The 72,089-nt window shown below is 29.2% G+C and overlaps 5 protein-coding genes across 10 annotated transcripts; 3 read left to right on the top strand and 2 right to left on the bottom strand.

The window, feature by feature from the left end:
- Positions 1-5,347: 5,347 nt before the first annotated feature.
- LOC100573251 lies at positions 5,348-10,339 on the bottom strand. Of its 2 annotated transcripts, none has more exons than XM_003247304.4 (5): positions 9,584-10,339; positions 9,168-9,385; positions 6,973-7,229; positions 5,964-6,180; positions 5,348-5,551 (listed from the first exon to the last, which is right to left on the bottom strand). In XM_003247304.4, exons 1-5 carry the CDS (start codon positions 9,606-9,608, stop codon positions 5,423-5,425), a joined length of 846 nt encoding a protein of 281 aa, XP_003247352.1. In that variant the 5' UTR covers positions 9,609-10,339; the 3' UTR covers positions 5,348-5,422. The 2 variants fall into 2 exon arrangements, with proteins under 2 accessions (XP_003247352.1, XP_016663278.1); XM_016807789.2 differs by lacking the exon at positions 9,584-10,339 and adding an exon at positions 9,460-9,565.
- A 2,040-nt stretch (positions 10,340-12,379) lies between these two features.
- Positions 12,380-28,276, top strand: LOC100167359 (gelsolin). The gene is made up of 10 exons (XM_001949740.4): positions 12,380-12,622; positions 19,633-19,853; positions 24,904-24,978; positions 25,090-25,158; positions 25,231-25,354; positions 25,805-26,098; positions 26,831-26,946; positions 27,002-27,103; positions 27,187-27,324; positions 27,390-28,276. Exons 2-10 carry the CDS (start codon positions 19,650-19,652, stop codon positions 27,477-27,479), a joined length of 1,212 nt encoding a protein of 403 aa, XP_001949775.1. The 5' UTR covers positions 12,380-12,622; positions 19,633-19,649; the 3' UTR covers positions 27,480-28,276.
- A 7,677-nt stretch (positions 28,277-35,953) lies between these two features.
- LOC100161927 (flocculation protein FLO11) lies at positions 35,954-44,044 on the top strand. The gene is made up of 2 exons (XM_001947625.5): positions 35,954-36,258; positions 40,470-44,044. Exons 1-2 carry the CDS (start codon positions 36,196-36,198, stop codon positions 43,587-43,589), a joined length of 3,183 nt encoding a protein of 1,060 aa, XP_001947660.2. The 5' UTR covers positions 35,954-36,195; the 3' UTR covers positions 43,590-44,044.
- Positions 44,045-47,097: 3,053 nt separating this feature from the next.
- LOC100168769 (intersectin-1) lies at positions 47,098-63,157 on the bottom strand. Of its 4 annotated transcripts, none has more exons than XM_001947734.5 (29): positions 62,891-63,156; positions 60,325-60,499; positions 60,111-60,253; positions 59,754-60,044; positions 59,641-59,692; positions 59,219-59,377; positions 58,657-59,142; positions 58,447-58,585; positions 58,066-58,383; positions 57,768-58,005; positions 57,424-57,694; positions 57,167-57,365; positions 56,450-56,564; positions 55,802-55,971; positions 55,193-55,354; positions 52,601-52,642; positions 52,349-52,495; positions 52,137-52,290; positions 51,905-52,069; positions 49,840-49,955; positions 49,129-49,235; positions 48,938-49,010; positions 48,672-48,878; positions 48,530-48,613; positions 48,172-48,468; positions 47,913-48,108; positions 47,763-47,840; positions 47,533-47,703; positions 47,100-47,409 (listed from the first exon to the last, which is right to left on the bottom strand). In XM_001947734.5, the coding sequence occupies exons 2-29, from the start codon at positions 60,474-60,476 to the stop codon at positions 47,258-47,260; spliced, it is 4,884 nt and encodes a 1,627-aa protein (XP_001947769.2). In that variant the 5' UTR covers positions 60,477-60,499; positions 62,891-63,156; the 3' UTR covers positions 47,100-47,257. The 4 variants fall into 4 exon arrangements, with proteins under 4 accessions (XP_003247350.1, XP_001947769.2, XP_003247349.1 ...); XM_003247301.4 differs by lacking the exon at positions 62,891-63,156 and adding an exon at positions 62,556-62,872; XM_029489127.1 differs by lacking the exon at positions 62,891-63,156 and adding an exon at positions 62,651-62,872.
- Positions 63,158-64,273: 1,116 nt separating this feature from the next.
- On the top strand, positions 64,274-70,687 carry LOC100166694 (AP2-associated protein kinase 1). 2 transcript variants are annotated; one of them, XM_029489129.1, is made up of 13 exons: positions 64,274-64,611; positions 64,688-64,853; positions 64,976-65,091; positions 65,254-65,387; positions 67,248-67,696; positions 67,784-67,887; positions 67,968-68,292; positions 68,369-68,492; positions 68,611-68,716; positions 68,805-68,934; positions 69,043-69,148; positions 69,238-69,288; positions 70,598-70,687. In XM_029489129.1, the coding sequence occupies exons 2-11, from the start codon at positions 64,739-64,741 to the stop codon at positions 69,075-69,077; spliced, it is 1,638 nt and encodes a 545-aa protein (XP_029344989.1). In that variant the 5' UTR covers positions 64,274-64,611; positions 64,688-64,738; the 3' UTR covers positions 69,078-69,148; positions 69,238-69,288; positions 70,598-70,687. The 2 variants fall into 2 exon arrangements, with proteins under 2 accessions (XP_029344989.1, XP_008187196.1); XM_008188974.3 differs by lacking the exon at positions 70,598-70,687 and adding an exon at positions 70,303-70,557.
- The last annotated feature ends 1,402 nt before the right edge of the window (positions 70,688-72,089 follow it).

Here is a 72,089-nt window from a genome sequence, read left to right as displayed (position 1 = left end):
GTAATATTTCTTTTTCGGCTGTTTGTATATTATTATTTGCAAGTTTAATCTTAAATTTATCACAGTTAGCACATGTATCCTTTTTAAGATTTTTAACCTTTAAGTTAGATGCTTTAAAATATTTCTCATAAAGGGTCTGACTTACTGGTTTCTCTACAGTTTTTACATAATCATCATAAGCTCTTTGAAGTCTAAAGTATGGAGGAAGGTACTTTTTGTTTGTCTCTTGTCTACAATAGTGACTCTCGTACACTGGTAATTTATTCAAATGATCTTTTACCATTTTGATATCATTAGTGGATCTTTTATTTTTAGGTTGACCACTTCCTCTCTTGTCAGGTGAACATGTATTTGCTGGAGAAGTTAAAGAATTATTACAAATATTTGATAAAAACCCTTTTTTCTCACCAAAGATTTTTCAAAAACAGCCATTACAAACCGGTATATTGGTTCCATCTTTTGGTATAGCATAATGGTATACCTTCTCTCTATTTTTTTGCTTTTTTGGTGTATCTCTTCTTTTCCTTACAACCTTCTTATTAGAACTAGTAATCAAGCTTGATAAATAAGCTTTACGTCTGTTATAATCATTCATACACCAATATAAATTAAATAACTGTGTACGTAAATTATCATCAACTTTTGCTTTGCAGTTATTTCTACAGTTCAAAAGAGATTCTGATGTTCGAGCCATAACTTGTTTCCCTTTATTTGTAGTATACTCTAACCCATGATTTCTATTTTTCTTTCTATACTGGCTATACTGCCTAGTATCATTGTTTCTGCTTATTTTTTTTTTTCTATTTTCACCGACATCTTCTATGTTGTTATCTTCAGTAACATTTGTAAATTCAATAAATTCATCGCTCCGCTCAGAATATAAAATATAATAAGATTAAACTTCAAGTTCAAGTTAGATCAGTCTGAACAGGTTAACCTTATCTGCAGACTAACCTAAAACTGTTATAGCATTTAATAAATAATAGGTACCTATTATATATTTTACTAATTTAGTGGTGAAACTAAACAAATTTTGAAATTTGAGTAAAATTATGACCATTTTTTTTTAGGGGGGGGGGGTGCATATTTTCGGTGCAGGGCCGGTTTGATCCATATTTCCCGGGCCGAAAAAATCCGCCCCTGTGCTTGTCCTTACTCTTTGTTGCTCGAATTCCGGTCGTTAGGTGACCAAATCGGACACCATTCTAATATTAAAGAAGTAAACACACAGAAATATAATACAGAATTGAGAATAAATAATAATTTGAAATTTGAGAATACAGAGTCAGTCGCCGGACGACAATAATATTATTTTCACAACGACTAGCTGCGCTATCTGTGATCACAATATCACATAACTAAACCAAAACATAGTTTCCAAATTCTACGCAGCCGTTGGCTATCTATGTATGTTTAATCTATGATAGAGCTGTGGTGATCCATATTATAATATTGTATAAAACAAACTAAAAAACATTTTTGTTAACAACATTATTATTATTTGTTTTTTATAATTTCTATAAAATTATCTACATTTATACTAAGTGTGTTGAAAAAAATTCATTGGATGACTCGAGCGACTGGTATTACTTTAGATTTTCAATATTGGTTTTGCATCCCATGAAAAAATGTGAAATTATGCCCCTGGTGGACCCGTGTGATTTCAAATGATAATATTACGTTCGAACGCTGTTGACTGATTATTTTGTGTTTGCCTGCAGCGGTGCAACAATTTTTGGAGGGGCTTAAAATATTATTGAGAACAAATCATATATCATATAATATATTTTATAAGTGAAAACTGCAGCATCGTTGCTATAATATGCGATGGCCATTTTCGAGTATTTAAAATGAACATTTTTGACGTTATAAATGATTATAATAATATAACTAATCATTATGACGTCACCCTGAAGCATTAAATACCTTATAATAATAATATATAGTAGTTATAGTGGGGTTCCGACTGCCTCACTGACAACTGGTGTTTAGAAAGTACAGTTTTAGTTTCTAGAGAAATTAAATTTTTTCAAATAATAAAAAATGAATGAAAACACTTATTTTAATTTTAAATTCATCCTTATTTTTAATCGAGGACATCGTACGTAGTTTGGTTGTCTCCGATTTACAGGTTAAGCGTGTAACATTGTAGATTTACGTTTGGCAATTTAAGTTTAATATCGTTGGTTGTAATATTATTATCAAATTTAAATGTAACAACAACATATCTGTTCTCTCGATTAATGACGTGTTTAATGTTTTTACTTGAGTGCGAGTAATTATTAGCTGGTGCATTAGGCCATGAAACGGTTAGGTCATAAAAATACGAGTTGGACGACTGTAGGGTAGCTTATACCTATTTTACTCGTTTTGTTTACTTGCTTGAAGAACCCTTTTTTAATTTTGTCTTTCGTGGAATACGCGAGCTTTAATGGCTTACACACTATTATTCTTCTTGGCTTACCCACCATTATGTTATTGTTACAGTTAGTGGTTGACGGTTGTAGTAATAATTATAATAATAATGTGAGTGTTGACAACTACAATAATTACCTATATCTATATAGTAAGGCTACAAAATTAAATACAAAGTTTCTCATAAGTACGTAGGTAGTTGTTAGTCTATTACAGAAATCTAGAAATGTACAAGAATTGTCATCATATATTTTTTATAGACACATATTTTAAAAAACTACCTAGTTGTGGATAAAATTAAAATTTCTAGTAATTCTAAATACATTCGGGTAAAAATATAAAAACAACGTAAAACTACACTATATATTGTATGAAAAAAAATACAATATTTATTAAAATCTAAAGTAAATTATAAGTAAAGTATTTCTTGTCAGGTGGCACTGCTGGTAGCTTTCCTACTCTACAATTAATGTTCTTTTATGTCACCATACTTCCTTATTATTATAATATTATACCCTGTCGTATAGAGTGTAAATATATATTTTTAAATTAAAAAAAAAAAATAATTTTACTATACTATACAACTAAATTTGTAATAGTTAAATAACATATTTCTTTTATTAACTATCACCAAAGGACAACCTCTGCAGGCGATCGCGGGATTCTATTAAGTTTCCTTCGGCTCAATTTTAAACCCCAAATGTTAAGCTACTTAAAGCAATTACATTTTCTAATATTTTTGGTTTTTTTTTTAATTGTTCATAAAATTGTTATGTTTTCATACCAGATTTGATATTTAAACGTAAAAAACTATTTCTCATTAAATTGTTTTCTAAAATTTGGTAAAAATAACCAAAATACTGCGTAAAACGGAAGTATATTGTATAAAAAAAAACTCGAAATTCATAAAAAATACGAAAGAATATAAATTATATAAAATTGTAAGTTAAATATCATATTTCTTTCACTTACTATCACCATAAGGACAACCTCTGGCGGTCGTGGGATTCTATCAAGTTTCCTTCGGCTCAGCCAGCGGTTTTTTGCTACGTAACTGAATGGGTGACCGTTTTCCTTGCCGTTTATTTTTTATTTTTTTTTTAATGCAATTTGTATTTGATAATGAATAAAGAATGTTAAATATGTAGGTAATTTCTTAAAAATAATCATTTTTACCAACCATATGTTTATTTTATTATTTTTGATACTTCATAAAATTTTTTAAATATTTTGACTCGCTTTAAGGACATGTTTATGGACATAATATTAAATTTAGATTTTTTGCTATACATGTCAATAAAATTGTATTTATTGGGTAAAACGCCTGAAAATGTTATACAAGGATCCTGATATATTGAATATTGTTACAGTAGCAGTTGAAAAATATGAAAAATACATAAGCTTAATTTTGTATAAGCATTTAAAGTTCAAATGTTGACGGCATTAATATTTAATTATCAGATTGAAAATTTATAAATTATTTATTAGTTGAAAATGTATAAAATATTCAACTTTTATAACTATGGTTTAAAATTTTAAGACAAGGTTCCACAGTGGTGCAACTTGATGATAAGGGGTCATGTGGAAGTTTCTAGACTGGGACCCTTACCTGCTAACACTAGTACTATCTTAAATCGTACTTGCTAATAAAAATGAAAAACAGTAACTCTAAAAAATATTGCTTTCTCACATGTCAGAGATAATAATTATTATAGTTATATATAGGTACCTAGTTTTACATAGGTTATTCTCACATCGTAATTCGAATTCTCTAAACTCAAAAAAGAATTAAGACATTATAATATTATTTATTGTTATTACCTACCTATATAACAAATAATATAATATGTGTATTCACATATTTATATTCATATAAGCACATTTGTAAATTACTATTAATTCCTTAACCATAACTATAACAGCCAGAGATGCCGGGTATTTGATTTTTTAAGATCAATTAAAAAAAACACACATCTATAAGTACCGTAGGTACGTCATAATGTCATATACAATATTCGAACCGACATCGTCGTATGATAGTTACCTACCTACGCATGGTGAGGACGTACGCTGCCTGTTACATAATGGCATAATGCCATATTGAACCGCTGAAGTGCATAATTTCACTGTAATCATATCTCATTCATAAGTTATCACGGTATATTATAATCATATCTTATAATTGTCTAATATTGCAATCATGAACATTAGAATACTAAAGTTAATAATATAGTATCACAAAACGACTACCGTTCAACAATGTCGAAAAGTTATATACTCGTATTATATTAATATTATCCTGCATGATATACATTTAACTATATTTTGTATTTGGTTATCGTAAATAATTTATGCACAACTGAAGTTAAATATAATAATATATGTATACAAATAATATTATGATAAACATTTTTTTTTAAATTCGCGGAGTCGCCGACCCGTTCTGTGTGCCGCTTTTGGTAGGGAGGCATAGGTGCAGCATCCGCGAATAATGACAAGCCCTTGCGAGAACTTATATGATTAACACACTAATATACTATTCCGTTACGCTGTCGTCTCATCGGCGAAGTGCACATATATTAGGTAACGACGATACGGTCATGGCCATCAGAAAGTCGACGGCGTGTCAATAACCCATAATAATATTATATATTTTCACCCCTCTCCGCAAAACAGACTTTTGAAATTTAGTCGTCTGCATATTTTCAAGTACCTATTTAAAATGCGTAGCTTTTCAATTTCATTACGTATACGTATTTTCAAAATATCGATATTGACGTGATTTGTTTTCCTCAAACAAATTATGTTTAACCGTATTGCGAAATATGATAAGTTTGTTATTGGCCAAGGGTATATCATGAACGCACAATCTATATTAAATAATAAAAAGAAACTTTCAAATTGTTAAACACGTAATAAAATATGATAGGAATTTTTTGTAAGCTCGAAATTTGATATATTTCAGCAAATATTAACATATTAACTGCAATAATACGTTATGAAATTATTATGACATGGGGATTTTGGTTTCAAATTGTTCTTTTGCTTTGCTGAAAGCGTCCAATATATTTCTTGATATATTTTCGGTTTCGACGTCAACTGCGGATGCTAAATTTACTAATCGGGACAGTTCGATCTGTAAAGTGATTGTAAACACGGTATATTACACTTAATTACTATATACATTTATTTTCATCTCTTTAGGTAGGTTTAAAATATTATGTATAATATATTAGGCGAAAACTGTAAGTACAAATAAAAATACAATTATACAAATATAGGTATTTTGTGAAATAATAAATTGGAATTTTGCATAAAAAATAAAATAATTATAAAAAATTAGTACAGATACCTAGGTATTTATTGAATTCCTTCAAAATGTTAATACATATACGTATAAAATATAGGTCAAAATGTCAAATGTTATAAGAATATAATATAGGGTGCTGGGTGGATAAAATATATAATAGACAATAAAAAATATATAATATATAATATAAAACCTATAGTCACATAAGAATTCAGTCAAAATGTCTTAATATACTTACGTTATTTGACAGTATATCATATACTGCTTTATTACAAACATTACGAATGAGTGACTGGAGTAGTTTTAGTGCATAATACCGTAGGTCAGGTTCAATATTTGTGTGAGCTGCATCTTTAATGTCATTATTTATTACAGTTATTAATTCGGCATTTATAATCTGTGATGCTGTTTTGACTGTATAATTGCTTACGTTGTATAATGCAGAATACGATATTCTAAAAAACGAATTTTACAATATAATTAACAATTTATTATAATGAATACTTCCTATTTAGCTGCTATTATAACACAATCAATAAACGATAACGGTGAAATTATGACAATACGAAATTAAGTTCCCTAAACTTGAATTACCTATTACCTACTTCCAATGTATAATCACAGATTTATCACAGGTTTTATATAATCAGGTAATCTGTGGTATAATACAAGTGTATAATACAGGTTTAAGTAAACCAGTAAGTATTTTCCCAACCTTTTTGATACAACAGAACACTTATTAGATTCTAAGCCTTAGAGAACTCTGAACTCTCAATAGGTTGCGAATTTTAAAAGACTTGTTTTTGTTTGCTCATAAAAAAGGATCGCTTTTTTTCACAAATTTTAGATTTTAGAATTAATAAAAAGTCCTACATCGGTCCATGGCTGTACAAGTAAGTTGTAACAACGATAAACAAGTTGTAATATTATAATAGGTATAGTTATTATTATCAGTACACCACGAAATTGGACTGTCACCGTGAACATGACCTTGTGACGGTAAAAAAATACGTACATCAAGTCGTAATCAAAACTATTATTTAATTTCATTGAAATTGTTTAAAACATTTTTTACGTAGAATTCAGCAGCCCCACGATATTATACGAGTATATTTTTAATTTTCATATGGATAATAATATTAGTTAAGGGGCCTAGTTTATTTACTGTCCCGAGGCAATTTATTATAGTCACATAATACTCGAAGGCCGTAAGATTTAAAAATGTGTTAAGATACGTAATTGTTTACTTTTTCAACTGGTTTGCAGATGGAGACGGAATGCGAATTAGTATGCAAACTATAAGCCGAATCACATTTTTGCCGCTATTAGTTTGTGAAAAGAATCGTCGACCTGCGTCCACCGTGGACAAATTGGCTACCAATCCAATGATGCTCAGTACAAATCTTGTTTCTTCCGTATCCGTAATAGGTATCTTTGTTTGATAGGTATCATTAAATGACGTGAGTACAGCGCTCATAATTTCAGATAGTTCTAATATTTCGTCCTACAGAAGTATACACAAAAAATTGCGAGATTAAAGTTAAACGCTGTCGGACGAAAATATGAAATATTGCAAATATTATCAGCTTTATTTTTGTAGCGAGATAAATCTAAACGTAATTTGCAACGAAGGTCACAGTCCGAAAGTGTTTCGTGATTATGAGTGTTTGTAATACGGAAGTACCTACCTACCGTTGTTGAATGTACCTATAGCACCGAATGGATTATATAGGTACCTACATACATATTTTCAAAACCATAGAATATTTAATAAAATTGACATAACAAACACAAATCTGTTTGAAAAATACTTCAGAATAATATACTATTTATTTAGGTATATACGTAAGTTTGTTAAGTTTTTAACATTTTAAATGTAATAAATTAAACCTTTTTGTATTATTGTTTAATTGTACTGCAAATTGTAATACTATACTGAAAATATGCTCTCTTAATATTTCATGAATTAACAAACATTTTGCAACTTTTGTTGCTCGAATTCAAATATTTTACTACTAATTGCAAATCAAATCATAAGTCAAATAGAAATGATGAAGCACTTTATTAACCACCGGAAAAGAGTGTTTTCCAACAAAGAATTTGAACTATTATATAATTAAGTTAGTTTTCTTTTTTAAACGACCTATTCAGATTTATGAAATTAGCCTATTTGGTGCAGCATCGTATACGCGCAGCTGTGTCGAATTTCAATTCTATAAGTACCATAGAAAGACTACAATATTTATAAATGTTTAAAACCCTATTAACCCTGTGAAGAATAAATGTAATTGAAACAAAATAAATGTTATAATATTAAAAATTTTAAACAAATTGGTAGCTCCCTCGCTACGCTAAATAACCAGTAGCTACGTCATGTAAGCCAGTAGAGCCACGCAAGGTATACATTTGCATATTCAAAACCCGTATTTTTAATTTGGCCCGTGACCTTACAACTGTGGTTTGCATATTATTTTTAAAAACCATTTTAGATATTTTAGTTACGATAATAATAATACATGGCCTGCATGTAAATGTACATATAAAAATACAATTACAGTAATGAATTTCAAAAACTGCAAACAACCCAGTCATTGATTTTAATACTGAAATACTACTAACGAACCACCTACATCTATAATGTTTTGAATATTTCTCCTTCCTAGCATAATATCACTGTAATATATTGGAATAGTATTATATTCAGCTAAGTCATAAATACCTAGTTAAATAGTTGAGTAATCAGTAACGTCATTCACTTTATCATTATTATTAATCTAATTTATTGGGATACTAATAAGTAACTAATGAGCATAATATGATAAATAACAATATTTTAAGTAGGTACTAATTTGTGTATTATATACTTTAGGAAAAAGTTGTTAAGACAAGCCATGGCATGGGGTGCTAATTCCCACATCCAGACACCGTCTCATTCCATAGATGACGCCAGTGAATATTTACTGTAATACCTATGCGCTGTATAAATTAAATCGCTGACAAAAAAAAAAACCAATCCGGGTTACCTACTATGGATTTATAAAATTAAAACGTATAATTGAAATGAAATCGATTCTTGTAGGAATACTCATACAACACATAAGTAAAGAATTCGTTGTGGTTAGAAAAAATTATGGGACCTGTTAGGTACCTACTAAATAAGAATAATTATAATAATATAATTCAGGTATATGAAAATAGTTTATTCGATTTAATTATTTTTACTTATATTTATACGATTTAATTGAAAAAAAACTAACCAATCTGTTTGATTTTTTAATTTTATCTATCTAAGAACTTAACGTTTTAATCTGACCATAGTTCTAACATTACTATTATAGTAGTCTATTATTACTTATTTATGATAGTTTTCTCAATACACAATTATTATTCGTTTACAACTTGATAAGGATATAAGAGTTTTATTTTTGTTAAGTGTATTTACTTTTATAAAAATTATGTTGATGACGTCTGGAATTTGAGTGGCTTTCCACAAACAATAACCTAATATATACCCAGTTCTTGAACAAAATTGAGATTGTCGTTTTAACTGGGATTGGAGTTTCATCGCCTGAATTTCCAATCGACCGATCGTATTTTGCTGGCAACGCCATTCATGTTGCATTAACAAATATTTTGATTTCCACACTTCGTTTTCAACGTCTTAAAATACATTGTATAATTAAAATAAAATTTGAATTATTGTATTATTTTAAAACCTCTGATGCAACACTTACACCATCAGTCATCAGATTCCAGTAGCGGATCCAGGGCTTAATTTTATGGGGGGATGCTTCCTTTGCCCTCCTTGGATCCGCCACTGTCAGATTCTCAAGTTTCATAAATTATTATTTATTTTACCTGCATTTCTACAATCTTTTTCCATATTATTTTGACCCGATATTTTTTTGTTTTTTAAATGTAGTTGTTATATTATTTATATTTTGATGTATTAACAAATAATAAACATGTTTTAAATCTATTTACATAACAACGTGTTTAAATAACCGATAATACGAAACTAAACATTTAATGATGATATTATATTATCGTATTTCGTATCAACTATCATGTTCAGTATAGTGTGTCCTATTTTGAGCTAAACGTTTCAAGAAAAAATTAGCTGAATGTGGATGGATTACGGTCAGATATTATTTTTATGATATAAAATTTGTAAGGCATTTAGGAATTAACCAAGTATAGGCATATTCTGTGTAATAAAAAATCTGGATGTTAGATATAATTTTATGATTTCAGATTTTTCTCAAGTCTAAATTATGTTTTGCCTAATGGACTATACCTGTGCAATCATTTCCAGCAAAGATGAAAGATAATAACGATACAGTGTGTGACGACCGATCGCAAACAGAATTCAATATAATGGTGAGCAGGGGGCTCAGAGGGGCTCCCACCATGAAATGGCACATTAGTCATTAAGTACAATACAAATTTAAAGGGGAACTACCTCCTCAATATAATATATGTTCACCCTACGTCTATGGCAAGGATTTACAAAAAAATAGGAGTTACATATAGTATTAAGAAAGAATAAACGGTGTCTGCACTGGCGTAGCCAGGATTTCTTTTTTGTTGGGGAGCCAACAAAAAAATCTTAAAAAATTAAATGTATACTGTTTTCATTATAAAACATAATTGAGATAATTTGTATACTTATTATGTGACCACATATAATACTAAATACATCCGGCTGAAATTAATAAAATATTTAACAATTTTGTATTTATAATAATTTATTGCAAACAACTTATTAAATATAAGGTACATTTTTGTAGGTAATACTATTATTATGTCCAATCTACAACTTTCATCCTCCTAGGCGATTTATTTATAAATGCAGTCATTATATCTTTTTCTACGTTTTCATATTCCAATTCATCTTTATTTATTGTAGCTAAGGCCAAACCATTCAACCTTTCTTCATTCATTGTAGCACTTAAATATGTTTTCAGTCTTTTAAGATCTGAAAATGTACGTTCTGGAGTGGCGTATGTTACAGGCAGAGTAGCAAATAATTGAAGAATCTTCTTTATATTTGGAAAAAGCTCTGCAGTGCAGTGTTGAATTACTTCTACAGCAGTCTCTGGTAAATATTCTCTCAATTGCCATTGATTTCTCCATATGAATAACTCGACTTTCAAACATGTATTCATACTAAATAAAAAGTCATCCTCGTAAATAGAAGCAGCAGCTAAGATTGCTTGGTCATCATAATATGACAAATTAGATGGTATGAGTCCTTCTAGTGGTATAATTGTTTCTAGTCTTTTATCAAATCTTGAATGCAACTGCAAGATTAAATTAATAAGAAAAGGAATAAATGTTACTATATATTACTAAATATTACGATTTAAGGAGACTGTCTTAAATCGTGATAATGAATAAAATGTCTACTTTTTTTATACTCTATGGCGTACTGATATAAAAACAATAATAAAAAAAAAACCACGGCCGATGGGGGGGGGGGCATGGCCCCTCTTCCCCCCTGGTTATGCCACTGGGCGTCTGTAAATAAAAAAATTATACCCAAAAAAATATTGAAATTTATTATTTTTTTGATAAGAATTAAAAATACAAATGTTGAAATATTTTAAACATGACTCCAAGTGGTTCAACATTTTAAAATAATAAAAAACTTTTTAAGCTTGCATTATTTCAATGAAGGTGTGTTAAATATTTATCAAGTATTATAAATTGTAGGCACAATATGAGTGTTCAGATAAAATCGTAATATCGATGTACAATAGATGTATTATGTCGATACGGTTTAGGTGTAATGTGTACCTACACAAGAAATTAGATTGTTTCTCGTACATTTTTACAAACAAAAAATATAGATTTATATTTACAAGTTATAACTTTTAACATTAGAACTGTAATTATATCAATAACGGTGTTTTTTTCAGAAAAAACATTGTTAAATTTAAATAAATAGGTAGGTACTTATTAAATTAATCTTTGTTACCATAATATGTAGCTAATATTAATGCCAAGAGCTTTACACAGGCACGGATCCAGAGCAAAGATCTGGGGGGGGGGGCAACAATTTTTTTACAATACAAATACAATTATAATAAATTATTATCCTTTATTCTTAATAAATAGTAGATATTACATATAATAATATATTATTTTATCTGACATATATTATGTGATTTGAAATATAGTAATATAGTAAGTTTTAGGATCTGTAGAATTATAAAAAAATATGTTTAAAATATGTCTGGGGGGGGCCTGGGCCCCTAGGCCCCCCTGGATCCGTCCCTGGCTTTAAATTTTGTTCTTTTGTAGGTATACTTCTAAGTTCTAGCACAAACATGTAGTTCTGATTAATGTTTAGGTATATATATAATTTGTAATGACTTATGATGTAAACAAAATATATAACATTATACAATAATAATGCGTAACAACACATGTTTTGTTTACATCATAAGTCATGCAAATTATAATATATCAGCATTAATCAGAAATATAGTTAGATGGTTTTGTTTTGAATGTCTGTGATTCGATTAATACTTAGGGACTTCCGAGTATACAGAGGTTATCATTATCATAACATCGATACATGGATATTTATTTTGATAATTAAGAATACTAAAACACATGTAATACGTATAATGCATATACTATAATAGACATAATATAGCGTATAGTGTATACCTCTACTATTATTCCTTTCCCTTCGCATGTATAAATTGACATCATACGAAAGGTCAAATACGTGGCAGCATACAATAGATCAAGTGCTGCCTGTTACATGGCCATCCTTCTGTTTAGATCATTATTTGTTTTCATTTCAAACAAGTAGTAGGTACCTACTCGTTTTACAGAATCTGAGCAGTCCTGTTAAATACAAATTTTAATTGCAGTGTATTTGAGGTAAGATGTTATATTATTAGCTGATTACTATTTATTATTTTAATTTAATACTATGAAGAATTAATATTATATTAGTTTTCTATTATTACTACAATAATAAATTATAAGCTTTAATTATGTATTATTATTCATTTTTAGATTTTTTTATTTTTATCAATACAATTTTACATTTAACCATAAATGTTGGTTAGGTTATTGAAATGCTTTTAAATATGATATTTAATTTAATTTATTCAATTAATTTTACATATTGTATTAATAAGGACAAATAAAAATTAAAATAAAACATAATATGGTTATAATCTATAATAAATGGCGTTAAAACCCGTGTTAATTTTATATATTATATTTTGTTAGATTTGTTGTGTGGTTTACGAATATTCGGTATATTTGTTTTGAAGACAAAAAACAATGATATGTAAAACCAAAATTATTGATAGGTCAACTCGAAGGGCGCTGAACCCAATGTTCAAAACGGTCAGACCACACCCTGAACACTTTTTTTTAATGTGTCCAGGAGCCGGGTCGCCACTGAGGGGTCTATACGGTTTAAGATGCACACCAAAATATTATGTTTAACTTAATGAAAATTATGGATAAATCTCTACAGTTCAAACAATATGTGTCTAATTATACTAATGTATACATATAGTTATATGATGGGTGTTTGTGTATGAGTAAATCAAATTACATTTAATACATTTATAAATTACAATGTATTGCTTTAACGATATGTTTCGTTTGGAAGTCAAACAAATTAGATTGCCAAACATAGTATATTTCTATGATAAGTATAAATGTAGAATTGTGTTCACGTGGAACCACATGGGGCTTGAGGCCGTTGGACTTTAATTTTTAAAAGTTCGGCGCCACTGTGTCGACTCTACGCGTGACATAGACATATACTTAAGATATTTGGACTGTCTCTCTCAAAAAAAGTATTGAATATTTTTTGTACTATTATTATAGCTTTTCAATATGGTAATACGTAAAATACTTTGGTTTATTTAAAATAATTCTTTACCTGTCTACTAATAGTTGTAATAAAATATATTATTTTTTAATTTAAAAGATTTTAACCTAATTAAATAACATTTAAATTGTATTTTTAAATACCTATCAGTCTATACGATTTAATGATAAATAATGACGTATAATATACATGGTTATCAATTAAAATCGGTTTATATTAATTATTTCTGTATTTCGATCGTTTTATTTGGATGGTTCTAGTAATTTTAGCGTTCCTGCATGCAGCACTATCTTACAGTCTACAGATCAGTACAGTACCATTGATTAAATATACATATTACCTATATTTAATCAATGACAGTACCTATTAAGTATCCTTTGTTTGTTTTATAAGTAGTTGATACAGTTATTAAAATGCCATATATTTTACCGCTAGACGGCAGTGCTTATTTGACTTCTAAAAATTATATTAATTTAAGTCCTCACATGTAGTAGGTATCCACTTTCCATCATTAAAATTTTGCAATTCGTTCCAATCCCAATCATTTAATATTTTGAAATTTTAAATAATTTTATTATAATAATGGCGTCATCCGTGATTTATAAGATTGAAATGTACCTACCTAGGTTCACATCCAGTGGTGTTTTTTTCGTTATAGGTATTATATATTATAATATATAATAGTAATATATACGTGTTCCCACTTGGAGAGTAGTTTTGGTATTGATTATAGGTTTATATTGTCATGTATTGTCATATATAAATCATTTCATCACTAATATAATAATTAATATAATAATATGTTTGTTATAGTTGGATGTTCTCTATTATAATATATTTTCGTCCTCACGAGTCACGAGTCACGACTCACGCCAGCATACACATTTATAGTTTATACATACCTAAATAAACAAACATTAAATATAGATAGTACCTATAGACAATAGTGCATAAGTGCATAATATATTTAACATTGTAGTGTGTATAATGACATGTTATCAACATAATTATTATAGAAAACGCTTTATATTTTATTGAGCTAATCGGTCGCATCATATTATAACTACTATTAGTAAGAGCGTATGACTAATAAAACTAATAACATTGATTAGGTTTCAGATGTAGAACGGTGCCGACCACTTCATCGCCTAATGTCTATATAATTATGGAAATTAGAATTTTTGTAAGAGTATATGTCATACATAATAAATTATGACGTATAATACTATAAGTTACGACGACAAAATATATGATGGTTATGGACTATAGTTTTGTAAAATCTAGGAAATTAATATTTTTTAATTATTTTAATAGATACTCAGCTAATTTGGTTAAATACGATTGAACATATACCTTTTTAGCAACACGATTAAGCACAAAATATTTTATGCGACGTTGCCACATTCATGTTGCCGAATTATTAGTAATAATAAGTGGTTGATGCATTTCACGAATAAATATCAATTTGTCACGTGTCGACGGTTTTATATTTTCTGACTGCATTAATTACTTTACACAACTATAATATATTGAAAATCACTGTCAATATTTGCCAAGTATTTGGGCTGAATTTCCTTCGCCAAACCAATAATTATTTTTTATTAAAAAGAACTTTCATATTCATTTCTGTTGTTTTATTTAATTTTGTAGAACTACTGATGCTGCTAAAAGCTTTCATCGCACTTAAACTTCTCAGATTTTTCACCTCGCCCTCATGCTCGTATAGTCGTTAGGGTACTATTGCTGGAAACACAAACAGAAACGTTGACTAGAATTAATTAAACTCAACATAAACTCACACAATTACAATCCGCTAAAGAAATTAAAAAGCTATAATTTAATAGTCTTCGACCAATATTCAAACCGTGTAAGAATACGGAATCTCTACTATAATATTTAAGCCAACTTGGAAACAGATTCCAAGGTATATCAATTTGATTTATTATAATTATCAATTTTAACTTCACGATAGTAATCTGCAAGTATGAATATTTTATTATTTGTATTACCATTATTATTATTATCAAACGTCTTTGAAATCTGACTATTATTGACTATGAAATATATATTATTTTTTTACTCGTCCCAAATTTTGAATATTTTAATACATAATTTTTGTATTGTTTAGTTCAAAATTTAAAATGGCAACATTGCAAAGTTTTTTATGCTCAATCGTGTAGGATTTCTTTTGTATTTCTATATCATTTGATATGCCGACAGATTTACTCAATCGTATTAGAAAAAAATCATTTTATGCTCAATCGTGTTGTAGACGCCTAATGCGCCTATGCCGGGTAATGCTTGATATTCAGTGCACCGCTGTATGATACCTATTTGAGATAAAATAATTGTCAACGATTAATCGGCAATAAATCTAATATTATACAATAGTGATGGAATGATGACCATCATCGATGCAGGGATAGGTATACCGTATACACTTAACCACTTGGCCACTTCACCGGCTGTGTGAAAAACTAAGGGGACAAAATAATTTATTGACCAAAACTGAAACTATAACCTAATTGTTGGTTTTTACACAAGTCTTAAAACTAATTTTATGCCTTAGAAACAAATCGTATTAGGTGTCTATATATATTAAGTACATAACAGTTCATTAAAACTAGGTGCTATAACTTATTTGAAAAAATAATGTAATAATAATCCTGTACCTAATCATAATTCATGAAATAATATTTTTGGGTTATTTTTGTAATCTAAACGATAGGTACCAACGATAACGTTGAGTGTTGACAATATGTCAACATAATATTATGATGCAACAGGGAAAACGTGAAATGAATATACCTACCTAATATGAGGAAAAAAAATAAAACAACGACGATGTTTAATCAAAAAAAACAAATAACGATTGACGAGATGATAATATTAAATATTATTATAATTGTTTCAAAATGTGTTTATACAAAAAACCAGTGATCACTGACCACAGCTCAAATGTTGTGCTGTGTAGGGTAATGCGCTGAATAATCGAATTAAGCAATTCATAGGAATATAATATAGAAACACTGCTGGTGATGAAAATAGACGAAGAAAAACCTTCGTTATGAAATCACCGGTGAATATTTCCCAAGAAAATATTATGTACAATATTATTGGACGGAAAAATAAGTGAACGAACAACTGTCGAAACCACTAGAACTAAAATTCCCACGACAATCATTTCAGTATACCTACTATTATAGGTATTGGCATATTATACTCATTACACAACACGCTTTCAAAAAACAAAAAACTTAAGTAACCATTATAATACCACCTACCTACTTGGTGTTATATCATTCAAACGGCCATTATAGACAACGGCATACGCCTGCACGTAGTCAGTTCACAGGACATACATCGGTACATTATAAGTACGAGTACCTACAAACCGTGGACAGCCAGTTATAGAGATAGCCACAAAGCTCTTGGAAGTAAGAAATGGAGAATGAAGAAAACAATATTATGTGCTTGAGCCGAGTGTAAAAATTAAATAGGCTAAACATTGAAATAATAATATTATTAATAGTCTATAACAATGACGATTTTGAGTAGGTTTTCACATAGACTATATTATTATGCACCTACCTAGTATGAAGTGTTTTCATAATATTTTTTTATTTTATTTTTACTCTGTTGAATCTCATAATTTATATTCTGTTAATAATAAAATTAATAATAAATAACAATTAGTCTTTATTATACGTCAAGTATGTATCATGTGTCGAAAATAATAACTACGTTGGCACCAAAATCAGTAATTATTTTTTTTTTGCTCACATCAATATCAATTAATTAGAGTAAGACAGTTGGTATTTACTGAGAGATAATCCACTTTCATTATAGATATACCCAATTAATGAAAAATGAACTTTATACAGTATTGAGTGTATGACTTATAACTTCTAACTATGTATTATCTAATTTGATTGAATCATATTAATAATAGTAATATTATTATTGCAAAAAATATTCTTAGAATTCCCTGCTATTATATAATATCTAATATTAACATGACGTCTTGTTGATGGGTTAAGTCGATATACTTAATTTTTATTTTTTATATGTCTATACAGTCAAAGAATCTTAGTTTACACACACACACACACACACACACACACACACAAACTGATGGGGATAATGTAGGTTATTATATATGAGATCCCTACGATTATTGTCACACAATATTTGGAAGACCCTGTATATACGTCATATTCACTATCCACCGTATTGAACACTTCGTAATCCGAAGTTCCGTGTATAATTGTTAGGTAACGGATTTTTGAAAACTCTGACATTGATTGCTAAACGAACTCAAGGTCTCATCATCCGGTGTATAGTGATGATGGTAATAAATGGTAATATTATTACTAGGTACAATAATAAATAATAATTTATTACACAAATTTAGTCGATTAATATTAAATTTTCTAATCAACGCACTACTATTGTAGAAAATAAATGTCTATGCATAATATAATATGATTATATGAACTAATTTAGATAAAAACAAAAATAGGCTGAAGTCAAAAACATCGGTAAAATTGAGTCATGAGTTTTGATTGGAAAAAAGCCTCCATCGGTATTATCATCATATGATTACAATTCACGAACTTTATTTCTGGCATTTTTCATATTAAATTGTTAGCTTTAATGAGGTTAACACTATTGCAATAGGTAAACATACATCGCTATAATCACTGTACAAATTTATAAATGACCCAATTTTTTTTTATGAGTATTTGGCACTTTCATAATATTGAGTATAAACGACACATATTTAATACATATTAGGTAGATTATAGATTAGGTACCTATTCTTATATTTTATTAAAACCAAATACTAATATAACCTTTATGATATCATCAATTTATACAATAATATAAATAAATATATATGATTTATATGAAGGTTTTTAAAGTGATTTATTATTTAAAATAAACATAAATATGTTTTAATTTATTACGTACATACCTTATAATATTATTTTAATAATTTGTAAATAATTCTTCTTGTCAAAGTAAATTTATTGTTCCTATTTAATTTGCCTATATATAACTATTTTATCTTATATATACGATATAGTTTATCTCCAACTACTTGAAATATGAACGTGGTCTTGGATATATATAAATGTATGCAATGCATGCAATGTATCGCATTATGTATGATACTCAAATTTACACATAATTTGGTCTGAAAAATATTATACCTAATTAAGTCCGAAAAATCGCATAATTTCAAAAAACATTTCCTTCCCATTTTACAGACTTTTGAATGTCAGTAGTCAGTAGGTACCTAACGCAATATATCAAAAAATTATAATTAGAGTATCAACTAGTTAATATAATTATTAATAACTTATTAATTAATATACACATGTATTTTATTGCAATTAAAATTTTCAGTAAAAATATTATATACATTTTCATTTTCAATATTATTATTGTAAAATATTACTAACGAGCACCGATGATCGACTATATAGGTACCACTGATTTATATTTGTATGAAAAGTGTTATTTCATCCTACGCTGCTGTGTACAGGCAGTACAACATTTCATATCGTTTAACTAATAAATGACGTAGATAACAATAATAGGATGTAGACAATTTTAAATTAAATAAAAGCGGAGAAAAAATAGTTTATGAAAGATACACTTACCTAAACAGCTGAGTATACAAGGCAAAAAAATATTTTGCTTGAAAATGTCCCACAAAACTTTTACAAATTGCCCTGGAATCAAAAATTAAATTTTTTTTTGTTCTTGTTTTCTTTCGTATTTTGAATTTTTTTTGGTCTTATGGTCTTTGTTTCCGAGATTAGGATAATATATTATAGATAATGTATAGTTTTTTATATTGTCTACTTATACAGAACACACTCAAATAGATATACAGATCATTAAACTGGTGTAATACGCGTTTTAGTCATTACAATTAATGATATGGATGTGTTTGGGAATTATCCAGTTGGTACGATAACGTATATTTTGTCATATTATTCATTTTGCAATTAAACTTGGTTTTCAGGCAAGCGAAACGTCACGATGACGTTGGCTACAAAATACAATAGCATGACTTTACCACTAGCGCTCCTACAATTGATACTGTTTATTACTTTCTCGTCATCCGAAGCGGCGTCAACGGGTTCGCCAAGTTCAAAAACGCCTGCTCTAGTCCGGACGTCAGTTATGCATCCCGCGTTTGAATCTGCCGGCAAAACTGCTGGACTCAAAATTTGGAGAATCGAGGTAAAACTTATATTAAAATACTATCATATATCCCTATAACATAACCTACCTATAATATTATATCGTAATAATGAAATCTGGAAGTGTTACTTTTATCAATAATTGTATTAAAACTTTCTCTTTTTATAAAACCAGAATTGTATATACCTAACATTATATTGGTATAAAATATGCGTGTAGCCTAAATTATGATTGTTCTCCTGCATATCTATTGATATTCTTAATTCAAATCTATCGAATTGCAAATGATTATAGTGTAACTTTATCGAGAATATTATTTTTCTACGTTTAAAATAAAATTAGCGTACCACATCTATTAAATATGGATATATATAATATATAACAAAATATTTTATATTTATACAGGATGACTATTTTCAAGATAAACGCTTAATTTTTGGAAAGTATTCACGTTTTTAAGATAATTTTTAAAAAAATGTATGTTGTACCTATACATAATTATGACTTTAAAAATTCAAACTATGTAAGCAAAAAATATATTTCCCAAAACGAATGTATTTTTGAGATCGATATTTTGAGTGTTTAGTGTTTACTATAGTAAAAAATATACTGCATATTTTTTTAAAATATTTAGATACAAGGCTGAAACACAATGTCTGGCCTCAAGGAAATCGTAATTTATTTGAAAAAAAAACAACTCGGTACCGTCTTTCCAATTCACTGTATTGCCCGCTAATTAAAACTGACGAAACCCATAATTTAACATGATAGGTATAATTATATCAATTAAATATACTAATAAAGAAGTCTAAAAAATCGTTTTTCTTCTTTTTTTAAGAAGCTATACTGCCGTTTTATTAATTACTTATGTAGTATACGTTTGTAAACATAATGAGATATTAATTTAACTTTGAAATTAATTCTTCGTGCCTTTTTTTCAAATTTATATTAATAAATAATAATAATAAATAAAAAAAATAATATATTGGAATAAAATAATAAATTTGACTGGTAAAAATACCTATATGAGTTGTGTATTTCAAATTATTTGATATTTGACACACAATATCTGTCATATACAATAATATCTAATTTCTCCATACTATTTAGTATTTACAGATATAAAAATATAGGTACAGTATAAAACCTATTAACCTACTATGTAATAAAATAGTATTGAAAATAATATGTCAGTATCTAGTTGCGTGTTAGTAAAAAAAAAAATTAATTTTATTTAAAGCTCTATTGATTAAAATGGCATATTAACTGTAGCCACAAAATAATACTATAATACCTACCCAATAAAAAAATAAAACGGTCAATCACAATATTTAATATGTTAACATCTTGTGATTATTTTCATATTTTCATATATATTTCCTTACGTTTTTATTTTCACATCTGTTTTTAATTTATTAGGTCCTTGTATTTAATATGTTAATATTAATTGCTATAATAATATAACTATACAAGGATACCATGTGTGTGCCTAAAATGTGCAAAATCTCTATTAGAAAATAATGTTGTTGTACTACATATTTCGAATACAAATAATATTATATAAAGTTTTCCCATTCTGGTAGGTATATTATGTATTTACTATTTATCCATTAAAACAATAAATTAATTTTTTTATGGTCCGGTAATAACAATAAGAACGTGTAGGTAGATGGGTAATTAAAATTAAGAGTTTATTTTTATTACAATAGGTATGCTATCATTACATTATCTTTCAAACAAAGTTGCAAATATTTCGTGATACGTAACTGTAGTCTGTACTCACTAGTAATAAACAATAATAATAATAATAATATTGTATATTGTAATCGTGCAGAGCATCATAAAATTATAACATCACGTCATTACTCATCGGCTAAATTGTTGGTACTTTAATCGGCGACTGCAGAGTAATACAGGCGACAGTCGAATGAAAAGATTTTGTTTCAGAACGTTTTTTTGTCTGTTTTAATATGAATAACCTTCGTAGAAACATATTTTTTGTTTGACCCATACATTATCACACGAACTCTCTGTTTATAAATAATTTAACTTCATAATATTTTTATATTTTATTTAAATAGGCTTAGACGTTTTGAGTATACAATTAAGTATAAACATGTTGTATTTTTCTTACATACTCTAAGGAGTATGAATTAAGATTAGGGGAATAGTGAATCTTACCTAACTCTTATTTATTTATACAGATTAGGTATTTCAAAATCAAATGTTATTTTAACAATACATCTTACAGTTACACACACATTAGAAGATAGCATATAATTATGTTTGTTAAAAATATTGTTTTCGTCAAATTTTCATCAATACATGCCCTAAAAAATATACAGACAAACAATATATTAAAATGTTATACAATCGTCATACTATAGTTTATAAGCTACCATATTATTCTAAGTTAGTTTTAAGGGTAAACATTAAAATACTGGTTCACCCTGGAATCTGGATACAAAAAAGATTCTATACCACAATAATACAGTCCTACACTCAAAGATATATATACAATAACTATTTATCTTAAGAACACAATTTATAATGCAATGTAGTAATAAATAGTTATGTAGAATAATAGTTTTCATGGTCAATTCATGTTTTTTTAAATAAATCTAGTTTTTATTAATTGAAATTACAGTAATTTCTAACCTTTTTTTAAATGACATAATATGGTTTTAGATCCTAAATAGTAAATATTATTAAGTATTACTTTAATATCCATGTAAATATATAAAAATTAAACATGCTTAGAATAATATTTTTATCAATATTCCAAGTCATAACGTATGAAAACATGTTACACACGGTGCTTATTACAAGCCGCCTACTATAATGTCTGTAAATACAAACATTTTTTTTTTGTAATTTCGATGACGTAAAAGTAGGCCATCATCAGAACAGCGCGTTGTGGAGCGTACCTGTAGTGCAATCCAAAATAATATAATTTCTCGGTTTGAATTTGATAAATCCCATTCAAATGTTCAGACGCAGAATACACAGCACAAAAAAATATATATACCTATAGTCCTACTTCGGGATAGTAAATCTCAAAAGTTTAAAATAGTAAGTAAATAAATAGTATTATTGCAGTAGGTAACAAGTGCCTATAGTACCAAGTATTCGAGTACCAACAATAATTTTATTTTAAATGGGCACAGGTATCTAAATTCTAAACTGTTTTTTTTTTAAGTTCGTTGTGCAGACTTTAAAACAGTGAGTACAACCACTAATAATTACTACCTATATTGTTATTATATTAAAACAAAAAAGTAAATATGGACATTTTTCTCTAATAAATATTAAATAAAGAATAAAACACATTTTTTATTCTCGTTAAATGTTTTGCGCTATTTTCAAACTTTACTCTGACCAACATATCATTATAGGTAGGTCGTCATGAGTATATTATTCAAATATTTAATCGCAAAAACATAAACATTAATCAATAATAGCTTATCTTATTTGATTAATTAAATATCAGCAACATTTTTCATGATAATGAATACTTACTAACCTAGTAACTTCTAGTCTGTATAATGAAATAATAAAATATGTACCTCGGTGAAACTTTCGTGTTAAATTATCAAGGCGAGCAAAATATATTAATTTGACAGAATTTCGGTAGCTTTTATAATTTGTAAAGGTCATGACTCCTGAAAATACAACACAATAACCAGAGAAAATACGTTAATAGTACACGAAAGTCGGGATAAGGGCAACAATTACTAACGGAGGTGTTCCATATCATTTACATCTATATGACTTTATAATATCAATGCCTAACTAATATTTAAACCCGCCTCCAGTTTAAACTTTAAACGATGGTTTATAGTCTGTAAAAGTGTGCTTGGTAGTAGGTTTAGTGAATTAGATAATAATATATGCGGGTTAAGTTGTTCGATTTTTTAAAAGTAGGTAAGTTTACGTGTCTATAATGTATATATTATACCGGTATAATAATTAGATGTATCTATATTTGAAATAAGCTAATATTTTTTCGTTCATTACAATACGCATGCGTTAAAACAATTAGTAGGTACATCGTGTTTATAAATAATTACTATTATTATCATATCAGTAAATGTAGGTAATACAGACTATCCGATTTCCTCAACAACAATATACCTATACTTGAAAATTCCAATAATTGCCCGTTTAAAAGTTCATAGGTATTAAAATATATACCTATATATTCATAATATAAAGGTATGTTACAAAATATTATCGACCAATAGAAAGAATTTTTTTTAACCGAATACAGAGCACTAAATAGTATTATTTAGTAAATACAAGAAAACGAATTATTCTAAAACCAGTGATTGAATCTAATATGGATTGACATTTAAAAAGCAATCACGTTGTATTATGATTGATGAAGAGTGGAAGTATATACTTAAGACTATTATTATTTATTATGCATGAGAAACTATTAAACGTTTAAAAAAAAAGTCACGCGATAGAGTAAACAAATATAAATAGTCTTCGAGCAGGGCTTTTATATTATCTACTAATGGCGTTACATTTTTGGCAAACTTGATCAGATGTACAATATTATAGTATAATGCCTTGGCAACTTGAAGGCTACAATAAATGTTAAGTAGACAATGGACATGTTCGCTGCGTCTATGTACCTATTATGTGATAAACTGACATCGTCTAGTGGTAAACTGGTAAAAGTCCGATGATGCCTTTGTTTCATGTTTCCTTATTACATAATATCTAGGTTTTGATGTTTGAACGTTTAATAAATGTACAATGTAGGTACAGTTAAATACAAAAGTACATACCTATTTCAGGCTATTCGTTGTTAATTTCCTCCTTCTAGCCCTGGTGTATAGTTGGTCGGTAATAGTGTAATGCTTCGATAGATATAATATTATAATAATGGCGTTGACGTAACATTATTGCGGGTGGGTGATAGAGTTCTAAATAGAGTTTAGAAAATAAGTAGTAGATATTAATAAATACGTTTTCTAAAATGTAAGCCTTATATTTTAAAAATATTATTTATTCGTAATCAATTTAAAAAAACGCATTTTACAGCGAGTACCTATATTGTATGCATCTATTCTTTTTATAGGACTTTGAACCTGTGCCTTATCCAGTAAAGGATTATGGAAAATTTTTCACAGGAGACTCGTACATTGTTTTAAACGTAAGAATATAAAATATTATATATACAATCTATATAACACACGTGTATAAGAATTTAGATCATTACCTAATTTCTGATTAGTTTCATCACAAAAAACATTTGTATTTTTAGTCAATAAAAGGTAAAAACGGCCAGCTTTCCTCGGACATTTTCTATTGGTCGGGTACTACATCATCTCAAGTTAGTAAATTAAGTTTAAAATTTAAATTGTTTAAATTTTTGATTAAATACTTACTTTATTTTTTTTTCAAGGATGAAGTTGGTGCTGCAGCGATTCTTTCTATTCAATTAGATGACGCTCTTGGTGGAAGCCCAGTGCAACATAAAGAAACTCAGGATCACGAAAGTCAAGCTTTTCTATCTTTGTTCACACCTTGTTAGTATAATTCAGTGATATATTATAGTTTGTAAATTAAAAGTATACTGGGTTCTCCAAATAGTATGTGAAAAAATGATGGAGATTATACAATTATGTCGATTGTTACGTGATCCCCGCCATTTTTGTTACACAATATTCGAAAGATGGAAGATCATGTATATATAATTATATTAATTCATTAACAATAAATATACTATATAATTAAATTCTAACATAACCAAAATCTATAAAATATTTACTTCATTCTCAGCAAATAATATTAAATCCAAAAACTAGACTTTGTCGTACATGTCTATTATGATGACAACTTAATTACCTATGTTGTTAAAATGATTAATTACTGAAAAAAGTGAATATTTTATATATTTGTATATAGCTATGAGCCTATGAAGTAAGTTCAAAGTTTATATTAATTAGGTAATATTAATAATATCTAATTTAATTTAGCTATACGTTATATGCCTGGTGGCATAGCTTCCGGTTTTCATCATGCAGAAATTAATGCTGGAGGTGAAAAAAAACTATACCAAGTTAAAGGCAAAAAAAATATTCGAGTCAAGCAAATTGAACCAAAAGTGACGTCCATGAACCAAGGTGATTGTTTCATCTTGGACACAGGCAAAGAAATTTTTGTGTACGTAGGACCTCAAGCTAAAGGAACAGAACGTTTGAAAGCTATAAATGTAGCTAATCAAGTGAGAGATCAAGATCATTCTGGAAGAGCCAAAGTAAACATAGTTGGTAAGTAAAAAGTCAATTATTAATATAATAATACTTTATATTACCTATGCATTTTTTTTAACCTTACAATTTTAAAATATATATGAGAGTTATAAAATGTATAGGTACCTATGTAACAACTTAACATAACTTTTGTTGCTATACGTATTCGTATGTATTACTATAATACATTTGAAAATGTATTACGAAATGATAATTTTTTAAATGAAATGGAGTATAATGAAACCAATGATCAATAAAAATACTAATTTACATTTTTTTTGTTTTAAACATATTAAATTCAAAATCGAGTAATTAAAATTGTATATTTAAAATTATAATCTACAATTAATAACGATACTTTATGTATATTTTAAATTGTTTTTTTTAACTTGTTTTGGTATTTGGTAGAACTTTAAAATTTGTTTTTATTTTATACCAACCGGCTATCACTATAATAATAGGTATAACGACGAAATACTAGTCAAGAATAGTTAATGCTTATGACGTTTATTTTATAAAAATAAATAAACATTATTGATAAAATAATATACATAACATAGCTGTATAGGCATTGATTTTATAAAATCTTCACAAAAACATCGATTTAAAATTATTTTATTTTACGTTTTTAAATTTTAAATTTCATTATTACTAGTACCTACCCACATGGTTAATTAAAAGCCATTTAAAACAATTAATGTAGTTATAACTTGGATTTAATACACCTTATACAATATTTGAAAATTATAGATGGATCAAGTACCCCAGACGAATTTGAAAAATTCTTTAAAGAATTAGGATCTGGATCAGCCAAACAAGTTCCTGCGGCTATAGACGATGATCAAGAATTTGAGAAAAAAGAAACAGTAATATATTAAAAATAGTTTGATGTATATAGTGTATTAATTAAGTAATTTTTAGGCAGCACCTGTCTTGTACAAAATATCTGACTCGCAAGGTGGAAAAATTGTATCTGAAAAAATCGACCAGAAGCCTCTTGTTCAGTCACATTTGAAAACTGATGTACGTCTTATCAATGATAATAAACACCTAATAATAATATTGTTTTATTAAATTTAATTTTTAATTATATTTGAATTTTTTAGGATTGCTTCATTTTGGACACTGTTTCGTCCGGAATATACGTTTGGGTTGGCAAAAAAGGTACAACTCAAGAAAAGGTAGAATCTCTAAAGCGCGCACAAGTTTTCATTAAGGAAAACAACTATCCGGCATGGACAAGAGTATGCAAAAATATTTTATTCTTTTAATTAGTATTATATTTACAACTCTTATTAAACATTTATAGGTAATCAGAGTTATTGAAGGCGGCGAACCAACAGCCTTTAAACAATACTTTGAAAATTGGAAAGATAACGGCAGTCGTACTCGTTTGTAATAATTGAAAAATTACCAAACTAATTTGGTTTTACTGAAAACCTAATAAATTAATACTTTGTTTATTACGACATTTATTACATAAATATATTACACATTTTAAATCAAATATTTAAATTAAAACAATAATACTTAATCATATTATATAACTTATATTTTAGTAAGAATAAAGTGTGTGTTGTATTTTATTGTGGAGTGTAAAATTAGTTTTTAATGTTTATTTTTATACTAATTATTTATGAGGAATTTAATAGTATTAATATAAAAAATTAATAAAGTGCATCATAAATTATTAACATTAGGAACCTACTTAAATACTTTAATTAATGTATTACCTATAAAAAAAAAAATAGGTACCTACCAAAAGTTTCTGAATAGGTAGGTACCTAAAGTTTAATTTAAAAAATGATCTATATATACTTTAAGTTTCAACCTTCAAATATACGAAAGTCATCAATTTTTTACTGAACGCACCAGATTCTAATTAAATGATAATGATATGCAGTTATTAGTTAATGAACTGAATAATCAAACGATTTTTGTATGTTTAAATAATTCAATATATTTTGTACCATATTGCTTTTAATACAGTAGCTAATTTTTATATTAATGATTCTAAAATAATTTTAAAAATAGTACAAAATGGAAATTATAGTGTATGTTAGATATACACATCTCCAATTGAATACATATTTCATACATTTAATATATCTTTATTTTGAAACCATTGTATTACTGTATTAGAGTAGCATCAGTAGTTTATTGCATTAAAGTGTTTCGCTTTTAGAGTCTCAGAGATTCCTTTAGTGTTATTTATTTTATTTATTCACAGTCACCATTTTCCCGTGCTGTCGTCCGATTGCGTCATCCGGTTTCCAACTAGGTCCCACTCCACTGGGAGTGAAGACCGCACATGTCTCCTCTTGGAGAAGGGGGGTAGTATCATGCATATAGTGATATATACATAGATAAATAGATCACATGATCTCCCTACTACCCACTTGTGATAAGCATTGTCAAAGACCTTGAGGTCGTTACAATGAACAAATATAAAAAAAAAAAAAAACAGTTATTTACAATATAGGTATCCGAATTCATATCGATTTCTCCATCTATAGATTTATCTTGTCGGTTTGAGATGTGTTTATTATTATTATTATTATTTTTATACCTAATGGAATTTCGATTTATATATTCGTATACAATAGTATACCTATATGTGAGGGGCGTCATTGGGTCATCGGGGGTGTGTTTATCTTTTTTATGACATGGCAGGTATAAGCTATAGACTGGTAGTCATGTATCATTAATTATTATGATTTATAACTCATTGGGTATTATTTCCAGAACGTATACCTTGCAGTGCTATTAACATTTCCATTAGCTTTTATATATTTTAGGGGCTAGGTGTGTAGACTACAGAAATTCACACCCTCGTAGTCTGTAATATTATATTACAGCTACCTTCATTGGTTAAAATATCAAACATTTATTAAAGAAAATAGAGTATTGAAATAGCATGGTTATTGTACATAATTTATAGTACTGGTCACAATATATATAAATATATATATTGAATACATCAGTATATGTATAACTGACGGTATATTATTTGATCAATAATTAAATCAGGCCATTAGTTATTTTCTCTCTTATCGAAATATGGTCTATAACAAATTATAATGTTTTATATTTTTGGATTTTTGGTTACAGAATAACCTACTTCCCTACGTGGAACGTTGTTTTAAATTTTCAACCCTTAGCTATGAAAGTTGAACATTTTATACATTTTTAACTACAAAATCATTTTTTAAACTTAAATTTGATATATTTTGTCAACGTTCAAGCTTTAAATGCTTATAAAAAAGTCTAAATATTTTTGAAAATGTTATAGTGTATAGATCGATCTTGGACGATCTCTAAGTCGATCCCCCCCCCCCTTGTTAGAATTTATAAACTATTGTTGTACATTTGTAATTTAGTAGATACTATCTAGTTATTAAATACATATTTATGTGAAATGTCATTTTATCACACAAAAGTTATAAAAGTTGAATATGTACCGAGCAATACTTTCTGATGATCATTTAGAACAGCGTCTTCGTTTAGCGGTTAGCGACTATTACCGAGATTATAATTAATTGGCCATGATATGCAACGATCACTTCTACATCAACAGTATAATGTTGATACATTTAAAACTATTTATAAATTTAATGCAAAACACGCTCATTTTAGATAACTTTACACTTTTATTTTATTATTTATGTATGTATGTTTATTATTAACATAAAATAACTTTCTTACAAAATATATGCCCTCAGTAGATCTTAATAAAAAAAAAGTTTGACCACCCCTGGTATAGAAAATGCTAGTTTAAACAGTAAGAGAACATTTCATATATCCACGGTCATTTGTTTTAGAGTTGCACAAAAAACCAAAATCGATTTTTTTGAAAACCAATTTTGCGTAAAAATTCTCGACGATTTTGAAAACTACTATAGGAATTTTAAATGTTGGCCTCCCGGATGCACCAACTAGATTCACCTTCCCATTGAACAAGATAGGTACTGAAGATGAAAATCCAAGCACTGCCCCAAAGTCGATGACATACACACAAATTTAAAAAAACACATTATCATTGTAAAACCAATACCTTCTGAATATAAAAATACTCTTAGCTCAGAATGTAAAAAAAAAAAGTCCAATGGTTAATAATTATAGTGTTTTGAGAAATTGTTTATCATAAATAGCATTTTGCCACTTAGATTTATTTCTATAATTTTTTTAAGTTTGTGAAAAACAATAAGCTTATAATCTATGTAGGGTTACAGGCTACAGCCAAAAACACATTTTTCGAATCATGCAGAGTCTATATATAAAATAATCTTTGAACTTTGGGCCTTGGGTATTGGGCGTAATTCGGGGCCTCAATATATGTTTTAAAAAACATTTAAACTAAGTCCTACCAAAAGATAATAAAACTATCGTGGGTTAAATGTGAATAACAATAATGATAAATTAAAAATTATACTAATTTGTGTATAATATACAATAATATGTATTGGATGTGTATGGTTATTAGTAAGTTATTAATTATTACTAGGGCTGGGATTTTAATGCCCTAAAAAAACCCCAAAAATGTCCTAAAAAAAATGCTTTTATGATCTAAAAATTTTTTTGTTTTTAATAATTTTAGTATAAATTACAATAAAAAGTCTTAAAAAATGCATTATAAAAATCTATTACAAGTGTAAACAGAATAACACCAATCCGTCGGTATAAAAAATATTATGTCCAAATATTTATTACAAACACACGCAGTCGACTCGCTGTCGAACATTTTACTTTTGGCATTTTTATATTAAATTATCAAAAAAAATTAACTAGAGTAATAAAACGGTTTTAACGACGACAAAACTCGTACTGAACGTCGAACGATATCATCGGACGTCGATTTTACCGATTTAAGATTATTTAACAGGAAATGCGTATAGAGGTTACTCAAACCTTGTCCGATAATGGCGATAAGCCGATAATATAATACGAATTACGAGTAAGTACCTACTTATAATCTAGCATTAAAATCCCAGCCATAGTTAATTTATTTAAAAGCCATGCTGGTGTAAAAATCTTAAAAGAAAATTTCAAATTCATACACTTGGTTTCCAAAAACTCAAAAAATGCTCCAAAAACTCTAAAATGCCCTAAAAAATTAAGAAAATGACCTAAAAACTAAAAAATGCAAAAAAATGCAAAATAAACTTTCTTATTCTCATTCAAATGTACATAAAACAAATTTGTGACAAGACGAGCATTGCAAAGTGCATCGAAATTCCAGCCCTAGTTATTACTTATTCTTATTCCAGTATTCGCAGAAACAATCGTAACTAACCACGGTAACATAAAATATGATGGGTTATTTTTCTTGTTTACTAATGTACCTATAAGTACATAGACCAGAGGTTCCCAAACTGTGGGTCGCGACCCAAAAGTGGGTCGCGATTATATTTTTGGTGGGTCGCGCTATAATTTAATATAGGTAATACATATTTTTCGTTGATGTTCAAAGTTCAAATACAGTTTTTCGTCAATCGTTATCTGCGAGATTGACGATTACGAGTTTACAGCACCGTATCAAACAGATTAATAGTTATACCCATTGAAAAGAAAGCGATTTATCTGAAACAAATTAGTGTTAGTAAGTACCTAAATACCTACAAAAAAAAAGGTCATTCAATGTATTGTGGGTCGCCAAATTTTAAAAAATTCTCAAAATGGGTCGTACAATAAAAAGTTTGGGAACCTATGACATAGACCATAATGTCATAACGTCGAACATGTCACAAAATAGATTCATCCGATTCAGGTCCGATTCATAGACGTTTAGCATAAACATCGGTTAAACATAAAAAAAGAAAGATAATTAATTTAATTAAGTCGCTTCTAAATACAAGAGCTAGTACTAGTACGTATAAAATTAAAATATATATTTAAATAAATGTGCTTACTATAGAATCATAGTACCTATATGGGCCTGTATCTATAAGAACTTATTAGAATTATAGGTAGTTATTTTAAAAATTAAATTTTATTTTTGAGCATTGTTTTTTTAAATACGGGGGGGCCTTCTGACTGTTTATTTTAACTTTGATTTTCTAGGACTCTAGCCCTTGCACTTTTACTAAATCCTATACATTTTCAAGTTCTTTAAATAAACGTCCATAAATGCATAAAATATTTATTTAAGTGTTTACGAAAATTTCAAAATGTATAAGTACTAAATATTATTACTTTGATACATATATTTTTTACTACTTGTTTTATAAAACAAAAACGTACTAATTTTCTTTATAACAAAATCACAAAAATCGGTAGTAAACATATCTTTTTTTCGTCAAAAAATGTTATTTATTCATTTGCAAATGAGGTTTGTCGAGAGTATTTTTGTAGAACGCGATGATTCATTACTTTCAGTTTTATAACGACAATATACCACTGACACAGTCATGCAGTGTGCACATGTGTCATGTACGAACTACGAAGTATGTATATCCGGGTTTTTCATTGTGAGGTGTATCCTTATAGGTTAAGTATTATCGAATATGTCTACTACATCCCTACATAAGCGTATAATATTTATACATCATCTTGAGTTTCGGGAAATCATTAAAAAATGTTTAATGTTCTCTTTTAGCCCACTTAGCTCAATAATTATTCTACTAGAAAAAGTTATAATACATTATTTATTACCACTTCTTTGCTAAGAACACATTATTTGGAAAGTGGGAGTTAAAAACATTTCAACTCGCACGGAATTAATGTATTGTTAAATATGATAACAACTACTTAGATAATTTATGTTTTAGTCTACTAAACAGTATTTCACTATTAAGAAAATTGAATATGACCCCAATGGAAAATGAAAATATAATATCCAAAAATACAATTATTATAATTATATAGCCAGTTAAATATAAATATAATAGGAATTCCGGTGTTACGCTGAAAAAATATTAATAAGAAGAAAATTATGAATATAATTTTTTTAGCTCGCTTGTTTAAAAATGTGAGTTAACGAGAAAGATATGGTTTTACAATTATGTATTTTTTCCTACAAAAATACTTGCATGCAACTATTATATGAGTTTCATTATTTTTGCGTGACATCCATTACCTGCTAATATCAGAAAAACAGTTATTGTTTAATATATGAATATATGATACATGCGTGAAATTAAGGGTGGGATATTAAAACGTATATATTAGCACTATGCTAACATTATTTAATATTTATATCTATATTTATACTCTCCTAAAAAGTGCGACTCTAGTGCATTTTATAAAAAATAAATTTAAAAAACTTATTACACGGTAATCAAAAACCAGATGAAAAAAAAACCAGACGAACTATCAAAAAATACGTCTCTCTGGTAATATAATATAGGTAGGTTGTAGGTATATCATGTCGGACTAACACATAGAGTAATATTACTCTATGGTCCAACGGGATGGCAAATATGAAAGAGATGGGTACATTCCCGTTAAGCATAAGCATATTAAGCATATAATAATATGGTCGTCCTGCATAGCCCAGGTAATAGTAAAATTCTGATTTGATGTTATTTTTCGACGGTCCGTGTAAAACGCGTAACAGGTACTGTTATCCGGTTGAGTATAATGCATAATATATTATAAATATTAAATCGTGTAGGTATAAGTAGTATAAGTACGGTTATTTCGTAAAAATAAAATGTTTAGAAATTTAGAGTAAAATCTAGTTGTATTACAATACGTCTGTATCATCCAGCTGCCGATCATACTATCTAAGCAATTACAATAATATGCATATATAAATATATAATTATAATACTAAACATATACCTATACGTTTAATAGCGGTACTAAAATTGTATACATAATATCTATATACTATTGTATATTATTATATTATAAGTTGTAACATATTATCGGTTAACTCCCGCGCTTGCGTAAGACGCGAATAATCCGCTAGGATGAAAATGTCAAAATACGATAATGTCAATAATCGTTTAGTTAAATATAAAATTTCAAAATTTGAATTATGTTACGTGGTATCTATCACCACGACGGAGAAACGGTAAAAATTCGGAATTTTACGATTATACATCAGCTGACTAAATATATATATATATATATATTATATATACATTATAAAATATATATATATTATGAAAACACACGAAACCCGACTATAGTTCATATTATAATATCGCCTAAATATTGTTATAACGGACGAACGTTAACAATATTGCCCTGTATGGTAGTATGTATATATATATATATATATTACAAGTAAATATATTATTATAAACACGATGCGATATATTATAATACGATAATGATACAGGTACTAGGTAGTTGGTGTATACAGATATAGAGGTGGTAGAAAAAATAATAAAAACCAGACCACAAGACGGACACGGAAAATCGGCGGCCTCCGACCGAATAATAACTGTACCTATATCATCACCGTAAGACGCGCGGGCGGCGGGTCCGGTTGGCGGCGGACGCGGCAGTGCAGTGAGATCGCGCGATCGCATTCTTTCGTCGGGTGGCCCCGCCGCCGTCGCTACCTCATTCTCCAACACGAAAACATCTCTTTCTCTCTCGATAATATAATATAATAAAATATATATGTGGCTGCTACAACACCTATCCGTGACAACGTAAATATATCTCACTACAAGCTGATAGTGTTTGTCGCCCTAAATATTATACTTGTACGAGATGACCATAATATATTATAAAGGCGTGCGCAGGATATGCGCTTGCATGACATGTAGGCTGGGGCAGACGCTTATTTCAGAGGGCATAATATGAACAAAGTTCCAAAACGACACTTTTTATAGAAAGAAAAAATAACATAATTTGTAGGTATACGAGTCTAAAATAATATGTATTCAAGAATTATGAAAATATATACTATTATTTTCAATGAACTCGTCTTTATAAAAAATTGTTTTTATTTTTCAACTAAGAGTTTTGTAAAAATCTATGCTTGAAGCAGTGCGATGATACAAAAATTCTTATCATAAATATTTTTAGGACAGTATAGTATATGAGAATTTATACTTTTGGAGAGCACATTTTATTACAGCCGCATATAATATACCTACCCCACGACCAAAGTCTGCACCCTATTTGTAGTTGAACTTTAAGTGGTAAAAATATATAAGACCTGGCTACTGCATGGTTTAGGTACAGTAAAGGGTGGGTACAATATAAGAGTATTGTATACTGGAGGAAGCTGTTCTGCTAGTGTTTATTATCTCATAAAAAATTACGTGTTCATCGTATTTATCCCTATTATATCCAACGTACCTATACCTATATTATATAGGTACTAATTTATAGCGTGGTCTAACCCAGCAGGGGTTGATGTGATGCTCGGCGATAGACCTGTATGCGGGGTGGACTGTAAATACGAATCAAATTATCTCTCTGTATTTACTATATTCTCTGTTTTTTTTTCGCGTGTATGATGATCTCACCAGTATAATATTATAAATATAAAATATTATTATTATTTTTTACTACCTGCCCGAACACCGGTAGAAGAAATAAAAACGGTTCGTCTATAGCGCGTATCGTTAAATTAAATCTATCGACAAAACAACAATAACAATAAAATTGTTATTATCATCGTTAAAATAATATTAAATAACATTCACACCCTATAAAACGCGGTACGTCTCTGCGCCTCCCGGCTGGAGTCATAGACATTATACCTATAGCTGGTTTATACGAAATAATAATAATATAAAATTTAAGTGGTTTCTTTTTTTCTCCACTACATAATTTATCGATCCATCGTTTGTTGACGATAAATCGGACATGGTAAAACGGAATTTACCAAGAAATATTTTTCGTACATTACCTATATTTTGTACATCGGACCAAGACGACGACCGGCGCCGCAGTATTCGACGTCGCGCGGCAGTCTTCTTCTCCCCGGTCACCGGTGTGCAGCGCGGGCCCGCCAGCCACACGATTGTAATAATCGCTCCGCGGCCGTCGGACGCAGAGCACCTGTCGATTCCGCCATCACCGCCGCTTAATGTTATCATATTTTGTAAAAAAAATTAACGTTACCTGCGAACAAACATATATATTTTTACATATCATACGTAACACCTAACACGAGCCGTCGCCTTGGCACAATAATTATACGTCGTATGATCTATATTAACGGAACGATCAATCGACCAATTGATTTAAAAAAAAAGAAAAAAACAATCGTGAGTACCAACATATATATATTCTAATATAATATTTAATATAGTGTAATATACTAATATGTCATAATTCATTCGAAATAAAAAGTATACCATATGCATAATATATTAATACATATCGTCTCGTTAACAATTGTGTTTTGGGAGTTGAGACTGCCGAGAGTTTCTAAGCTTTTGGCCAAACCATGTAATATAATAAATATCAAATCCATTTCATTACTTGGTTTGTACTAGAGCGTTCGAAACTTATATTTAATATTAATGTTATGCTTGTCACTATAATCGATAGGCACATCGATATAATTATATAATATCATATTATACCTAAGTATTACCTAAAAGAAGATATTACCTAATACTTATTGCAAATAATAATTATTTTCACATACGCTGTATATGATACTCATATTTAAAACATATGTTAGGATCAGATTATTTTTTTCTGAATAATTCAATTTAAAATTTATATTTAAAATATTTCCATGATTCTCCGAATTTAGCATTATTTTTGTTATAGATCGTGTTTGAAAATAATAACAATATGAACAGAAAATTGTTTTTCACACTGTTTCTATTGTTAGATAATATTATAATATATTCATTATTCTTATGTAAATTTTTTTTTATTAAAATATAATTCATATTAAAAAAAAATGTATATTTATTTTTTATTTTTATTGTGATTATTACTTACTTTTATATACGAGCGAAGGTTCTTGACCTGAAAAATATTTGTCCAATTCCATCAGGTTTCCATGTCCAATACTTAATCACCGGAAAATTACAGGTTTCAGTTTATATTTAATTTTTAGACCATCAATATTTATATAAGTAAATAAGTTTTTTACAGTTTTATAGTTACCTATTAATCCAAAAGAGTTTTCGTGGATACCCATTGCTAATTTATTCGATTTTTTTTGTCACTTAATTATAATATAAGGCTCGAGTGTTTACACGACGCGGCGTGGACAGTTGCACGATAAAATATACGATAGACAGTAGAGTTGTAGTAGACACCTAAAAAACCTGCATGGCATGACGACTAAATTTATTGGCTAAAAAATGTGGATATCTTGTATGAAAATGCATTGTAAACCAGACGGGTGACTGTTAAGAGTTTTTAAATAGGTACGCGAATTTAAAAATAAAGTAACGGAAACCCTTTGGACACGAATATACTGTACTTGCTGTGGTCCGTTATAACTTATAACTTATAAATTAATATTATTGTAATAGACGAATACTTACCTACTTCGATGTCGATGAACTGCAAAATAGTTTATGAAAATAAAACCAAAAAAGAATCCTTAGGTTATGTTAAGTATACTATGGGTATACTATTTCATAGTACCTATTTATAATAATTAATAACTAATAAGATAACAACATTATTCATTTTATCATAAAAATTTACTTTTGAGTAACATTTCTATACTAATATTTTATTGGTTATTGCCGCTTACGCATTATAATTATATACATCTACATAATAATTATATTAACCTATAGGTAGTTTTTCGGAAAAAGATTCTTATTAAAACGTTGTATCAATCAATACTGCGATACAAAAGTACCACCACACTATAATAGTACCTACACAACAATAATACGTATAGCGAGATTAAGTATATATTACGATCGACAACTAATTGGACAATTTCTCGTAGATACAACTATACAGCGAGATTAGAAAATGTAAGTAAAAAAGTCTTCTTTTATGTTGTATATATATAATATATAACTCTGGTTTTATTCATCATGATAAATTCTTATATTTCATCGGAATGTGGGTTTCAATAATAATAGTAAAAAGTAATCTAGTTATCCGAAGCAAAACTTAAGAATAGAAACCGGATAAGGAAGAAAGTGATTGTGGAAATACACGCATTTCTCGAGTAAAATGTATATTTTTATATTTATATTAAATATTTAGCTTCGAGGACATAATTCTACTAAAACTGATTATTATTATAATAAAATTCGAAATCTTCAACAGACAAACTTGTTTTGTAATTTGTAATTTTTGAAATGGGAAAAATAATAAGACACATCATAGTAGGTACATAATACTTTCGCACCAACCATTGTCGATACTTTAAAGTAGAAAATAAAAGATAAAACAATAGATAGAATACAAAATTAAATGCACTTGGGTACTTAAGAAATATTATAGGTAGATACATCGTATACCTATAATGATGATCTTAAATCTTAATATTAAATACTATGAAGTATGAGTGTGCAGCATTTGTGATTTTGCGTTGCTGCAATTTCACCATTGGTTTAGGATAAAATTATATCCGTTAAAATCTTAACGCTTGCTGCGTTGAAAAAAAAAGAGAAAAAAAGATTTCAAAAGTCGATTATTACTATGCTATTATAGTCGTAACGACAACACAATACGTCTCGACCAAGAAAAACAACAACAATAATGCATATGTCAAAACTAACGAAACTAGAACCTGTGTAGCGTCTCGGGATACCATTCGTCAAAACAGTTTCGGCGTTCGCGTTCCCCGCTCTTCAGTACAAGACTTAAACGCCCGTAAAGATGTAAATACCTATGTAATACGCTTATACGCGAGGGACTTTCGTTTGAAATTGAAAAAAAAATCAATCTATTTTAAATACGTATAATATAGTGATGTGATTTTAATTGGTTTCGGTTGGGTCGTAAAAAAGTGGGCCAAAAAAAAAGTGTAGTTCAATAGACGCGTATTGAGGACAATAATAAATTGATGTATATAGGCTGGTAGGTAGGTAGGTATTAAGCATATTACATAGGTAGGTAGTGCATTTGGTTGGTGGAATGAATATGTTATCGGCTTATCGCCACGCGTAGGTAAATTGTATATTGTATATAATATTATGTATGTATAAAATGTGCATGAATAATATACCTAACTACCTGTACACGTATATACATATATTATTTGATATATTATAATACGTCGTATACCCTGGTTATTAATAATCCGTAACCCTAACCTACACACGTCGTTTCGTTCCGATTCTAACCGTACATACTAAAATAATACGATATGAATGTATGATTATGTATATATTATTATACATACACACTCACCACACACATTTCCACTGCATTTCCGTGTAACAGGTTTTTGTAGCACACTCGTTATGTCGAGGCGCCTATCTATATAGTAAATAATATAGTACCTATATTGTAGACGCTGTCTCGGATTGCTGGTTGTTCGCGGACACCGCGACGACCGAACTAAATTATAAGACATAACAATATACAATAATAATTTAATAATATCATTGACATTGAGTAGAAATTATAAACGATGAATAAACGAATATTGTGTTTTATTCGTCCTAGGACGATTTTACAGAAATAATAGTATGATCTGATGTTTTCTTACACGCCAACGAGTAACGGTATAATTAATAAACAAGCGACCACACGCTGGAATATACACACACGTTTATAGGTACACTATATCACGATACATAGGTAGGTACCCTATAATTTGGTCAGCGGTCTGTAAACATGAAAGAGTATACTAAAAATCAAATTAGTATGGCCGTCTATAGTTATTATATTATAATATTTAGAAGTAATACAATATCATCGATGCTACTCCGCAGGCAAAATGTAAAATAGATTATTAGATTAACATATTTTATTTTTAGACAACAGCACACGTGTGCACTATAACAAAATAACAGTACTTACATAATTAACACGTATAGGTATATAGGTATGTATATAAACATACATTGTACATGGAGATAGGTAAGGTTACTGGGTGAAAAAAAATGTATTGTACGAAGTGAAATTATGTTTATTCCTAGATATTTTCTGTGCCATTTAGATATGCTAACGAGTACTCTTTTATTGTCATTGGTATTCAAAAAGAAAGTTGTGACAACATATGTATACTATTAGGTATATATATTATTAGGTACGCGCGGCACATATTATATGGGTAGACGAATGCGCGTTCTCTTTATGGTCAAGGTCGTGCGTGATTGACGGTCACGTCGTTTCTTCAAACGCTTTGTTGTGGGATTAAAAAATAATAATGATAGTAAATTAATAAATAAACAGAGGGTACTTATCTTCCTGCCGAAATACCTAAATATATTATATATTTATATCTAATCTAAAATAATTTTTTTTTAAATCCAGCAGTTAAACTTATTTTTTCTGTTGCAAAGAAAATATTTATGTACTGTTTCTGTTTCAGGTTCAAATGGAAGGGTGGCGGCATCTGAAGTTGATGTGCGGTGTCTTGGTGTTATTGTTCGTCACATGTTCAGCTCGGCCGCAGGATCCCGCCGCCATTGCGGCCACCGTCAAAGAAGTGCCGCAGAGACCAATGACACTGACCAATGGCTACCACCCATCATCGTTCCCATTCAACAACGGCGAACCATTCATCGTTGATCCCAACATGGGTTCCATAGACTTCAATACTAGACCACCCCCGAGCGCGGCGCAGAGGTCCGACGACTATTACGATTACGACACTACAAAGTTAGAGGAGGTGCCGTTCGATTACAAGGGCGATCCGATCGACAGAAAGGACGTGGCAGGCCCCGGTTTGCTGCCCAGGCCCAATGACATTGCGCCCACCAAGAACAAGCAGACGGACATCTATCAGTTCTTGAACCTGCCCGTCAAGTACAGTTCTAGTGACCGGTTTCCACTCATGTCCAGTTCGTACGCCAACACAAAAATCCAAGGGTCCGGTGGGTCGTCGCCATCATCGCCACTCAGTAATCACAAAATGCCATCCGCTCCAACCCAGACGCCGACGGCTGCAACTTCGCCCACCACCACTGCCTCGTCTTGGTACAACACCATCAAGTTGACTACAATCAGGCCCACCACTGCCCCAACTCCAGCCCCGACAACTACAACGACCACAACCACGACCCCGGTCCCGCAGCAAGAGGAATATGAATACGATTACGATTACCCTCATGCGCAAGAACCTGTGTCACACCAAGATATCACAACCACGCAGGCAGCGACCACTACTACTACGACCACCACCACTACCTCAACCACCACTACCGCTGCCCCCATGAGTCCGACGACAGTCGTTCACCGCACCAATCCGCCGCCACTATCGTCGACCTCTTTTATCACGCCCGAACCATCCACTTCTGCAGCTACTGTACCGTCGTCCTCGACCACTACAACATCAGCACCAGTGACCCCGTCAGTCTTCAATAGAACCACGAGCTCGGTGCAGGTCACCACTGTCAGACCAGAGATCGACTCCAAACTGGATGGAACGTCATTTGCTGACTACGATGACGCGATCAAACCAGCGGAGAAACCGCATCAGCCGGAGACGTTCGGTCAAAACTTCAAACCTCTACACGGAAACTACCAGTTCGACGACAAACCGTATCCTTTAATCACCAACAGCAAAGTGCCTATGACGTTCACCGCTCACGTATCGTCTGGTATATCGTTGAACAACCAAAAGGAACACTCGGCGAATGTCAAACCATCTCCAGCTCCAGTGTCGGAACCAGTATACTCATCTAGGCCTCTACGCCCGGAAAATATACCTGATACAATTAAGCCCGAGGAAACTGCTGTGTATGACAATTCAAGAGTGACGTTCAATAGTGGTAAGCCTGATCCACCAATAAGCCCAGAACTGCCACCGATGTATTCAAAACCCAAACCGCCAAAGCCGAACGGAACTCCTGATCAGTTTGAGACAGTTTACTACAAAGTCAGACCGGATACTTATAACGCACAACAGTTTCCTAGCACGGCTTCAAACCGACCTACGAATCCTCTAATCCAAAGTCGACCTTATCAACCAGAGCCGCCAGTAATAAAAACTTTCCAGCCGGATATACCTAGAAAACCAGTGAACACAGAGCTTCAAATGTCACAAGGACGACCACCACCATATCCGGTACAAACGGATGAGTATGTCAAAAATAAACCTCAATACACCCCTCCGCAGATCCAACCCGATACATCAAAGTTTAAACCTCCTAAACACGTGATAAACCATTTCATAAAAACTCAGCCGAATGAAGATAATAAAAGCTACGCACTTCAAACTTCTTTTTCGATTGGTATGGACGGAGAACGGACAGATACACGGCCAGCACAAGGTATCGGCCAAGTTTTAATGGTCGAAGACGGCTCTTCTGAAACCGTTGTTAACCACACGATACCGGTAAAGACCAAATCGACTACATCGATTCCACTTGTTCCTCCGCCAAGACCAATCCAAAAACAACAATCGTATCCAAGGCCTCAATGGGAGAATGTACCAAAACCTCCTGCATATCACCCACCTCCGAAACGCGATGGCGCCATACCTCCACCACAAAGACCAAATTTACCCAATATTTTACCTCAATTCAGACCAAACGCCAGAGTCGATACACCGCCAACGGTACCTCAATCACACTCGGCGACAATTGAAAGAGTTCAAATTCCAATAGATCATTTAAGACCTCCACCCCTTCCAAAACCTCAATTTTTAAAAGTAGACAGAAATGATGATAATATCGATGAAGAAATTCTAAATATACCTGAAAAGGAATCAAGAATTTTGCAAAGACCTGGACCACAACCAGCAAAAGTGACTACCTTGCAAATGATTCAACATGGAACTCCGATAAAATTACGAGATGATAATAAAGAAAATCCTGTACATATTATTTATGCGGCAAACACTCCACCAAAACCATCTGAAAAATTAATAGATGACTCAGTAATGCTAGACGTAAATGATAGATCCGATGTCCCAATTTTAAAAACTAAAACCACCATTATCAAGTCCACCAAAACAGACTTCCCATATCAAATCGTTAAGCCTGATGAAAATCAAAACGGATCTTCATTGGAGTATAAAGCATACAGTCCGACCAAATTGGATACAATCAAACCAAATTATGATCAAGAACTAGTTCCAAACCTTCAAGATTATGTTCCAATTGTAACTCGTGATTCTACTTCAAACATTGCGGTTTCGCAAAAACCAATTACAGCTACATTAAAAACGTCAGAAGATAATCATAAGGTAGTTGATGAAGGCCACAAACCTCTACTGCAAAATTTTCAAATACCCTTCCAGCCAAGTTTAAAATTGCCAGAAAATAGCAACGGATGGTCGGTTGTAAGAAAATCACAAATTGATAATGCTTCTGAGAGAATAGATGAAACAGGTGATGTGGCTGGGTCTACGGAGAAGTTTGATCCAGATAATTTTAAACCGCAATTAGTTGGCGGTTTTATGCCAATAAGTCCTCCTTCAGAGGATGGAAAAGAAAAAAAAACAGTTGAACAATCCGAAAGAGCGAAAAGATTTACAATAGATTAAATAAATATTTCTAACGATTACATCATATCCATTACAATGAAGTAGGTATTAAAGGTTAAATTCTTAGAAAGACTCAAATACATATAAATCATACTCATAAGTCATAAATCATGTGTAAACTGTTAAATGATCACCCAGCAAGTGAATATTATTTATTTATGTATATAATGTATAGATACAAGTAGATACGTTAACTAAAGTAAAAATATAAGTATTTTATAAACTGTGCAATTTTAAATACTTTAAGTAGGTACCTATATTAGTAAGCGTATAAACAATATACATGGGTATTGAATAATAACACAGCTACACATAGAACGATAAACTAATAATGTACTTAACCAATACGTAGAATTTAGTACCTATAATAATTTATCAACAATATTTATTTACAACATATATATTTTCCTAAATATTGTAAAACCATGTAAAATGTATATATATATTTATTTTTAATTTACAAATATTGTAGACATCCTAAAAACAAATAATGAAACAAAGCTCAATAATTATACTATTTTACTTTGTATGTAAATTTAATACTAAGAAGTAGTTGTAAGCTATAATAGTGTTACATAATATTTATATTATAACAATATAGGTAATATTACCTATATCTAAGTATAATTTTATAATTTGTACACATAATATATGTTTTATATTTATTTATGTAATATTATAGCAAAAAATATAAATATAATTGCTTAAATAATATTATAGGTATATATTTTTTAAATACTCAATTTATATTTATATGCAGAGTAAATTACAATTTTGGAGAAGAATCAAACATTGGTCAATATGTGTATACAATCATTGATTTTATAATGATTAATGATAATATGATTTGTATAGGTAACGGACTACCTAAGTCACTAAGATATACTATATCTTAGTCCGTGGTATAGATAGGTAATTGTTATTAAATTGATAGTAAAAATGGTGTCTATAATACTCAATACTTTATATCCTTGTTATGAAAATATGATTAAAAACTTTTTATTAAAATGTTAATAATATTTGTCATGACTCGTGATGGTCTTGTCTCAGTTTAATATCATAGTATAATAATTTATAAAAGCTGGGGAGCTCACCCCCCCCCCCCCCCCAATATGGTAGGTGCCATAGACGTAAATAGGGGAGGGGGGATTAGTTGGACTTCAGCCCCTCCCGGACACCCAGAATTTCTTAGCTCTTTTATATTTTATTTATAATTTACTTATTAAAACAATTATAGGACTGAAGGACCCTCTAACTTTAAAGTATAATTACGCCATAGTAGGTGTTGAATCTTGAGTGTACCTACTATATCGTTATCGACTAGGTAGGTCACTGTTGTAATGTATATACAGAATAGTAAGAATTTTGCAAGTTTTTTTGATAGAACGGTTGTAGATGTAAGAGGGCTTTTAAACTTTCACCAGAATCATTTATTTGGGTTTCTAATAGCATTAATTTATTCTGTGCTAGTAGGTACTAGATATTCGACACGGGTGTTCTTAAAATGGAATAAAAAATGAAATTAAATATTTGAGTGTTCCTTACCTTTATTATTTGTGTTAGAATGGATTAATACTTAATAGTTAATATTTAATAAGCTATATGGATTATAGGCGTTGTTAACCTACCTACTTAATAGTTAATTCGGGAAAAACTTAATTTGAAAACTTCTTATGTAGGTACCTACTTAATTTACTATTTAAATTGTTTAAGCACTACACACTTAGTTTATAATAACAAAATGTATACAGATAGGTATATTGGTATATATTATACTTTATTCAGAATAAGAACGAACCTCGTCAAGTTTTCGTCCGCAGCAATCAGTCGCGTTGTCAGATTCTTTCCTTAAAGAGTTGATGCGCGAGACCAGTGTTTTGTACAATAGCCACGCCCATGCGTAGAAGTCGGGAAGCTCCCAGACTTCTGGGGTTGTAACTTCATTATCTTTATTGGTGTTCATTTCATATGTTAAGCTTGGCTTTTCTTTCACCGACGTTGCCAATATCGTGTGATTTACTCGGGCCCGTTCCCTGATCTTCCTGGGCACAGGGGGGGGGGGCACTCACTCCCCCGGTAGTGAGCTCGTCTGCGACCGCATATTCAGATATTTCAAAATAAGCGACCAATAAAAATTGAAATTGTTATTGTAACCTTCTTATTAGATAAATATTATAACTAATAATTAGAGTTATGAGTATAAAATATTTCACATAAAATTTTCACTTTGAAAAATAAATTTTTTAAACTGTGTTTTTTGGTATGTTTTATAAAATCATCACTAGACTATCACAATCGTGATTAACTAACTAGGTATGTCAGTTAGTTAATCATGGCCATACCACAGATATATAAAAATACGTCATAGAGTAGGTTAATACGTAATAGCATGTTGTGTGACTGCAAGGGCGGAAATTGCCTTCCCGCACGAGCCACACATACTTTTTTTTGTCACGCCTCTGCATTCATCGATCACGGCAAAGGTTATACAGGGATCTATGCTAGATTAGACTAGAACTCTACGAAAACAATATTTCTGAAAGAAATGATTTGGTTTTATTAATTTTAAGCGTCACGCATAGAGGTTATAATATGATTATAAGATGTAACCAAAAGTTTATGTTTTGTAAGGACCGTAGTATAGATTTCAGTGCCTGTTTGTGCAGGGTACACGGGCGTGAAATGTGCGTGCAGCACTTTTGGGGATAACCATTTTACCACCCGGCACTTTTTAGGATTTCCACTTTAACGGCCGCTGGATGGAAAAAGAACGATTTCTAACCATAGACATATTAATATGTCTGTGTTTCCAAAACTTCAACCTCCATCGAAAACGAAACTTTCAGTGCAGGCGTGACAAAAAATATTTTTATATACCTGTCATCAGTGGGTCATACTGATTTCATACCTGATTAATGACTATTAATATTTAATTCCAGATCATGATATAAAAATAAAATAGATCATTATTATGTAATATTACTATATTTTTCATGAACACTTAACTAAGTAGAGGGGCTTACTGTACTTGCTATTATAGTTTTAAATTAAAATTAGTTTTTTATACCATTCATTAATATAAAATATCTCAAAAAAATAAATTTCAGAACCCTACAAATAATACATTATTTTAATTGAATTGTGGTGCTAATACTAAAGACACAAATAAGGGGATTTATCATACATTGACCGGGGGAGGGGATTTACCACTAACTCTTCCAGTGCTCTGACAATGATCTATGGAAAAAATATTAATGCGCCAAGAAGTTCATTTTTTTGTTTAGTCCTTACGAGTCCAAAATATGATAGTCCATTGCTAATACAAAACATAGCCTAGACTAAGGCCTAATATTTATGTATTACGTATATTTATTCAGTAGCCAACAAGTAAAATGCAATAATATTTATTATAAGCTAATAATATAGTTAAATAGTTTAATATTGAAATAATAATCATTGGTAACATAGTTTTTTTTTTATAAACCTATTAACCATTTGCATATAAATCAATACAATATTGATATCAAAAAATGAGATTAACAAGATTAAGACGTTCAATAAATAATTTAATAATATGGAATCTAAAGAGTAAATAGGTATAAAAGTTAACTAAAATTATCAATAGAGATAGTTTTCCTTGTTTTTAAAATAAACTAATATTATCTGTATCAATTTGCATCAAATAAGCATAAATCCAACTTCAAAGTTATAACACCAGTCTGTACTTCTCTCAACTGCAAATGTTTAGTAAGAGGTCCTCTACTATTTTTAGTTGATTGGATAATCTCTGATACACGAATTTCAGATCGTCCTAAGAATTCTAAAACAAAATACAAATAAATTAAATTAATAAGCAGATTATAATTTAAAAATGAATTATATATAAGAATTCATTCATCTTATTCCTCAAATAGAACTAACAGTAATTAAAAAACATAATTACCATCGGGAGAATAATGCCCTTTATTAAACACTGTTACACAAAGAATATCATCTTGAATATCTTTGACCAGGAACTGCATTGATGAATCCCACTTAGGATCAGGAGATTCACTTACTTGTGTACATTGTTTTCGAGATCCCATGCTAACTTCACAGAAAGCAGCTTTTTTACCTAAACATAATTTCATTAAAATCAATTATACAATTATTAAATAATTTATGATAGATTACCAAGTTTTGGAGTTTGGAGTTTTCTACCATCCATAACAAAAACTAAGACTCTGCCACAAGCACCAAAATCTGCTTTTTCTAAAACAGATACATGAACTTAAAAGTATTCAAATGTTGCCAATAATACATTAATATTATTAAATAATGTACTTGATTCCATTAGTTGTTTTTGATTCTTTTCACTAGCAATCAAAATCTTTTTAGCTTCGTTTAATTTTTTCAACCACAAGTTTCGTTCATTAATACTTGGAGATGACAATAGTATAGGTATATTATCATAATCAATTCGAAATTCAACACTATCTGTCACCGAGTCAGCAATATTTAATAACATTAATAAAAAGGGCTAAATAACAACAAACCAAAAATGTTTAGATATTTAATTTAAAAACAATATAAAAAAACATACTTGTTTGTAAATTTTAAATGAATCTCCCAAAAATTTGTCAAATGAAAATGTTTGTCCAGACAGAATAGATGGTTTTACTGGTTCAACAAGAAGAAACATATCATTCATCAAGAACCCAACAAGTTCTTTACCACTTTTAGTTTTTGATAAAGACCCATAGTGTAGAAATTTTCTTGATCCCAACGAATTAGTTAATGAGTTAAATATTAACCTTTCACTTAATCCTTCACTGTTAACATGTGTTTGCAACCACTCTAATCGGTCAGAATTTTCTTTTTCCCTGACACCTTCATTTACCTATTAATCAAATAGAATAGGTATTATTTAATATAAAAATAAAAAAAAAACTAATAAATACTTGAAGACATATTTCTTCAGCTTTAGCAAGTGCCTCTTCTAAGTGAAAACGATCTGGATGAGAATTTGGAGTATGCTCTAAGATCTGTAAAAATAAATACTAGAAAATAGATACTATAGATTAAAAATTATTTTAAACACACCTTTTGTACAAGTAGAGGATATTTAGTGATTCGTTGCATGGGTTTAATAAGAAATGAACTCAAAGGCAGTCCTTTAATGCGAGAATCACTCTGGCAACGTTTGGTGACTTCACAAAAAGCTGGATTAGTCTCGGTAAGTTTCTGTAGAGTGATTGCAGCATTTAATTGACAACTACAAAATCGCACATATCTAGTCATTCTTGGAAACTAAAATAAAAAAAATTCATAAATATATATGATAATGAACTAATCATATTATTTCTTACATGTTCACACAAAATATCACCAACTATTCGTACAATTCCGGCAGAACTCATATCCCTACGCACTCGTAATGATCTGTAAAATATATTCTATAATAACTAATAAGGTATATAACAATTATATAAAGTTTTATAAATTTATAGTTAAATATTTTTAAAATGTTTTGTTAATTTACTGTACTAAAAATACTTACGTCAAAAAGATTTGATTACACTCTATAATTTCTTCCCAGTTGATAAAAATTTTGCAGATGTCGGAAGTAGTAAGAACACCACTTTCATATAAAGGCTTTTCAAACACCTAATTAACACAAAATGAATAATGCTGGGCTAGATAAGATTCAATGTTTTTAAATACAAATAATATATATAGATTATTATATTGAATAAAAAAATGTATATCAAATATTTACCAAAAATCCATAGAACCTCAATTTCCAAGTTTAAGAGCTTATAAAGCTTTATAAATCTAACCTATTAAATACATTTATGTATCTACATGTGTCTAATTTTGTGTTCTTAACTTTTATTTATGTATTATCCCTTTAAGTATGGTAATAAAAATGAAAAATGATTAATATAGGTAAATAATAGCTGAATACTCGGGTTTGAAGTAAAAATAAAATTAGGGAAGTGGCCAGTGCGTCTCGTAAAAAAAAATTGTTGACGGCATCAAGAATAATAGTTTGCACACTAAGATCATATAATATAATCGTCATGGCTCTAAATTACAATATTTTTTCTCATTTCTAATTCACTCTTTAGGTAATACCTGTGAATTCATAATTCACTCCACGAAGGATTAAATAAAAATTTAAAAAATATATTCAAAGTTACATAAAAGTAACAATTATAAACTATATTATGATGTTTCATAAATAATTAATATCATTGAATATAAATACTTCGTGTACTGCAGTCATGTCTTCAATATAAGCCTGCTCAGTGGTGATCAATTCGTGAATATGTTGTTGTCGTTTTCGTTCTTCTTTATTCAATTTTACTTTAATTGTCACTTCAGCTACATGATTATAACACAATAGAAAATTTAAATAATTTTCACCAAATTAACCTTACTAAACTAAAAGCAATCTAAAAAATTGTGTGTTTATTTATTGAACACATAAATAACATTGAATGAAGAGGATGATTTTGATTTTAAAAATTTAAGTAAGAAGATAGAAATGTGACAATTGTAGGATATATATTTTTATTCTTTCCTACAAGTACAACAAATTAAGGAGAGTAAAATAAAATCGCAAACAAAAAATAATGCAATTTTAAACATATTTATTTAAATATGATCATAATAGATTATTGATATTCAATTTTATTATTCATTAATTATCAATTATTTAAATTAAAAAATGCATTTAAATTTATTTATTTCAATAAAATAATAACTTAAAATTAGTAAAAATGTATGTCATTACTTTTCAGTGATTGAACATCAACAAGTTACTTAATTCATAAATGCATATCTCAATGTAATGATAAACCAAACTTATATTATTATTAATTCCCTTATAAGTCTTTGTTAATAATTGAAAAAACTAGGTGTTTATTAATATTTAAATCGATAGAAAAGAAATTTGTAGTTTTTGGATTAAGGTGGTAAGTAGAACACATTGAAAAAATTGTATAATATTTGAAATGTTCTATATATTTTTAAATACCATTGTGAATAGAATATAATATTTCGTAAGTGATAAATAATACAAATTCACACTAAATTTACCACACAACAATAATTAATTATATAATGAACTCCTCTAAATGTTATGATATAATAATATATTGGTTAGTAATAATAATACTACTTTAACTATTCAAATACAATATGGGTAAGTGTAACTAAGAATCATGCAAATTTAACAATAGATAAGAAATAATAATTATTATTTAACAAAATATAATATTAATTATAAATGAACAATTATAGAATTATAACTTTTGTGGAATAACTTATTTAGGTTTTTGTTCATAAACTTAAGTAGATATATAGTAACACTGACATGTATATAATAATTATAACAACAAATATCAGTTTAAGAGATTCCAATATAAACAATAATGATAAAAAAAATTAAAATTTACATGGTATATTAAAATTATACAAAAAACATCTAAAAATAAATACTCTAATAATAAAATGGAGGGAAAATATTGCACTTAAGTAAATCATAAAATAAAATAATTCTACTAACATATTTTGTGTGTTACTTTATAAACTAAATGTAAGTATATTAGAAGTGATAATTGGTAAATAGCATTAATTAAATAAATGTACAGAATATTTTTTTAGAAATGGCTGACCCATCAATTGCAATGACTATAATATGGGTGATTAATAACTAAAAAAAAAAATAATACAACAAGTCTTGTTTATGACTAAAAGTTATTTTCTTAGCTTTTATAATTTAATATCATAAATATTAAACTTACTTACTAATCAGGCTTTGAAAAAAATAATATATAATTTAATCAAAAAAAAAACCATACAAATATTCTGAAGTTCATCCGCCTGATGGGTCGTTAGCCAGTGAACAAATGACTATAACAAACTCCTACAAAAAAAAAAACAAAACAAAAACAAAAGAGACAGAATATAGAAGATGTTAGTAAAAGTCTTATCTTACTATCTATTTATAACTTGTAATAAAACTATTCAAACTATTTAGAAGAGTTCATTATAATATATTGAACCCATTAAAAAATGATTTCATAATCAATAAATTAATTTTTATTTTCTATTAGTTGCAAGGAACCCCATAAAATAATTATTGTAATAGACATATTTTTTATAATCTAAAATATATTTGATAACATTTTAAAAATTATTTAATTACAAATTTTTGTCTTGTAATTTTTGACATTAAGCTGTCTTTGACACATTTTTAAAAAATGAATTGAAACATGCAAAGTGTATGTAATTACAATATTTTCTAATACTTAATTTCTTTTACTTACATAGAGGTGCCACGTAATTACTTGGAAACAATCCAGTCTTTCCATTTAATTCTCCTCTCCACCAAGCTTGCTCATCTTTTGACACCAATGTTATAATCTCATCTTTCTGGAATGTTAATTCATCATTGTGGACCGCATTAAATGGAAACAAAGCTATGACTTTTTCTGCAAATAATATTAATTAATATTATTTAATTATTAAACAAAAAAGATGACAATATAATTGTATTACCTAGAGAATTGTTGGAGGAAGGTGTAGGAGTAGTAACAGGCATTACTGCAGATTGATTACTTTTTGTAGCTGGTGAATTTGCTCTACCAGTGTTACCTAATGGTTTTACATAAGATGCTGGAAACCAACCAATTTGTCGTTTTTGTCCTTTTGCCTAACATTACATTTTAACAATAATTGTCCAAATAATGATCAAGTGTGTATTTATTTACTTGTAACTCTCCTTCCCACCAACCCGTGGTAGTCTTCTTTCTAATTTTTACCAATTGTCCTCGTTGTAAACTTAATTGTTCAGTGCTAGTGGCTGTGTATGGTGCAATTACAGTTGCCACTTCTGCTTTTTTTGTTCCTTTAGTTATCTGAGAAACATACATTTAAGTTACAACAATTTTAAAATGTTATTTAATTATAGGTACTTCACAAAAATTATTTCATGCAAACAATACACTGAAAGCATAGTTTACCTTGTCATCATTTTCACTATCTTCTGTTGCACTGCTTTCCCTCTGATAACCAAAAACACAAGCCATAGGCAGCAACAAACAATCAATAATAATAAAATACACAAAATATACACAAAAAAGCAAGGAATTTCCAGGCTTGAAATATCATCTCTATCCTCACCTACTTGTGAAAGTATATAAGTAAATATAATAACTAAGTCAAAATATTTAGTAAACATACTATTATAATAGATATAAATAATGTGTTCGTGTTATATACCACCAAAAACTCAATTGTTATTAAGAGCTGTGGGGTACCCACATGTGTTGACTCCGTCTGACACAAAGCAAATTTTTGTTTTCCAGTTTTAATAGTGTGCTGTCAATTTTGATTTTGGAGTGAATTGACCTATTGTCAAATTATTAGGTAAGGAACAATATTTGTGTTCACTACTTAGTTTTTTGTTATTTTAATTTTTAAATGAATTATGAACATTTTTAAATATTAATATTATACATGTTCATCTCACTTAAAAATCTATCATAAAAACTAACGAGAGAACACTACAATGTTTTTCACCTAAAAGTTTGACAATAGGCCAACCAATTCACTCTACTAACAAAACTGTTAAATCAAAAATAAAATATAAGTAATTTATTTAAAGTAAGAAAAATAAATAGGCATAGAACTTAATACTAGATAAAATAATTACAAATCAAATAAATAAGCAGTTTGAGTTACAATTATCTAGATCTTCAACTAATTTTTTCAAATTTATTTTAACAATATAATTTCACAAATATGTGAGAATGGGGATAATATTTCAAACCTGGACATTTTTTATGCAAGCCAAGAAGGTTAAACCTAAAAAAATGTTTTTGTTACTGTTAAAAAATATCGAAGTTAATAAAAAAAATAAGATATAATATATTTAAAATAAGTGCATTATAGTCTCAAATGTATATAGTATTATAGTCTATAAATATTATTAATACTAGTAGGTTATTATTTAATTATAATAGGAACCATATTAAATTTAAAAAAGGTGGGCTAGTGGGTGTGGATCTGTTGTACAGCAGGTTACAATAATGGATTACAGGTCAATGTAATGGATGGTGTTAAATTTGAATTCAATGTATATCATTGTATACGAAAAACGGTTCTGAGCGAAGACGGTCAGTCAGCATTTGATATTAATAAGTAAATTAGATGATATTATTTATTGATAAGTAATTTATTTACTTATTTACATGGAACCTAGTTTTAAATGTTCAATCCTTTGCTATAAAAATTGAACATTTTATACATTTTTAACCACATTTTTTTTTTTTTTGTCATATTTATATAATTTGTACAATCTGTATAAAAAATATTTACAATAAGCACAATGGAGAGATACATAATAGGTCATGGATGGCTTGATTGAATAATAGCACTTCATGGAACTACAAAATAATTTTAAATTTTAAATGCTTATAAAAATAAGTGGTGGCTATGTATTTTGAATATTTTTTAACTGCAAAAGTAACAATGACCTTTTTATTAAATTTTCACGCATTTCGACTAAACAAAAATACAATTTTATTGACAATTATTGAAAAAAAAAACTAAAAAATTGAAAATTGAAAATGTCTGTAAACAGTTCAAAATGAGTCAAGACATTTTTAAAATGTTATTAAGTATGGAAATGATCAAATAAGCATATAGCATAACTTTGTGAATTTTAATTCCCTCAATGCACAAACTAGATGCACTTTCCTATCGAAAAAAGGTACTGAACTTGAAAATCGAATCAATATATTGAATACTCATCGTGTACAGACAAAAATTTAAAAAAAACACATTGTAAAATTAATACATTCATCTCCACTCAGAATCTAAAATTAGTAGGGAAAAATAATTTTTTTCACTGAATTACTTAAAATTTGTTAGGAAAATAATTTCAAAAATGTTCAATCATATCAGACCACTGGGAAAGCTCCCGGCGTCCTGCTCCTATTCACAACATTTTCAAGTTCGGAATATTACCTGTTTAATATTTTCAATTAAAATAATATTAGAAATAAACTATAAAGGTAAATGTGGGGCATTCAATTCAAAATTGTGTTCTATTTTAACTGAGATAAAATATTTAAAAATATTAGTTATTCCAGTATTCTGGATTAAACAAAGAAAAGAAAACAAGCTACATAACACGAAAGCAGCGCTGTGCCAGTAGCAAAGTAAAAATTTCCCCCTCCACTTAATATCTGTAGTAGTGGACAGCAGTAGTTCTATCCATACTTCTACTCTGCTAATATTTCCTACAAAAATTGTGGGGCAGCAAATATTTGAAACACATTTTTCCAATAAAATAATAAGTTGAAGATTTGGCCTTATCTTGCCTTTAATTATGACATTATTCAATATATTTGATTAAAATTAGAAAAAGTATTATTATTCTCCTGGGCAATAGATACTTCTAACAAAAAAAAATAACCAGTCAGTAGTTTTAAACCTTTAGAAATGATTAAAATATATGCAAACATTTCAAGTGTTTAAAAAGGAAAAGTACGTCATGTTGAATGTATTATAATACATAGCAATTGTTTTGTTTATACTTGAATTTATACCTTTGTTGATGCTAGATCTGGTGTCACTGATCTACTACCATTTGGTTTTTGAGGTTCTAGCATAATAGGAGTAGTCAATGGTGAAGAAGTAACAGAAGTTTCTGATTTTACTGATGAAGCTGTTTCAAATGGAGGATTCTTATTCACAGTCGTTTCCTTAGGCTATATAAAATTAAAAATTAAATTGAAACAAAAATATTTATTATGAAAAATAAATACAGTGCAACCTCCATCCTATTAAGTAAATCTTTAAAAATTTTAAATAAGTTGACTAGGTAATTAATATTTTATTAAATTTAAAATGTACAAAATAAACATTTTTCAATAAGAATTAACAGATGTCTAAAATTAACTACACTAATATAACCAAAAACAATGGTCATTAATTTGTATTTGGTCAAGAAAATGTGTTATAACTTATAACAAATAGTAAATAAAATTTAAGTTGTTGAGGTTTCAATACATACATTTATAAATTTCAATTCATTTCACAAGTTATGTAATATTATAAACATTAATTTTGGGACAGGTTAAAACTTGAGTTATGATGGTGGTTTAACTGTATTTACATGGTGTTGAAAAAATTGTTATATCAAAAGTAAAATTTACCTGGGGATCAAGATATTGCACATAGTTAGAAGGAAATATTCCAGACCTGTCACCTATTATTCCTGTCCACCAATCTCCATCCTTTTTTGTTACTAAGACCACTTCATCTTGATTCATGTTTAAATCTCCTGGCTCCACAGACTCATATGGGTAGAGAACAATATAATATTCTAAATATAAAGTATTAATTAGTTAAAAATATTATTTTTTTTTCAGAAAAATTAAGTTATTGTATAACACTGTTGTGATAGAACATTTCACGAAATATATAAATGACTTGTTAAATATTCTGGCCAGTTAACTATGCTGTATTCATGTTAGAAAGGAATTCTGGCAGACAATTCAGGGGCATGGGTTTTATAAAAAGCTGACAAGACATGTTGGTTCACTAGTGACAGAGGGGTTTCATGACGGCCATCAGTTAGGTTCCTTCTGAAGATGAATAGAATATTAGAAGGGGATTTTAATTAAGTAAAAAATATGAAGCTGATTTAAGTCAGTGCTTTCAATAAATTATATTTTATAATTATAAATAAAATATAAATACACTGAAGCACTGAAAACTATGAGATGGATGACAATTTCCACCCAAAATAAATGAGTAGTACGTATTGATATATTATAATATTATTTATTAAATATATAAACCTTGTTTGTCACTTGGAATATTAGTATCTTTGATTGTATTCTCAATTACTGACACAGAAGATTTTGGGAACCAGCCAAAACGATTATCTGAAGTTTTACCATACCACCAATCGTCCTAAAAATAAATAAATAATTGATTAAAATAGAGTGCATACTAGTGATAATAATAATAAACTAATAAAATAATAGAATTAACAAGTAATATAGTAAAAAAAAAAAAAAAAAAATGGAATGTTTATTAATTTAGATTGGTCGAAAATTAAATTAAAGAGTATAAGGGGGTGGGGTTGGGGTGATAATTTAGGTGGATATTATACAACTATAGAATACTCAATAGAAATAATACAAAAAAAAACCCAAAAGTAGATACATATTAACTACATCGTGAACATACCCAAGGGAGTAAAAGCAAAAAATAACGGGTTACATAGTACAACATCAAGATTAAGCAGTTTATGGCCAATGTGTAAATGATATGAGAACATGCCTATAATATGTTGATGGACGGAAAATATAGAAAATATTGGTTGTAAGTTAATTATTGGATCTATAAATTAGGATAATAATACATTAGGAAAGAGATCTATTAAATAAAAAAATATAAATGTATTTACTAAATGTTCAAAATATGAACACACTAAAAATTGCCTAATAAAAACCTCTTTTAATTGTGTTATAATTGATTTCTATGGTATATAATTAATCAATAATACATACTTGATTTTCAGTTACATCAATAATATCACCAGCTACCAATGACAAACAAGTACTGTCTTTACCAGTCCAATCATTTAATACTTGTGCTTTAATATTCACTGATTTGCCATGTCCTAAAATAAGTTTAGGGTTTGAAATGCTAAAATCATCAGTTTCAAATCCTTGTCCAAGCTCATTTTCTGGTAATTCAGCAATTCCTCTACAATAAAATAATGTTATACAATTTATTAAATAGAAAAAAATAAATATTTTTTTACTCTAATGGTTTTTGAGTAGATACAAAATTATCTTCTAAAGGAGCTTGGCGATTGGCAATTATGTCACGAATGTCATCAGAACCATCAACTGTTTCAACATAGGATTCTGGAAACCATCCTGTCATGTTCTTCAATTCTCCTGTTAACCATCCAGGTTCTGCATTTTGTTCCAATGGAACCATAATAATATCTCCAGGTTGGAAAGATAATTCATCAGTGTTCCGAGCTTCAAACTCATACAGAGCTCGACATTTTTTATAGGCACTTGACTCTATAATTTATATAGATGTTAATATTTAAGTTGGAAATTTAAATATTTATATTAATAACTAATTAACTTGTACCTAAAGTAGTTGCAGACTTTTCTTCAACCCAGTCAGTAGTTGGTGCTGAATTCCAGGCATCATCTCCCCAAGATGACATTTCCTTGGCTTTACTTTTCTTCATTTCCATAACTTTCTTAGTGTTTTCTTCGTAGCTTGGATAGATTTTTTCACAATCTTCTACAAGCTTGGTCAACTGTGTTTTTAATTGATCGATAGAACTGTTATTATTTTCAACATCTTGTTTTTTGAGTTCAATCTAAAAACAAAACAGTTAAAAAATAAAATGCAAATTAATAATTATTAGGTATGACCTTACTTGGGAATTAAGATCATCAATTTTATCTTGTAAGCTTTTAAATGTTAATTTTTTATTTGAAACTGCTGATTGTGTTTGTTCTTGTATTTCTGCAGTTTCAATACTAGGATTCATTTTGTTCTTGGCTTCTAAACGTATTTTTTCTTGACTCACAGTGATAAGACGTTGATTTTGTTCTTTTAAAGTAGACTTTAAACGTGACATTTCATTCATTTGAGTGTCTCGTGTTGTACGCATACTATCAATAGTAGATTTGACACCTGTTACACTTGCACGAGTCTCACTGATTTTTTGTGATAGCTCACGTACTTTATCAGTCTAAAAACACACATTCACAGTTTAATATACACATTTTCAATTTTTAATTAGGTAACAACTTACCATTTGTTGAAGATCAATGGTCAAGCTTTGATTTTTGCCCTTTAATTTTAGTACTGTTTCTTGTTCCTTCTGTCGTTGTTGTTGAAGTTCCATACTTCTTTGTTTTTCCCACTCTAATTGGCGCTGTCTCTCCATTTCTCTTTATTTCATTTTCAAAATAGATATCCATAAGTTATTGTAGAAAGTAAAATTATACAAAATGAAACTTACTTTCGAGCTGCTTCCCTTTGTTCCTGAGCTCTTTTTCTTTGCTCTTCTCTTTCCTGCTCTAGTTCTTTTTGTTTTCTCATTTGTATTTCAAGTTCATCTTGTCTTCTCTTTTCTTGTTCTAATCGTATTTTTTCTCTTCTTTCTTGCTCTTCCCTTTCTTTACGTTCTCGTTCCTCTTGTTCTTTTCTCTGTATCTCCAATAGAGCTTTACGGCGTCTTTCTAACTCAGCTTGTCCTTTTTCAAAATTCTCTTTGCGTTTATCCTCAAAAGTTGTTTGATTTATCAAACAAGAATCAGACTCAGGAGTTCCTTCACTTGGAGCAGTTAAACTATTCTGACGTTGGCGTCGAACAGATGGAGGTATAAGTTCAGGGGGCAAAGGAATGCGAATTTTTTCCCCAGATTTAGCCAAATCACATAAGTACATAGCTAACACAAACTCGTCACAGCATAACTGACCATCTTTATCCATATCAGAGAGATTCCTTTTAAAATCAAAACAAATAAATATTGATTAAACATAAAAGATTTAGAAATTATACCAATTCTTTATCAATTTACCATATTTGTGCAAGAACGTTTTGTGGTAGTTGAGTAGCCACCATGATACCACGTGCTTGAACTCCCGTTAAAAATCCTGTCCTTGTGCGATCAGTAGTATTAAAAATCTGCGTATACTTTAATTTAGTTTGATGTGGTACTGCCCATTCCTGATTTCCTCTATAATAAATACAAATTTAACACAAACAATCTTAATAGAATAACTTTATAATCATAGAAAAAGTAAAATGTCGTTAATAAATATTATTTTAAACATCATGAATTAGATATGCTTAATTACTATTTAAGAAAAATATTAAAATATTGTGAATAATACAGAAATCTTTATATGTTATATTAACAAAGCTATAATACAATTATATTTACCTATCAAGCTTAAAATTTTAAATCTATTAAATGATTTATTTTATTTTTTAACTTACGGAGAATCTATTGATATGGGCATTGGCATTGAAGCAACTGGCGTACCAGGAACTAAATAAGTAAAATAATAAAAATTAATATAATGGAAAACAGAATTATTTTCTCAACTTACGAGATGGTGCAGCAGGTAGTGCAGGTTTAATAGGACCTGCTTGACCAACTAATGCCATATTATTTGTTAAATTTGCAATCTGAACGGGAGAAGACCTATTTACAACTGGACTAATTGTACGATTTATGGTGCCAATGGGAGAAGAAGCTGCTGGTATTAATGGCGGTGTTACAGCTGGTAAAATTGTTGTTGGAGATACATTTGATAATGGCAATGTCATAGGTGGCGCAATTCCAGGAGTCATTGTTGGAGGACTTGTAAGAAGTGGAGATGAAGCTTTCGGAACTGAATCTAAAAATATATGTTCTAAAATTAGTTGAATTCAATTAAGCGTAGTAAAGGTATTTTTTAAATTACTTAGAGACTGAACAGAGTTCCATAAGTTACTAGGGATGACTTTAGGTAGCTCTAAACCTCTAAGTTTAAGGCTAATTAACTTGCAAGCAATAGTAAATTCAATAATATTCATACGACCATCTGCATCAGTATCAGCTAAACCCCTAAAAATTAGTTAATATTAGTATATTAACAATAAATAAACACATGGGTAAAAATATTTTTATAATTTTACCATATTGCTCCAAGTACTAGTGGAGGAAGTCGTGATTGTAAAAGAAATCCCTTGGCCTGTTCACCTGTAATGACACCACCTACTGGTTTCAATGCTTGAAAATGTGTGCAAAAACGTGTCCATTCTTGAGGAGTCACCACCCACGGATCCATATCACCAAGTTTATTAATTTAACCTAAAAATTATAAATGCTTAATAATTACATATTCCATATTTTCTTGTTATTTATATTTAAAACATTGGTAGGTATATGCTAAAAAAAATATCATAAACTTTGGAAAATTGAATTTTTTAAAGTGCTACATACCTAAATAAATTCAATTTAATTTAATATCACACACTGATAACTTTTAAGTCATATTTTACAATATTTGTATTGAAAAATAATGGAATATAATTGTTTAGACTTTTAATGTATTCTACTAATATACCTCATAATAAGCTCACTGTGGTCTGTAACCTAAATGAAATGAATTTTATAATAACTCATGGCTATACTGATTGATTAAAATAAATTAATAAAGTAAAATTGATATTTTATACCAAGGAAAAATTAAAAACTATTGTTATTATATATAACTATCATTATAGTCAAAACAATTTTAATAAACAATGGAAGTAGATAACTATTATATAAATTATAATTTATTACATTTTAGAGAATTTGATTAAATTTAACAAAATAGGTACCTATATAATACCTATCATAGTATCATGTAATTATTATGTAAATATTGTCGTCTTGGAAATTTAAAAAATATGGGAGGCTAGGTATACACACAACTATTGGTTACTAAGAATAATTAATTAATTGTGTCCCTAGCACCAACACTATACTCTGTTCAGCGAGAGACCACGTTGCGCACCAACAAAAACTGGTTCCCCACACAACACCCTGCCATTGGGAAACCGGTTTTGATAGCCTGGTGACGCGGAGGGATGCGCAGAATTAGCGTGCTCTCTCGCTGAACAGAGTATATACAATTTAGGATTAACAATGAGATTTATTTAAAGAGCGGCTAATAATAATTAATATTACACCTCAATATTTTATTTTGAAAGCTAGCAACACAGCCTTACATTCATTTTGTACTAAATATATATATTCATTGCACAATTGTAGGTATAGATTGGGTATTTACTTTTGGCAAAACAAAGTAGTTATACCAAGCATTAGAGAATTGTATAAGTGATTGAAATTGTAAGTACATAGTAAAAACTAAAAAGTTAGGTTGTGTAGGCTAATTCATAATTTAACAAAATTACTGACCCATATATTTAATTTTGTATATTTTAAATGCTTGGATTGGGAAAAAATTAGAAGTGGGATGCAAGAGTGTAAAAAATATGTGAGTACCTGAATATTGAAATATCTTATTGATTTGGATATAATTAGAAAGAGAACGCATAAATATTTTCTAAAAAGAAAGGGGACTCCGACCCCCCCGCGTCTCTCCTTAATACAAGTACTGATAGTAGGTAGAATTATTTAAATTACAAGTTGAAAATTCTATAACATTCTCAAGATATCTTAGGAGGAAGTGGGTCAAAAAATACAATTTAATTTATCTATAAATTATTTTGCACTAAAACATAATAGCAGATATCTTATACTCTAACTCTATGACTGATTGGTCTCTTATTTTAATATAATAATCTGACAGTTAACGGACCGAGCGCAATGAAGACTAAAAATTATTTTCATCCGTTTTATATCAAATACCTAAATGAATATCTCAAAACCAGTTGCAGTTCAAAATCTATCATGCAATGAAATCATCAGAGTTGATTATTATGATGTATAATATATTAATTTTGTTGATTTTAAAATAGTAAAAATGAACACATTTAAAAACACCTGAAATAAATTTAATTAAGTAATAGACAATAATTTGTTCAGTGTTAATTTTTATTTATATTTAGGTAATATAGGCGAGGGGAGAATGTTAGATGAATAAAACCTAAGTATGACACGTCATGACCCAGAAACATGGGTAGATAATAGCATCGATCAATATTCGGAAATAACAATTATGATAGTACACTGTAGGTTGTTGGCGGACGCCTGCCTAATATTATTATATATTGTAAAATATATTAGGCAGGTGCATGGATAACAATGGTATCCATCAATGGTTGTAAAAATGTTTGAAAAATTTATAAAAAAAAACAATTTCACACGATACGTTTATGCGTATGTAAATAATATATTATGAGGTATTGTAACGCACGGTGATGAATGGAAAACCAACGACAACAAATCAAACGATATAGTTTCTGCGGCGCCCACCCGATGATGAGAACAATACTATTACGTTTATCATACATATAATAGTATAATATTATTATGTGGTAATTCGGAGTAGCAGTAACAGCGGCAGCGGCAGCATCAGTAATGACGAATGGCAATTATTAACGATTAATATTTTATAATAATTATTATTATGAACAGTATCGTAGGCATTATGCATGTCGGGCGAAACAACGAACGAGCCAACGCGACGGCCGCTGGTGTGACCGTGAAACGAACGCGACACACACAATACTGCGAATTGAGCAATCTTACCGGCGCGCAAAGCTTTGACGGCGAGCCCACACTCCGTCGGCGTATAATTGTTTGATGGGCGTGCGTGTTGCGTTTGACGAGAACGGTAGGAAAACAATATTCGAACCGAGAAATTCAGGCCCGGAGTGCGCGAAACGTAATCACCAGCTTATTCGTCGCGTCGTTTATCATTTGACATTTATATTAAATTATTTTTTTCCCCGATTTTCGACCGCCCGCCTACAAGCAAATCTCACTTATCTATTACAACAAATAACAGTAACACACATAATATAATAACAGACGACAGACGTTTTGTTGGTTTTTTTTTTTATCACTGCGCTCTAGTGGTGCCCAAACTCGCGCGCGATTGCGCGAAGGATAACCGATATTATTATTAAAAAATAATTTGTTTTCGCTTTTTGTCGTCCGTAGATTTGTAATAGACGTTGAACAGTGAACTGTTAACTGTTATACAATTAAACAATTTAGTTCATTGGTAGCAGTCTGTGCTGACTGCTGCTAATCGTATTCAATTGATGTTCGACGCCCCGATGTTAAGCGCCTTGATTTTCATAATAACCATGAAACTGACGCCGAAAAGGTTTCATGTTTATTTTTTATCACGGTTTGAGATATACACAAGTATACCTACAACCGTGCTTTTTATCGACCCGAAGAAGTGGAGTGGACAAAACTTCCAAAACGGAAATTATTATAATACCCATACGTGCCTACTACAACCATGACATCATGACTGTCTAGTTATGTCCCGGGTGTAATTATTAAGGGGGATAGATCCCCTCTCCTCCAGAGCCTTTAATACTTTTAATATAATATATACAATACCACTCGCCACTGTGGCACTGTACTTGAAAATTTAGTATCTTGTATTTTTGTGTGTAAAAAAATATCTATCCCCCGGGCGGGACAAATTCCTAATTACGCCACTAGTTATATTATGATATTATCATGACTTTATTATAGTAGACTCTTCAAACAAACCGAACAACTGAATATTTTCATGTGAATTTTAAAAAAAAATTAAAAATATATTGAATTAAATATATTTAATAATAAATCTCGCCATTCACCATCGGACGGATGTTCGAATGATTATCGATATATTATTATGATTTACAAATTATAATTGTGAATCAAGTCATCCGACATCCACACGGTCGTGGGAGCGTGGGATCGAGTGGATTGATCAGACCACAGACATAATATAATAATGACATATTATTTGATATTGTAATTAAAAAGTCTATGGACCAGACGGGCGCGGTGGGAGTGGCGGGATCGGGACGAAGATATTCTGCTCGCCGGATATTTTGGTCCGCACTTGATTGTCAGCTGTTTTGCGTATTGAACACTTGGCCTCCTTATCTTATTATTCGCTCGCACCACGACCACCGCCAACAGCAGCAGCAGCAGCAGCAGACTCGTATTCGACGTGCGACGGTATTATTAATATTTCTGGCCGAGAGGATCGGAAAAAAGATTGTGTGCAATTTGGAGAGGAAAATCTTTACCTAACCTAACCCTCGGTCGCTCTACATTATATGCACAAGTGCACAACACGATATTTATTATTCAATTATTGATATTTATTATCGATCGATGGTCGGATAAGTCGCGTGTGTCGCAATTAAATAAAATTACTGTCGTCTGGTCGCGGCTAGGAAATACAGTTTTCAATGCCACCACTTCAACTACTGGCACAGTTGTATTACGCTTAGGTACGTATAATTTATACGGCGTTTGCAAATTGTAATTTGCTTGTAAATTGATTTGTCCCAAACTGTTCTGCGGTAGGTATTTGAATGCTTGATAATCGTGTCGCCTAACTCTATCCAGTTAGTCAACATGAAAAAACTCTTTTCGAAAATCGACAACTCCAACAAAGATCCCAACTGCTTTGTTGGTAAACAGTTCACCGTTGGCCGTACCTCTGTAACCGTTGAAGATGTGATCGCCGAAGGTAAACTCGCAATACCTATCAATAATTAATAAATAATGATTGTAAACAATAGTACCTGCACAATATTATGATAAATAATGTTGTCATTATCATATTAAAAAGTCACTTGTTTCGTTTTCCAGGAGGTTTTGCTGTGGTTTTTCTTGTAAAAAGCAACAATAAAAAATATGCCGTTAAGCGCCTGTTTGTCAACGATGAAGTGGACTTGGGTGTCGCTAAAAAAGAGATACAAATAGCCGTATGTTAATACATTGATTAATGAAATAATTTTAATTTCTGTATTTTAGTATTTATAAATACTAATTAACTTCAAAACATTACTGGATGATTGTTGATTACTGATCTGTTGCTGATAAATGTATGTATATTGTATGCACTCATATATTTTCTCAAATTTCAGAGTAGCTTAAACGGGCATAAAAATATTGTCGGTTTTATTGATTCAAATATTACACGCCATAATAATGGAGTTCATGAAGTATTGATGTTGATGCCTTATTGTCCATCTAACGTTTTAACTCTAATGAACAACAGGTAATGTATCATACTTAATTAAAAATTGAGTGTTAGTTGTAAAATATTCATATGTACAGCAATGAAATATCAATGTGACAATTAGTATAACATCTGGAGGGGAAGGGGTATTGATTTATCAAAAAATTAGTAATCACCCTAACCTGAATTTGCAATACAAATTAAGCAATATTACGTACAAGAATAATAAAAAAAAGCTTAATTAATTTTGGGTCAGTTACAATTCCCCTCAATCACCAACCAGTGGTTGCATCACTGATAAATTAAAATATATAGATACAAATATAGTCATTCCTGTATCCCGATATCAAAATTCATCTTAATTAATAATCCCCTTCCATTTTACTTCTCTTAATTAATTTTATCATAAAATGAATGCTGACTTCTCAATTTAAATTTTTTTTCCAACTTCAATAACTACAACTGTGTCATATTATGTATTCTGTAAATGATAAATTATCAAATTATATAGTATATACCAGGGATGGGCAACTCAAAGTAACTAGCGGGCCACTTTTAAGTACTTTAAAATCTAGCGGGCCGCAGTGCATAGGAGCAAGTAAAAAAAAAAAAATCCTTCAAATTTACTAACATTTATTTTTTACGCTTTTTAGCGGACATTTTTAAAATAATTACTACAAAACACGAAAACACAAAATTTGAAAATGTAGCACAGGCCAGATAAAAAAGGTACGCGGGCCGCCAGTTGCCCATCCCTGGTATATACCAATACTTACTGTTAAATTTTTTTTGAAAATCTTGAATATAAATTTTTTTCTAGTATTTATTGTAATTTATTTATTATTACAACTGATATTAAATCTTTATACAATTAACATGCATAATTAATATTTCATTGTTCTACCAAATTATGTATGGAATATTAAAGTACATATTTTGAGCATAACTTTGCATATTTTATCAAAATTATTTCAACACATTTTATTTTTCATCAATAGTTCCAATTTTTTTTTCACTTTCTGAATACTATTATTATGGACTATGATGCAGTGAATGGAACTGGAATAAAAATATTTTCTAGTTTTATTAATTAAAATAATCCAGTAAAGACATTGTTTTTAAGTAATTTAATAATAAAATAAGGCTGTATATTATATTTTTCGAATTGGTTTATCAATATAATTATTTATTAGGTATGAATTATTTTTATCAAAATCTGTTTTTTTGACATTTTAGTTTATCTATCAATTTATTTTTTTCTATAAGAGGTATTACAATTTACAATACTTGCTACATTGTAGTTAACAATTTTCTCATTCTAATTTTCTTTTTAAAATAAGCAATTTTTCAGTTGCCTAAAATTAAACAATAAATTACTTGTTTTCTGTTTAATTTAATTTGATAACAATATGTATATTAACCTAACATAATCTATCTGAATTGTTAATTAAAACCAATATTTATTTATCAATAAAATGTTCAATTCATAATTCTAGTTTATTAGCCTTGAATCATAGCATATATATATCTACCATTTTGTCACTAGTTTACTTGTCAATTGAGTACTTGTAGATGTTTTTCTTATAAATTAAGAAACCCAATTCTAAACAATTTACTTTTTATGAAATCTAAATAATATGTATTTTATGAACAATACTGGTTAGTTTTATGATTCATTGATATGACTCATAAAATTATGGATTGTCAACATGTGTCAAAAGGCAAAAACTCAGTTAATTATAGGTACCTACATAGTTCTTCTATACTTATGAAAAAATATGGAACATTTTATTAAGTTTGATGTTTTTATTTTATCAATAAATAACAACATTGTAATCAATACATTTTAATTCAATTTATAAAATATATATTATTTAATATATTTATATTGTATTTTAGACTGCAATCTGGCCTAACAGAACCTGAAGTTCTTCAAATATTTTGTGATACTTGTGAAGCAGTTAGCCGTTTGCACCATTCTCAAACGCCTATAATACACAGAGATTTAAAAATAGAAAACATCTTAGTTAATGAAAATGGTCAATATTTGCTGTGTGATTTTGGTTCAGCAACAGCGCGTGAACTTGATCCAAATATACAAGGAGTACATGCTATAGAAGAAGAAATTAACAAGTATACCACTATATCTTATAGATCACCTGAAATGATTGACTTGTACAACAATAAAGTAATAACCACAAAATCAGATATTTGGGCTTTGGGTTGTCTATTGTATAAGTTATGCTATTTTACATTACCATTTGGTGAAAGTCCATTAAAAATACAAAGTGGTCAATTCAGTATTCCAGATGCACCAGAATATTCTATTAAATTAAATACATTAATTAGTAAGTTTATATCTAGTAACAATATTATTCATGTTTTACTCAATATAAAATCTAGATTGTTTAAATAATATGAAACATAATTTACAGAATATATGTTGGAAGTTGAACCTGATTTACGTCCAGACATTTTCCAGGTTTCTTACATTGCATTCCAATTAGCTGGAAAAGATTGTCCAGTTCAAAATTTAAATGTATTATTAATTACCTATTAACAAGAATTTGTTTTTTATGATGGACATTGTCACCATTTATTTTCTAACTGTTGTTTCAGAATGTTCCCAATCCAAATATCAATGAATTAATTGTATCTCTAAATGAAAAACGAGTTCCTCAAACACCAAAAACGCATGTCAAACCAAATTACCATTCATCTGCTGTTGTAGAAGGCACTAGTGTGAATCCGAGGCAAAGACCAAAACCTTTAAGTTCTGGAATACCTCCACCTTTAGGTTCATCTCCTACATTCAAAAGAGCATTTCAACCAGTTGTTGGAATTTTGACAAATTCTCATTCTCCAGATACATCTCACCAAAATAAAATACCGCAACAAATATCTCCACGTGAAAAGGCTCCCCAGGTGTTATTTCCAGCCAAAGGTAGATATTAAACGTTACTAAAACATTTATGAGATGAACGTTAAACTTGTAAGTAATATATGTTTATAACATAAAGACTATGCAGATCCATTTGTTGAAACTACATTCACTCAATCTACAACAGTGTCACCTTCATCATCCCCATTAATTTCTATGCCCAAACATAAACGAAATGTTAGTGAAACTTCTACATTCTCCAAGTATGCATTACCTATTTTTTTTTCATCTATTTAACTAATTGCATTGTTTATTGATTTTAACATTTTAATTTAGTTAATTATTGAATTTCCATTTATTAAGAAAGATATTTTATTTTAGAATATTTGTTAATGATAATTCAAATCAATTCATGACATCTTATGGAGATTCTACCAAAAATTGTTCTGTACCTAAAAACGATTCTGCCGGGTTTTCAGTTTCTAATGTGCGTATTAAATATTAATGTACTTTATGATCATTATAGTTTTCTTTTAATTATACTTTATTAATATATTATATTTTAAAATTTATAGGTAGAAGTTACTAATTTGAATGCAAATACATCATGGAATCCATTTGAAGAAACAACACCTTTTAACTATCAAATTACTGGTGAAGAAATGTTCAACTCATCATTTAGTCAAATCCCTTCAAATGACAATGGTAATAAGTTATTTGAATAGTTTTGATATAAATTATATTTATTAATAATTTATTAAAATCTGTACCATTAGTACACTATTTTATTTTAGTTAAACATTCAATTTTTAGATGAAGTTAATGGAAAATCTCAAGTAAAGTACTAGTACTACAAAAACACTGAAATCCAATGTAACCGACGAAGATCCATTTGGTTCTGCACCATTTCCTTACAAAAGTTAGTAAAATTGTTTAGGTTTTTTAACTAATTATAAAATAAAAATATTGAATTGGATTAAATTATTATGAGTTTGTTTTATGTTTTAGGTATAGATGAATCTTTGGGAAATAGCCCAATTAGAAAAATGTCACTTAATGGTAAGTGAAAAATTGTTTTTTTTATCAAATCTTATTGCAATTTTTAACAAAATACTATTATGGAGGTTCCCCCAACAGTATGATAGTTTTAAAGTGAATAATTAAATATTCTTCTTAAAATCTATGATTTTTATTTAAAAAGCTTAAATTTATCAATCATAAATATTGAGCTTGTAATTCAATAAAATAATGATTTATTAAATTTTCTTCTCGCTTTATGCTTTTACACTAAATTATGATTAGTAGCTTATAGTTAATAGTTAATACTAATAAATAGTTTAATAGCCTTGGTTTGACAGACATTGTTCAATGAGATAACTATTTCTTATTTAAACATTAAGTAGTATGATGTATTTTATTTTTATTAGATAATGAAATAATTTATTCATACATGTTATAATATATTATATTTTAGGAACAGATAATATCTTTATGTTTAAAGACAAGCTTTTATGCAACTGTTTTCTAAAATAATTATTACAATAAATAATTAAAGATAATACTTATATTTTTCATAACAATATGTAAAATGTAAAGTAATAGTATCAACATTTTCTATTTATTAGTATAATATATATTATACATTATATAATATTTTATTATCTTCATACTTTTGTTACACTAAGTATATTATACTAAATAGTAAATGGTCATTCCTTTATTTAAATAGTAAATTGTATTATAAACTCTAAAATACATTTATAAAAAGATATTATTGCAAATTGTACCTTGAGTGTTGGAAACCTCCTTATTAGATTTCTTCGTTTTTACTAACATATAATTATTTTTTTGTATAATTTTCTATCAGCATGAATGTTCTTAAATTTATTTTTTCTAATTTAGTGTTAAGATAATAATTTAAAACAATTTGTAACTAATGTAAATTATTTCCTATCTTAAAAAATATAATATTTATTAGTTGCTTGGCAATTTAACTAAGCTTGTGCTATTTAACAACCATTAAAACAAAACTCTTATCTGGTAATATGGTGCTTGTTGGTTGGTTCTTTGTAGGTTTGCGACATGATGGGAATCAGGATTGATACACATTTAACAATGTCTCACCATAAATTGTGCATATCATAGATACGAGTAACGGTGATAATATATGCATGAATTATTTACCTTCTACAACAACTACTGTTCTACTTAGTTAAATTTTATATTTCTTATAATAGTAATTAACTTATAATCTTATATACCTTATAAAATTGCATGTTAAATGTTGGATATCTTATTATTTAAAATATATTATATTATTAATTCAAATTTATTAGTGTTTTTTGTCTATCATCTCTTAATTTTTTAGGCACTGACCTTAAAAAAAATGCTGAAAAATGGAAAACCTACTTCATTGAACACAATTTGAAATTAGACAGATTAATATTAAATAATGAACCTGACAGTGACGAGATTGCTACTGGTTTAGTAGCAACCACACGTAGTGATGATGAATTGGAATCAAATGAATGTTCATCAACCCCTTTTGTGAAAATTCCACTTGAAGATCGCTCAAAGTATGAAAAATTAGCTTGCAATACCGATGAAGTTTCTTCAGACGATAGTCAAGTGGCGAGCGGTGAAACTAGGAAAAAATCTTCAAAACGAAGAAAAATTCCCGAATTTAAATCAAATAGTCGTTTTCGAAAGGACAAAAAAAATAAGAAACATCAGAATGACTATGACCAATCCGATGATGATTCTATTGGATCAGCGAGTGATCTCCAAACTCGTAATGACGAGGAAGACACAAACAAAAACATTCCTGAAACTATGACAGTAAAAGACAGTATGATTACATGCGGATCATCAGCTTATCATGCTGAATGTGAAAGCATGGCACGAGACGATATTCCTCCACCAAATGCTCAAGGAGCAACCAGACTTCGTGACCCCGTACCTGTTAAAAATGTTGATGCTGAAATACCATTGATTTCGGATAATGAAGGAGAAGAGTATGAAAGTTTAGGTAACACTGATGTGTTTGCAATGGCACCATTTCCTAAGGCAAAAAAAAAAGTGTTCAGATAGCGACTCGGATCTATTCGGTTCTGTACCTTTCAAGTTGAACACAAATCCATTTGAACAAGCAGATTTTGCCGATAGTGTCTATTTTGAAAAAGAAGATTCAACAGAAATACCTTTCAGATCTGAACCAAAAGAAGCTATTTTAGTAGATTTAAATCCACAAGAGCCAATTTACATGAAAATAATTCACCAAAATGTTACGCAGGTAGCAACTAATAAAGTGATAACTACATTAGCTACAAATAGTGGATTCAGTAATATGAGTTTCGAAGATTACTCTAGTAGTGATGCTGAGGAGTCACAAGCTCCAGTTTATTCACCTTTTGAAGTAGTTCGACCTGCTGAATGTGACATAAAAAGATCTTCTTTAAAAAGTCGTAGTAACCCATTTACATAACTAATATAATAGAAAAAACATCATATAGATCTTATATATTATATATTTAAGGTCTATAGTTTAGTTAACACTAGTTTACTTGGTTCACAAAGAATACAATCATGTATTAAAAAACACAATTATTTTAGCATAGCTATAAAACTGTTACTAAAAGTACAACATAATGAAATCTCTCCTGTTTTAAAAACATTTCTACTGTGATTTTAGTTATGTTTAAGTGTGATATGTATAGCACTTAAGACAAGTATTATTAAGTCTAGTGTATTGGCAAATGATGGTCTTATATTTATATTGTTACATATTATTATTGTTTTATTATTTTTTTTTTCAATTGTTTCAAAACTACCTATTGTTGTTTTATTTATCTAGTTTCTTA

This window comes from Acyrthosiphon pisum, chromosome A2 (assembly GCF_005508785.2).
Source record: "Acyrthosiphon pisum isolate AL4f chromosome A2, pea_aphid_22Mar2018_4r6ur, whole genome shotgun sequence".
In the NCBI taxonomy this organism is placed as follows: domain Eukaryota; kingdom Metazoa; phylum Arthropoda; class Insecta; order Hemiptera; family Aphididae; genus Acyrthosiphon; species Acyrthosiphon pisum.
The sequence above is the reverse complement of the archived record's forward strand: the minus strand, read 5'-3'. Positions and strand labels throughout refer to the sequence as shown.

Coding starts and splice junctions, on each gene's coding strand:
- LOC100166694 (XM_029489129.1), top strand. CDS start 64,739: ATGAAAAAACTCTTTTCGAAAATCGACAACTCCAACAAAGATCCCAAC. Junction 64,854..64,975: donor TGAAGATGTGATCGCCGAAG/GTAAACTCGCAA, acceptor TTCGTTTTCCAG/GAGGTTTTGCTGTGGTTTTT. Junction 65,092..65,253: donor AAAAAGAGATACAAATAGCC/GTATGTTAATAC, acceptor CTCAAATTTCAG/AGTAGCTTAAACGGGCATAA.
- LOC100161927 (XM_001947625.5), top strand. CDS start 36,196: ATGATCTATATTAACGGAACGATCAATCGACCAATTGATTTAAAAAAA. Junction 36,259..40,469: donor AAAAAAAGAAAAAAACAATC/GTGAGTACCAAC, acceptor TTTCTGTTTCAG/GTTCAAATGGAAGGGTGGCG.
- LOC100573251 (XM_003247304.4), bottom strand. CDS start 9,608: ATGGAAAAAGATTGTAGAAATGCAG. Junction 9,386..9,583: donor AAAAGATTGTAGAAATGCAG/GTAAAATAAATA, acceptor ATGTATTTTAAG/ACGTTGAAAACGAAGTGTGG. Junction 6,181..6,972: donor TCTGCAAACCAGTTGAAAAA/GTAAACAATTAC, acceptor TTCGTTTTTTAG/AATATCGTATTCTGCATTAT.
- LOC100168769 (XM_001947734.5), bottom strand. CDS start 60,476: ATGGATCCGTGGGTGGTGACTCCTCAAGAATGGACACGTTTTTGCACA. Junction 49,236..49,839: donor ACATGACTGCAGTACACGAA/GTATTTATATTC, acceptor TGTGTTAATTAG/GTGTTTGAAAAGCCTTTATA. Junction 48,614..48,671: donor ATCCTCTACTTGTACAAAAG/GTGTGTTTAAAA, acceptor TTATTTTTACAG/ATCTTAGAGCATACTCCAAA.
- LOC100167359 (XM_001949740.4), top strand. CDS start 19,650: ATGACGTTGGCTACAAAATACAATAGCATGACTTTACCACTAGCGCTC. Junction 26,947..27,001: donor AATTTGAGAAAAAAGAAACA/GTAATATATTAA, acceptor AGTAATTTTTAG/GCAGCACCTGTCTTGTACAA. Junction 27,104..27,186: donor AGTCACATTTGAAAACTGAT/GTACGTCTTATC, acceptor TGAATTTTTTAG/GATTGCTTCATTTTGGACAC.